At 31.6% G+C, this 72,089-nt stretch overlaps 4 protein-coding genes and 1 long non-coding RNA gene across 5 annotated transcripts in view; 3 read left to right on the forward strand and 2 right to left on the reverse strand.

Moving 5' to 3' along the window:
• Positions 1-8,370: 8,370 nt before the first annotated feature.
• LOC111706377 (cytochrome P450 2J5) lies at positions 8,371-11,264 on the reverse strand. The gene is made up of 2 exons (XM_023479238.1): positions 11,141-11,264; positions 8,371-9,938 (listed from the first exon to the last, which is right to left on the reverse strand). Exons 1-2 carry the CDS (start codon positions 11,188-11,190, stop codon positions 8,471-8,473), a joined length of 1,518 nt encoding a protein of 505 aa, XP_023335006.1. The 5' UTR covers positions 11,191-11,264; the 3' UTR covers positions 8,371-8,470.
• A 7,735-nt stretch (positions 11,265-18,999) lies between these two features.
• Positions 19,000-27,769, forward strand: LOC111706378 (uncharacterized). The gene is made up of 8 exons (XM_023479239.1): positions 19,000-19,082; positions 20,588-20,649; positions 21,207-21,302; positions 21,893-21,951; positions 22,815-22,867; positions 23,407-23,514; positions 25,803-25,901; positions 27,616-27,769. Coding segments are annotated over exons 1-8 (597 nt in total). The 5' UTR covers positions 19,000-19,080; the 3' UTR covers positions 27,734-27,769.
• Positions 27,770-29,747: 1,978 nt separating this feature from the next.
• Positions 29,748-47,204, forward strand: LOC111706370 (uncharacterized). The gene is made up of 11 exons (XM_023479232.1): positions 29,748-29,835; positions 31,985-32,099; positions 35,180-35,254; positions 35,928-36,032; positions 38,551-38,616; positions 39,145-39,239; positions 41,464-41,578; positions 42,486-42,557; positions 42,958-43,038; positions 45,372-45,462; positions 47,110-47,204. Exons 2-11 carry the CDS (start codon positions 32,052-32,054, stop codon positions 47,202-47,204), a joined length of 843 nt encoding a protein of 280 aa, XP_023335000.1. The 5' UTR covers positions 29,748-29,835; positions 31,985-32,051.
• A 1,678-nt stretch (positions 47,205-48,882) lies between these two features.
• LOC111706375 (uncharacterized) lies at positions 48,883-50,841 on the forward strand. Its single transcript, XR_002766225.1, has 3 exons — positions 48,883-48,974; positions 49,717-49,807; positions 50,788-50,841. It is a non-coding gene; the product is annotated as an uncharacterized LOC111706375 (long non-coding RNA).
• Positions 50,842-62,061: 11,220 nt separating this feature from the next.
• The window catches only part of LOC111706379 (dopamine receptor 2), a 23,782-nt gene continuing 13,754 nt past the window's right edge, over positions 62,062-72,089 (reverse strand). Inside the window, exons 11-22 of the mRNA XM_023479240.1 lie at positions 71,022-71,071; positions 70,319-70,440; positions 68,652-68,719; positions 68,330-68,399; positions 67,292-67,377; positions 66,757-66,854; positions 66,403-66,487; positions 65,913-66,144; positions 65,538-65,593; positions 65,026-65,102; positions 63,461-63,552; positions 62,062-62,357 (exon numbers count right to left, since the gene is read on the reverse strand). Of these exons, the coding sequence (XP_023335008.1) occupies positions 62,095-62,357; positions 63,461-63,552; positions 65,026-65,102; positions 65,538-65,593; positions 65,913-66,144; positions 66,403-66,487; positions 66,757-66,854; positions 67,292-67,377; positions 68,330-68,399; positions 68,652-68,719; positions 70,319-70,440; positions 71,022-71,071 (1,299 nt within the window). The 3' untranslated portion in view covers positions 62,062-62,094. The remainder of the gene's footprint in view (positions 62,358-63,460; positions 63,553-65,025; positions 65,103-65,537; positions 65,594-65,912; positions 66,145-66,402; positions 66,488-66,756; positions 66,855-67,291; positions 67,378-68,329; positions 68,400-68,651; positions 68,720-70,318; positions 70,441-71,021; positions 71,072-72,089) is intronic.

Below are 72,089 nucleotides of genomic sequence, written 5' to 3' on the forward strand. Positions count from 1 at the left end.
AGTTTTAATTAGCTGGAATCTGGACAAAGTTCTTAATATCTCCGTCAACTTTGAAGGTAAAAAATGGTAGACCTCATTTGGAAATCCCGAGACTATGCAGTTTTTTTTGTTGAATGTTTTAACAAAATTAGGTTAACGAAATATTCCGCTAGAAACAGTTAGGCAATATAGAAGTCGTCATTTAATTCCCATGTTTATTGGGACACCCTGTAGGGAAAATCTACATTATTCTATGTAAAAATGAAAGATCCAATTTAATCTGTATGGAAGGGTCAAGCGGATTTATGCAGCAGAGGCAAGGAAAATCTTTAATAGATCAAAATTTATCGTTGACAGTCCCTTAAATAAACCAATTTTAAACTTTACAGTCCCTTTAGAAACCAAACTTTAACGTTGACAGTCCCTTTAATAGACCAAACTTTAATGTTGACAGTCCCTTTAACAAACCAAACTTTATCGCGTACAGTTCCTTTAACCCTATTCCTGCGTCATTTTTGGACCGCGTAGAATCCTACTAGGACATATTACGTTAGAGGAGAGTGTGTCCTAAAACTTTTATTTTAAAGAATCCCAGATGGAAGCAGTACTGAAAATGCATTGACGATTTTTTTTGTCAAATCTTCTACCGCAAAAATTCAGGGTCGTTCTCATCTTTTCCGTGGATTTCTCTTTTTTTTGGGACAGATGGTAGGACAAGTCACGTGATCTAGAAGGCAGATGGTAAATGCGCCAATCGACACACGTACAGTGTACACTGATAAAACTATGCCGGGGGATTTAAACTTTAAATACCCGTCTCCAGAGACAGGAATAGAGAATATACGTTCATTATTTTACATTTTTAGAAGTTGGTAGAAGTAGCTTACGTTAGATATACATTTTAATCATGAAGATAAAAAGAAATAAATTCAATGTGACAAAATAATGAATAATAATTAATAGATGATAAATAATAAAAAATAATTATTGACAAAAAATAAGAGAATATTGAGAATATTCAATTTTCAACAAAAAATAAATTACCTTTCGATGAAGTAACTTGATACTTTCATCGGAGAAATTTTCTGAGGGTTCAAATTCGATCGATAATAAATAATAATAATTCTCTAATTATCTACCTTTTCTACGCATTTATTAATCAAAAAGACTTAAAAAATATATTTTAAATATGTTTGATTCAAACTTAAGTATAAATTGCACGTACAATCAAAAATTTTCGATCATAATTCATTATTCCTCTAATTGAAGAGCTATTGAGAAGAAAAAAATAGTTTGAAATTTTTAAATAATTGTGCAAATTTTCTCGAACTTGTGCAAACATCATAAGAAGAGGACCGGGAGCTACTCAGTCAAAAATGTATCATTTGATTTGATTTCGTAAAAGCAATGTTTTCACTAAAAAAACGTTTTTTTTTCTCAATTAGTAATAAATGAGAGATGATTTTTTCAAAGAAAATATTTAAAATGTTCTTTTTGTCCTTACTTTTGACCCTATTCTTTTGTCTATAAGTTTCCAGTGAAAAGCTTATATTTTTAAACTATATAGAGATGTTTTCACAAACCCCATTTTTAAAAAAAAATTATTTTAACTATAAACTTTTTTATTAGCTTTAAATGTTGATTTAAAGCCAAAGATTTGTTTAGTATATACAGTAATTTAATCAGATAGACTCAGAATTAATTGATAGTTAGTTAATCAGACGACTTTGCAGATATATTTTAAATGCTCAGGAAAGGCAGACCACAATTTGGAAATTGCAGGACTAGGGCTATTTTGTGATTATCGTTTCATCAATCATATTTGTATAATTAGATTGTAAAGTCGTCTGATTAATCGTAAATTAAATCCGGGTCTTTATAATTAGGACTGTACTATATAGTAATACTAAACATGTATGGGTTATTTCAGATTGGAATTATTGATTTAAAATATATTTTTTAAATTTCAACATTTTTTCATGAAAATTTCTTAAATTTTAACCGGCAATAGTTATAAACCTTTCCTGGAATTATGTGAGATACCACAAAAAAATCTTGACCCAACCCTCCGCCGTTTCGACGTTTATTAGATAACGAGACAAACATACAAGCCAATAAGCATGCCGAACATATGAATTGATGCTTAAAAGTACGCCTAGAGAGATATACTTTTTGATAAAAATTCGGAAAAATCTTATGAGAGATTTTCTTCAATTTCTCTACAATTGAAAACTTTATTAAAAATAAAGAAAAAGAAAATAAAGATAAAAAGAAGACAATATATCGGGCCGTACAATACTGCAGTATGTACATAAACTTTAAAAAATCTTGAAAAGTAGATATTGATATTATAATGCAAACAACTAATCCCCCCACCACCGTAAAAAGTCCTGCCTTAAACATTTCCCTTCCATTAACCCATTCCCTCTCCCCCTTCCATTATCCATTCTCCCCCCACCCCCCATGGTGAATATGCAGGATGGTTTATTGCTGAAATTGTTGTAATGAAAACTTCCCTTTATCAGCTACATGCACTGAGTTACATGTATCAGGTCTGCAGTAATTTAGAAAGAAATTAACTTCATTCGGTTAGGTTCAAGGTGATTCAGATTTACCCCCTAGGAAAGGAACACCCATAATACCGACGATGATCTCTNACCCAAAGCCTGCCCTTTAGGCCTAAAACCGGGCTTTAATACTAACTGCCTGAGTCCTCAGGCACACTGCCTGAATGACTGCTTTTTCCTGTAACAAACTAAATATTTGTTTTGACCCACTTCCATTTGTCAGATTTTGATAAAATTTAGCTTTTTGGAAAGCTTTTGACATAAGGAAACGAATTGCACAAGTTTTGCGATAAAAAATTGCTATTTTTTTGCAAACAACCTGTCAAAGGAAATTTGCACATTTTCAGTTTTTTTTTATTAAATATCAGGTTATTTAAAATTTTGCAAAAATTTTGCATATTTGAAATGGCATGGTCAAGGGCTTTTCAAAAATGTATAATTTTTCTTTTTTTAGACAAATTTTTTTTTGCAAACATTTTTACTATATAACTGGATTTTGCGATAAAAAATTCAATTTTGGCAAATTTGCAATTTTTTTGCAGATTCTATTTGGACGTCAAACATGGGATTTAGAGGGGGGGGGTCAAATTGACCCCCCTCCCAGCATATTCTGGTTTTTAAGTACCCCAGCAGCTAGAGATAGGGTTAATAAACCAAACTTTAACGCGTACAGTCCCTTTAATAACTTTAGGGTAAGAAGAGCCTGATGTTGAAATTTGTCTGCTAATTAATATCATTATTAACCGTAATAATCATATTCTTAGAAACTTTCTTAATTGACATTTATGCTTTATAGAAATAAAAATCCCAACAACATGTAATGAAAAATAAGATTAAAAGCAACTTATTTTTTACATATTTTACTTTAAAAAATAGGGGGTCTAAGTTCTTCGTTTAACTTTTAAGGCCCCCCCCCCCCCTAGAAAATAGCATGGAAAGATTTTATTTTTTGTTCGTTTAAAATTTATAAACATTATATAATCATAAATATAAATTATAATTAGGCTAGGGCTATATACAGAAAATTAAGGCAGATAAATAAGCTTGTGATTCAAATCAATTAATATTTTTAATTTTTTTTTTGTTAAAGTTTTGGTTTAGCTTCAGAGATTCCAATCAAATCATGGTAGGTATTTATAACGTTCCATCGCAATAATATCTACATAGGTCGGCGTTTATATAAATACAATAAATTTAACTTTTTTATTTCAGTTTTTTTTCGAAATACAAGTGGACAAAAAATCAAAGCAAAGCTTTTTAATTGACACCTTCTCTTCGTTTCCATGTTTATGTGTATACATGTTGTTTAAAAGCTCGATAAAAATCATAATTGTAATTTAAAGTCGTCTTCATTGTATTAAAAAATGCGACGATGACTGTATAAAAAACCTAAATTTTGAATTGTTTTATTGAAATTTTAGAATAAGTGTAAATAAAATGCAAATCATTCAAAACATATTTTTGTGTGGAAAACTCATGATTGGTAAAAAATCTCTTCAATAAAAGTTTAAAAAGAGAGTCAAGAAATCCCCACCCCCTTCTTCGTTATAAGAACCACTTTTTATGAGGGGGGGGGGGTACCTCCCTAATTATACACCCCTGTGTCTGCAATTGTATCTTCTAAGTTTTCTCGCCTTGTGTTTTAAACTGGAAAAGTTTATAAACTTGACAAAAAGCATAAATTAGAAATTAAACGAAATCTTGAATTATTCTGGAGGAATAGCACAGTGAGCTAATATATTCACATTCCGTAGGAAAAGTACAGAACGGAAGTGAATAGAAAACAGTCGAAATATTGACGTCGTGTCTTTTTCTTTAAAGTGACTGTAAAGAAAAATTGAAAGGGAGTATATGCTAAAACCTAAGCATTTTAGGAGTTGATCGAGACCCATAAGTAGTCTATCTGATGTTCCTGTCTCGAGAAATTGATATAAAACTGTGTCGACTTTATACGAAATTTATATGTATATATTTTGTATAAAAAATCGTAGGTTTAAACAGACCATATTCAGGTTATTTGGCGCTCAAAATGTCGCTGCACAGCAAGGTGCTACGGGGTGTCCCGATAAACATTGGATTTGAGATTTGAGAGACGACAGGAAAGTCTTCTTCGATTTCTGATACTTAAGGAATGGCAAAGAAAGTAAATGAACGAGGCTGTACAGTGTACGTGTTACGAACTTTAAAAAAATGGTCTACCTTTCTCGTGTCTAAAATCTTGACAAAGATATTAGATATTAAATAAATTTAAATTTGTACACATTATGCAATATCTCCGTCAATTTTGTAGATACAATAAAGAAAAATCACATTTTGGAAATCTTAACACCAGACGTTTTCAATATAAGATGTTTAAACTGCAATAAATGTGTTCATGAAAAAATGCCACATCAATCAAAGACGATATAAAAGTCGTCACTTAATTTCCATGTTTATTGGGACACCCTGTACAAGATTTTGTCTTTCCCAGAACTGAATAGATTGCTGTAATATCAACACTTTGTGTAGAAAGCACAAAGCATAATTTAACAGTAAATTCCGGCTTAGCGCTGACATTACGTTGGAAAACATTTCTTCGTTTGTTTCAAAGTACTTTCAAATTTTTTTCAGCAACCATTATAAATAATTCCTCTAATAAAGAAATAGATAAGATGTAAACCTATATATTTTAGGTGAAATTACAATCTAAAAATAAGTATACATCCTCTTGATTAACAAAACTAGCTCTTTGTTCTTATTAAAAGTTCCAGAGTGAAAACCTTTTTGGACTGTAAAACCCAAATTATTAAATACATCAAAAGATTTTATGAAATGTCGTCTTGGCAATTTTTAAATGGGTTTTATACTATTTTACGTAAATCTCAGTATTTGCGGAAATAAATAAATACCCATGAATATGCGGGAACGGTTTAAAGAGCTCCATATAATCATTTAATTTAAATATCTGCAACATTCAATTATCAGAAAGTGAAGAATACGACATTTGATAAATTCTTTCGATGTATTTATTATTTAGGATTTTACTGTACCATAAATCGCACTTTCATCGGAGAACGGAGGAAAACATTAAATTTTTGAAACATTTTAGCAAGGGGGCAAACTTATTTAATATCTGAGATTCAATGGAAAAAAGTAGTTTGTTTGGTTTTTCTAGTTTCCTTTCCATGAGATGAAAATTAAACAAAATTTAACAGTGCCCCCCCCCCTTCCGAGATGATCATGTTAAGTCCTCCAAAGTAATTTTTCCAAGCGGCAGCGGCAACTTCCAAGGGTATTTTATCCGGCGAGAACTTCCAAAATCTTTCCTAGCCGCAGCACTGGGCCCCCATTTGCATTTGGGAAGCTATAACAATTGGGAAATTGTCACTTGGGAAGTCCCCTTGGGAAGATATCCAACGTACCTAAGATGGGAGGGACACGTTACATACCCTCTCCCCCCTGTTAACGTCCCAAAATCCTTCAATTCTTTGCTAACACAAATTCCAAAATAAATGCATAACGAAGACGACAATTCTGGACTTCGGCTTCGCCCTTTCTCCCTAAACTTATAGTATCAAAGATATCAAATCTATTTTTCAAAACGATTAGTAAAATCGTTTTGGTGAACGTTCTGAAAACTGTTTTGGTACAGGGTGTCCCACGAAACATGACAGTTGGTGAATAGTTATGAATGTCGACTTCTTCCGTATCAAGTATTTAAAGACTTTTTGAAGTTTATTTGCTAAAAAATCTTTTACTCAATTATATATTGCTTTGAAATCAACTTTATCATAATAATACTACCAAGCGATGTTTTTTTATTATGCTCTTTGGTATTAAAGAACTTAACAAATTATGGAAGAAGACATTTAAAACTGTCATGTTTTCTGGGACGCCCTTTATCTTAATATCTTAGGTGAAGGGGAAATTTTGCATTTCGAAATAGAAGTAAACTTAATAAATAATCGGACTTGTGATGCAATAAACTTTTCACATTTTTTGAAGCCAAACAACCATAGAGAATAGAATATATATTATAAAGGGGAATTTACTAGAAAAAAGTGTAAAACGGCCATTTTGTTGTACTGTTTCCATACTGCAGGTGTACTTCACATATTTATGCTATATAATCTATATAACTCAGAAAATAAAAATATTCTGTCTGACATTTTTTAAGCCAAAAAAGTTTTTTGTTTGTTTTCAAGTAATGCTAATACATTAAAAAAAATAAAGAAGATAATACTGATTACACTGTTCTCCGGTAATCATAGTTTAAAACTAATCTTTTATGCAGTTAAACCCTAAATAAGCCATACATAGAAAGAATTCATGGCTATTCATTTATTTTTACAAATCTGAGATTTACGTAAAATAGGATAAACATTTTATAAATTCTTTCAATGTATGGCTCATTGAGGGGTTACCTGTATATAAAGTTGTAATCTCTGTTTGGGTGTTTGTTTGTTTGTTTTTACGATCATAACTCAAAAACCCCTTGATCGATTTGCCTCAAATTTTGATTAGGAAACTGGGGAGGACCACGGAAATGTTCTAAGCTTTTTTTTTAGATTCTAAGTTGAGTGGGTCGACTTTTATCGGGAAAAATAGTTAAAATCGTAATTTATGACAAAGTACGGGTAATCAGTGGGACTAACTATGACCCCCTGTGCGACGCTGGGTTCCCAAGCTAGTTTCATCAAATATTAGGATATACTAGATATTCCTATATATATATATATATTTAAATGCATATACAGTTTAACCCAGAACTTCGGAGAAAGCGAAAGAATTTATAAAATGTCGTTTTTAAAACCTACTGATAATGGAATACTGCAGATATTTTATTATTAGATATAGTTTAAATTGCACCCCGCGACTGACGGGTTTCCCAAGGCTCTAGCACCCTCGTACGTAAAGCGATCCGACTGGAACAGCAGAGAGCCTGCCTGTACGGGCATTTTCACAAGTTTAAATTGAATATTTATACAAAGCTTCTTAAAACTGTTCCCGCGAAGACGACATTTTATAAATTCTAAATGTCTCCGCAGTTCTGGGTTAAAGTGGTGAATTTGGTTTTTTTCATCTTTTGTCTGTTTATTTAAAGTTTATACCAATTTTTATTGTTTCATCTTTCTTGACCCATTGACCGTTGAAGGTTTATGGCCAGTCGAAATTAAAAAACTTTCCCGAGAAAAAAGTTGTTTAACATTTTTTTGGAAATCCATTCAAAATTCTTTTCAAGTATTTTAGTTTTACCGTGAACAAAAAACGCGACTTGAAGAAAACCTTTAAAGCTAAGATTGTTAGCATAAAAAGAGATATAAAGGGATCTGAAGGCTAGTATTACATGGCTCCTGGGTTAAAAATAGTATTTTCAAATAAGAAAAAAAGTTATAATTTTTATTTTCTTATGTTGCTTAAAATGCATATACATTACACAATAAATGCAAATTACTGTAAATATTGATTTTAAAACAACATAATAACAAAATTCAGAGATAAAACAAAGGGAAACTGAAATGACAGCATAAAATCAAAAACAATGTTTATTTTGTGATTTTTTGAAGAAATTTGGAAATGTATAGTTACAGGATTGTTTGAAATTATGGAAAAAAAACTCTTTAGTAAATTACAACTTACAAAATTAATACATATCTAAATACATATACAATACACATATTATGCATAATTTTCACAAAGTTTTATTTTCATATCTTCTTATCATTTTTGTCATTTCTGCTTTTTTACACACATAAAAGGATGAATAAGATTTGGCAAGGAAAAAAAATACATGATGTATGTTAGAACCAAATGTAAGAAAAAATTATTTGTTTTTTAGTGTTTTTTAGTGTTTTTTTTCACTTTAAAAACTTAAACATGTTGGTCCTTGAGGTTTTAAATTGTTAAAAAAATTATCAGATTTGCACAGTCTTGTTCTCAGAAACTTAATATCTGGGCTTTACAATAGTTTTGAACGGAATTGGAAGAATGGATGCACCAGGTACGTATGTTTCAGGAGGAACTGTTCCACTTATCTCAGGCATAAAACTAAACTGCTGGAGAAGAGCAGTGAAGAAAAGAAAGTATTCAGTCTTGGCTAAAGTTTCCCCAAGGCATCTGCGTTTACCTATTGAGAAGGGAATGAGACGTTCCTCTGATTTCAGTTTTCCAGATTCATCGAGAAATCTTTCAGGACGAAATACGAGACCATCACCCCAATAATCACCTTTCATTATTTCACTCATGCAAGGAGAGATCATAGTATTAGCAGGTATAGTTACTCCATTTATCTGGATAGATCTGCTTGCCATGTGCTGTACACCCATGGGTACAATATTGCCACATCGTTGAATTTCCATTAGAACTGCTTCCGTATAAGGAAGCTGTGATCGATCTGATAGACTTGGAAGTCTGGAGGTACCTACCACCTTATCTAGCTCTGCTTGAACCCTACTCTGAATTTCCGGTTCTCTGATCATATACAGCACTGCCCAAGTCAACGTCGTCGATGTTGTCTCTGATCCTGCAACAAATAGTTCAAGCATTGTGTTTACAAGGTTATTATATCCCTTATTCTGATAGAAGCTTGATGTTTCATCTTTGGTGTTCTGAATTTCAATCAGCATTGTATCAATCACATCTTTAGGTGAGTTAACATCTAGAGTTAACTTATGCTGTTCTATGCAATTATTCATCATGAGCATAATTTCCCTCATAAATTCTATATCTTTGTTACGATTCAGCAACGTTGGAAATATTTTAAAAAGCCAGGGATAGTTTAGAACCAAAACGGTGGATGGACTTCCAAATCTTCTGGCAAATTCTCCAAGATCATTCAAGAGCTTTTCAAGTTTAGGATCAGTGTACTCAAAACTCTCTCCCACCATTATCTTCCAAAGAGCATTTAAAATTGGCAAGTTAAATTTTCTTGCAATATCAACAGGTGTGTTGGTATAGTTCTTGAGGTAGAAGATAAAATGCCGGATCTCATCATGTATTGTTTCCTCCATGCTGGATTTTCCAAATCCAAAATCTCGAAGTGTCTTGAGGGTAAATCTTCTCTGTTCTACCCAGGTCCTTCCTTGGCTAAAAATAACTCCAGTAAGGGGACCCGGAGGGTCTCCACGGTCTTCATTAAACTTTTGAATAAAGTTACATTTTCTAAAATCAACATGACCTCGATTTGCCACGTCTGGGTTGTTGAAGAGCTCCTTGAGCACGTTAAAATCACCAACTATAACATTGTTCATACTGAACACATTGAGAAGCATGACACCTTGCTTTGAATACTGCTTGTAAAGGTTCCATATTCCCTTGATATTGTCTGAACCCTGCAGAAACAGTTTGTAGTGTCCCAGTAGTGGGATGCATAAACCTGGACCCGGCAGATCAACCCGTTCTTTCCGGGACAATCTGTCATTAAAGATATCATTGTAATTTAACCAACCATAAACTTAGTCAGACTAGGCTTTTAGGGCGCTTCGCGCCCATCTTCTATTTAAATTGTGAACTTGTTCGTTTTGTTTACATTTTAAACACAAAGAAGAAAAATTTTTTGCGGATTTTTAACAAAACAATCTGCAGATTTTAAAGAATTTAATTTTTTACAAAATTAAAAACCTTTAAAACACATTTTTTTAAAAATTTTATCATTCATAAACCTTCCCTGTGGTCACATGATGTCCCCCAAAAAAGTTGGGCCCGATCGGTTCAGCCGTTTTGACGTTTATTTGATACAAACAAACAGACAGACAGACAAGCCAAATTTATATATAGAAGTCAGAATTTTTTTTTGTGAATCCCAGGATCAAGTACAAAGATCTTATTTAAATCTATATATTGGATACCAAGATCAAGCATTAAAGAATAATGATACGCAACATTTTCCGTAAAACTAAGCAATAGATTTAATTCTTTAAAAGGATTATTCACCTTTTTTTTTGTAAATACACATATTACCCTAATTTTTAAGTTCAGGATAAAAATATTATATGCTCAAAATGTTCCTTATAGTCTGAATAATCAAAACTTAAAGAGCTTCATTCAGAACTAATGCTTAATTTAGTGGTTTAATAGCTTTTTTTTCAATTTTTTTTCTTCAATGAAAGCACGGAGAACGGGTAGGTTAAAATGTTTGTTTGTTCATAAGATAACAAAAATGATAAAAGTCGTAGAAAAACTTAACTTAGCTAAAATTGTTTGTTTTAAAATCTCAATAACGCTTGATGAGATCAGATGATTTAATAAATTTACAAAATGCTGTGATTTACGTCTTTAATAACATCACCCTTTAAACTTATATCTGAGTAACAATGAGAAAGATATTTGATATTTGTTGTTCTAAATGACTATGAATTCTGATAATTTCAATCATCGTCTCTCCAGCATAAATCTGCAATTGTCACTTTATCCCGCGAAACCACAATTGAAAATAATAACTTTTTAGATGAAATTTATGATTTATGATCAGAGAAAAGGTACTAGGTTACTGTTTTTAATCGTATATGCCACTTTTCAAAAAGAGAATCACTTGAAGTTACGTGAACCGTCCCTTTAAACAGAAATATTTTATTAAAAAGATCCTATTTTCCCATGTTTTTAATTGATATCTATTCCTGTAGTAAAGAAGAGAAAGTAGAGTGAGTAAACACAGAAAAATCCACATTTTCAGATTTTAAAACTTTAAGATAACACAAAATTTTTGAGATTACACATTCAGTAGACACGTTCAAACTTTGAGCAAAAATGCGCCTATTTCGGAACTTGTATACATTTTATACTTGACTAGCAGGGTTTCATTTAATATAAGTTCAGATGGTGGGAATAAGCAAAATAGTTATATTGAAGTTGTTCACCCGGGAATTTAGACTTACATAACTTAAATATTTCTCGTTGTTCAATCTCATCCCTAGATATTTTCTTACGCAAACTAGTACTCTATGGTCTTACTAGGCTAGCAAAATAGTTATATTGAAGTTGTTCACTCGGGAATATAGGCTTCGTACTTACATAACATAAATATTTCTCGTTGTTCAATCTCATCCCCAGATATTTTCTTACGCATACTAGTACACTATGGTCTTACTAGGCTTTTAGGGTGCTTCGCGTCCAACTACTATTTTAACTTTTAATTTCTCTTCTATTCTGTGAACTTCTTCTCTTTGTACAATATAAAACAAGAAAAAAAAAGTTCGCTGATTTAATAATATTTTTAGTTAAACTAAAAAAATTTACGAAAATCAAAAAGTTTCGAAGACATTTTTGTAATTCTAAGCATCCAAAAACCTTACCCGGGGTCATGTGAGGTCCCACAAAAAAATTCGGTCCATTCAGTTTAGCATATTTTGACGTTTATCGGTTACAAACAAACACACAGACAAACAAATTTAATAGATAAATTTAGACTCAAGGGCCTTGACAATTGACATGATATGTATTATCTTTTTTTACTGAATTTAGTCTACAATGATATTTCTAAAAATAATATTACGAAAAAAGTATTATAAAATTGAACAAACAAAAACACTTGAAAGTTATGTTTTTTAAATAATTTTACGTTAATCTATGGAAAAGTAACCTAAAGATAATTTAAATATTATGGAGGACAAATGTTATGAAGGACAAATGTAATGAAGGACAAATATTATGAAGGACAGATGTTATGGAGGACAAATGTTATAAAGGACAAATGTTTTGAAGGACAAATGTCATGGAGGACAAATGTTATGGAGGAGAAATGTTTTGAAGGACAAATATTATTGAGAACAAATGTTATTGGAGACAAATATTATGGAGGACAAATTTTATGGAGGACAAATGTTTTAGAGGACAAATGTTTTGAAGGACAACTGTTTTTAAGGACAGATATTATGGAGGACAAATGTTATGGAGGACAAATAATATTGAGGACAATTGTTATGGAGGACAATTATTATGGAGGATAAATGCTATGGAGGACAAATGTTATAGAGGACAAATGTTATAGAGGACAAATGTTATGGGGGACAAATATTATGGAGGACAAATGTTATGGAGGAAAAATGATGTATAGGACAAATTCTCAAGGTGGTAAAAGAATTTAATCCAAAGGAGTTGATACAATGTAAATCACAATTCCATTTAAACTTCAAAATGTTTCCCGCAATTAAACAAAGATATTTTGCTTTAGATTAAATTACATTTTTTATTTAAAATCCTACACAGTGATAAGAATGTCAAAGTCCAAAACTGCTAAAGTACATTTGTTTATTTAACAATGGGTAAAATAAAAATAATAATATAATAACAAATAAAGTTCACGAATATGATTATAATTTTTTTCCGCATTTTCAAAACTGAAATTTTTTTTTGTAATTTTTAAAATTTTCTTCATATTTACTGTTTTTCTTTTCCTTCATAGTAACTGTGTTTCTTTTTCTTCATGGTAACTGTTCTTCTTTTCTTCATAGTAACTGTTTTTTTCTTCATAGTAACTGTTTTTCTTTTTCTTCATAGTAACTGCTTTTCTTTTTATTCATAGTAACTGTTTTTCTTTTCCTTCATATTAACTGTTTTTCTTTTTCTTCATATTAACTGTTTTTCTTTTCCTTCATAGTAACTGTTTTTCTTTTTCTTCATAGTAACTGCTTTTCTTTTTATTCATAGTAACTCCTTTTCTTTTTATTCATAGTAACTGTTTTTTTTCTTCATAGTAACTGTTTTTCTTTTTCTTCATAGTAACTGCTTTTCTTTTTATTTATAGTAACTGTTTTTCTTTTCCTTCATATTAACTGTTTTTCTTTTTCTTCATATTAACTGTTTTTCGTTTCCTTCATAGTAACTGTTTTTCTTTTTCTTCATAGTAACTGCTTTTCCTTTTTTTCATAGTAACTGCTTTTCTTTTTTTTCATAGTAACTGTACTTTTCTTTGTCATCATTCTAACTGTTTTTCTTTTCTTCATAGTAACTGTTTTTCTTTTCTTCATAGTAACTGTTTTTCTTTTCTTCATAGTAACTGCTTTTCTTTTTATTCATAGTAACTCCTTTTCTTTTTCTTCATATTAACTGCTTTCATAGTAACTCCTTTTCTTTTTATTCATAGTAACTATTTTTCTTTTTCTTCATAGTAACTGTTTTTCTTTTCCTTCATAGTAACTGTTTTTCTTTTTCTTCATGGTAACTGTTCTTCTTTTCTTCATAGTAACTGTTTTTTTTTCTTCATAGTAACTGTTTTTTTTCTTCATAGTAACTGCTTTTTTTTTTATTCATAGTAACTGTTTTTCTTTTCCTTCATATTAACTGTTTTTCTTTTTCTTCATAGTAACTGCTTTTCTTTTTATTCATAGTAATTCCTTTTCTTTTTCTTCATATTAACTGCTTTTCTTTTTATTTATAGTAACTCCTTTTCTTTTTATTCATAGTAACTATTTTTCTTTTTCTTTATAGTAACTGTTTTTCTTTTTCTTCATAGTAACTTTTTTCTTTTCTTCATAGTAACTGTTTCTTTTCTTCATAGTAAATTTTTGTCTTTTCTTTATAGTAACTGTTTTTTTCTTCATAGTAACTGTTTTTCTTTTTCTTCATGACTATTTTCATTTCTTCATAGTAACTGTTTTTCTTTTTCTTCATAGTAACTGTTTTTCTTTTTCTTCATAGTAACTGCTCTTCTTTTTCTTCATAGTAACTGTTCTTCTTTTCTTCATAGTAATTGTATTTTTTCTTCATAGTAACTGCTTTTCTTTTTATTCATAGTAACTATTTTTCTTTTTCTTCATAGTAACTATTTTTCTTTTTCTTCATATTTACTATTTTTCTTTTTCTTCATAGTAACTGTTTTTCTTTTTCTTCGAAGTAACTATTTTTATTTTTCTGCATAGTAACTATTTTTATTTTTCTTCATAGTAACTATTTTTCTTTTTTTTGGTCTATATTATAAAACAAGACACTCGTATTTATGTTCCCTGTAGCCGGCCAAACGACTGAACCGAATGGGCTGACTTTTTTTGGACACTTATAGTCAGCCAATTAATGACATAGTTTAAAAAATTCGAAATTAAAAAAAAAAATTCCTGGGCAACGCCGGGCCCTCCTTCGCCCCCCACCCCCCCTCCTCTCAGCGTACCAAGTTGCGCTTCTGTCAGTGACCCCAGCTGCCTTTGTAAGATCCATGCAACAATACTTGTCATAGGCAGCATGCATATTGCCGTTTACAGAGTGTTCTGATAAACATTAACATCAGATATTTTATTTTAAAACACATTTGACAGATTACTGCGAAGCACTAAATGCCATACTTTAATATTCTTAATCGGCCTTAAAGGGTCTGTAAGGGTAATTTAAAGTGACCTTCAAAGCAAAATTGTCAATGTCTGATTCACAAATGTATCCTTCAAACCTTTTCTCGTCAAGTATTAATAGATATTTATGTGTATAATTTGGAAAACTTATCATTTTCAAGTGTGGTTTCTATGCAAAACTTGCGCATTTCTACTGCAGGAAAACATATAGAAACCAAAATAATTTAACACTTTAAACCTAGAAAACGACGAAATGTTCCAGATTATTGATCAGATTTAGGCATCAAGGGAAATTATGTAAATGTCATCTTTGTATTGAGGGTCACTTGAAATTACAGTTTTAAGTCAACCTTTAAACTTTTCACAGATTTCTCTCTCTTTTTATATGTTTTTTTTCAACTTTATTGTATATCTACCAATTTAGAAAACCTTAACACACATTTTGTAATTATTTGTAAAATAATTGGAAACCCTGTTTTCCCCCGCATTTTCTTGTTTAGTTTGTTACGGTTTAGTTAGCCCATTGGCTCTAGGGTTTAATTTACACCTTGGTAGTTGCTACTTGAGATATCCAGGGGGAGGAAGGTTGTGGTATACCAATCCAACCTTCCTTTCCCCGGATAGATTCATTAATAGACTCGTCCGAATTGAATAGGAAAGGCCAAGGGAAAGGCCTTGAGAGGTTGAAATCTTATTATAAAATGTATTTTGTTTAGCTTTTATATCTCTTATCTTTTCTCCAGATGCACAACTATATGTAGCTTTAGAGGGGGGGGGGGGNAAATTAAATGTTATATTTTCTAACACAGTTTACAAAAATTTATGATTTATATTTTTCAACAACTTTTTCTTAAATTCTTTTGATATTCTTCTAGCTTCTTTTTTTACACTGTATATTTTACTGCATTTGTTCCTTGTAAGTCCCCCCTCCAAAAAAAAGTCTAAAGTCCCCCCCCCCCCCCGTCTAGTAAATATGCCCTTGCATTTATTCTCTATTATAAAGGTCCAGTATGAGTGAAACAATATGACCTTCTCTATATATATATGTATAATGTAAATCGAAAGTCACAAAGTGTAAAACCTTGAAGTACTGTGCAACAAAAGGACCTTGGAATATGGGAGGAAGTATAATTACTGCACTGTACCACTGTGCCACTATACCACTGTATCATTGTGCACGTACTGTACTGCTTTACTACTGAAAAATTGCACTGCTGTACTTCTGTACTACTTGTACTACTGTACAAATGTACTACTGTACTACTGTACTACTGTACTACTGTACTACTGTACTACTGTACTACTGTACTACTGTACCACTGTACTACTGTACTACTGTCCACTGTAATACTGTACTACGGTACTACTGCACTACTGTACTACTGTACCACTGTACAATTATACTACTGTACCACTGTACCACTGTACCAATGTACCACTGTACCACTGTACTACTGTACTACTGTCCTGCCGTTCCACTGTACCACTCTACTACTGTACCACTGTACCACTGTACCACTGTACTATTGTACTACTGTACCACTGTACTACTGTACTACTGTACTACTGTACCACTGTACCACTGTACTACTGTACTACTGTACTACTGTACTACTGTATTACTGTACTTATGTACCACTGTACTACTGTACCACTGTATTACTGTACTACTGTACCACTGTACTACTGTACTACTGTAATACTGTACTACTGTACTACTGTACCACTGTACCACTGTACTACTGTACTACTGTACTACTGTACTACTGTACTACTGTACTGTCCTGCCGTTCCACTGTACCACTCTACTACTGTACCACTGTACCACTGTACCACTGTACTATTGTACTACTGTACCACTGTACTACTGTACTACTGTACTACTGTACTACTGTACTACTGTACTACTGTACTACTGTACTACTGTAATACTGTACTACTGTACTACTGTAATATTTGACCTTTAATTCAGATTTTTATGAATAGATTAAAATATTTTTTGGATGGGGTGCAGTTATTGCTCTCAAAATAAAGATTTTTTATAAAATCTATTCCGGTTGGGGGGGGGGGGGGGGAGGGGGTCCCTGGACCTCTCCTGACGTTTTTTGGATGATAACCCCAAAAGTATTAGTCTGAGGCTGTTCAAACTTTTGGACTTTTCTAACTAACACATGCCCCTCACTTTTAGACTTAAAACAGGTCCTCAGGCATACTTTTTTTAGCTCTTTGGAAAGCCTTAAACAAAAGGAAGCAGATCGCACAATTTTTGTGAAGAAATTTTGCATAGATTTTTGTGTATAAATGTATAATTTATCATATTTCCCGCACTTTTTGTTTTTGCATATTTTTTGCTTAATAGCTTGATATTGCAATAAATATTTTAAATTTAGTAAATTTGCATTTTTTTTAAAAGATTATTTAAGTGGAGCCCAATGGCTTTCCAAAGAAGTATCAAATGTTATAGATTTTACCACAACAAGGATATAGAGGGGGGAGTATCCCTGGGACCCCCCCCCCTCAACTATTTTTATTAAACCAGACGTCAGTCTGAAAAGGATTAAAATCCTGTTAACACATTTTTCCCTTCCGCTCCCAGCTGGTCATGGTTTCACATAAAAATCACCAAATTGGAACTGTACCACTTTACAACTTTAATCCATTAGGCACGAGTTTTAGTTTATTTTCAAACATAAATTGTAAAGTGTAATTATGTGTACAGTCCCTTTAGGGCTATCTATATCTAATATTCTATTGTCCAGCTAAAACAAACCAACGAGGGTGTTTATTAATTGATCCTAGCAACTATATAGTCCATACCTCCAGGACCTTTCCTTCCTACATACTCATATTGTTTAGTTTTACCAACCTAGTCTTTTATCATACTCAGACAGCTAGTATTCTAACTAGTAATAGTCTTTAACAAATATCAATTTTAGCTCCTCATTGGTGATACATTTACACATTTTTATTCTTGAGAGAAGGACAAAAATAATTTAGTGGATATTCCTGTTTTGATTAGTAAATTTCTATTATCAGAAAAAATACATCTTTTTATCTAAATGCTTCAGCCGTTTACAGAATTACTTGTACGACTTTGCAACCTTTTAACTTTCTATTTACACTCCCATATATAAAAAACCTTTACTTTTTTGGTTGCAAGGAAGAATTTAAGAATTTGTTTCAGTCGTTATAATAGCTCTTTAAAACAAGTTTTATTTAAAAGCATACAAAATCAAATGAACATTTGATGATTTAGTATTTATAAGAGGGGGTTTCTTCTGTTATAATAGATTACTTCTTAAAATATATTTGTATTTGTTAATAATATTCATAACTTCATAATATTTACTTTTTCGGCTTTGTCCCTTTATAAAAACTAAACAGGTTTAATTTCAAGTTATTTCAACCTGAGTTTAGATTTATTGAACTAAAGAGATGAAGTTCAAATATATCTTTCCAGTTCACATCTCAATTTTGAAATATATCTTTCCAGTTCACATCTCAATTGTGAAATATATCTTTCCAGTTCACATCTCAATTGTGAAATATATCTTTCCAGTTCACATCTCAATTGTGAAATATATCTTTCTAATTCACATCTCAATTGTGAAATATATCTTTCCAGTTCACATCTCAATTGTGAAATATATCTTTCCAGTTCACATCTCAATTGTGAAATATATCTTTCCAGTTCACATCTCAACTGTGAAATATATCTTTCCAGTTCACATCTCAATTGTCAAAAAGGAGCGCGCACATGGAGATACATGTTGGATACTTATAATACCGATCAATTGAACCCGATATTTATATTGGACACTTTAGATTTGTGGATCAATGCTTAATCTATTCATTTCAGTTCTCCCTTCAGGGTAAACAATAGTGCAGGATATCGAATTAAGAATAAATTAATCTGCAGATTAACCAAGGATCAAAATCAAGCGATGATATCGATATCCACAATATAAGAGTTCCAACCTCAGTTCAATTTATTCTCAAATAATTTTTGCACTTCATGAAATCCGATCAGTTGCTCGGATCTTATGATCTTTCTCTGTGATAACAACATAAAAAAGTACATATTTTCATTTTTAAATTACAAAATCAGTTTTGTCTGAAAATATTTTATCTATTTTTAATAATGTTTTCTCAGTACCTCCTTGTTGTGCAAATTATATCATTTGTTTTTTCTTCCTTGGAAATAAAAAATTTTATTATGTTTCAGAAATCTTGGGCTGAATAGTAGACATACATGTGAAGCGTTATCTTAATTGATTAAAATGTAAGTTTTTTATTTAAGAAATTTCTGCTTTTGTTCGTAATACATACATCGAATAGATTTTAAAAATATGAACATTAGGTATGAAATTAGGAAAATTTTGTTAGAAATTATGAACATTATGTTAGAAATTACGAACATTTTGTTACAAAGACGAACATTTTGTTAGAAAATACGAACATTCCGTTAAAATACGAACATTTTGTTAGAAAGTACGAACAATTTGTTAGAATTTATGGATATTTTGTTAGAAAATACAAAACGAACATTTTGTTGGAAATTACGAACATTTTGTTTGAAAATACGAACATTTTGTATAAAATTACAAACATTATTTAAATGTATGGATTTAAAATTTTTAAGATGTACTTATCGTTTCGTTCCTACAGGGTGTCCCAAAAAACATGGGAATTCAGTGACGAATTCGATATCGTCTTTTCAAATAATTCTTTGATTTAGTTTAGTGATACCTACTGAGAAAGCTGTAATCTGTAAGAGTTTGGTCTGCTAAGTTTACATTTTGTTTGTTTATGTTTTGACTGCATACAGTTGTACTTAGTAAAACAAGAAAATTGCAGTATGCAAACAGAGTAAACTTGTCTGTCTTCACTGTTCATCTTGCGGAGACATTACAGACACATCTTTACAGTCTTTTACCCTTTTCATAAAATAAGCTCTAGCAGACATAATAATATTATGGCTTTTGAAATTAGGTATTACAATGCTAATTCATAACAAAGACGATATCAAATTCGTCACTGAATTCCCATGTTTTTTGGGACACCCTGTAGATTCATATTTTGTACACTACAGAGGCTGGCATGCACTCATTATGTATATTATGTATATTATTAGCATTGTAATACCTAATTTCAAAAGCCATAATATTATTATGTCTGCTAGAGTTTATTTTATGAAAAGGGAAAAAGACTGTAAAGATGTGTCTATAATGACTCCGCAAGATGAACAGTGAAGACGGACAAGTTTACTCTGTTTGTATACTGCAATTTTCAAATTTTACTAAGTACAACCGTATGCAGTCAAAACATAAACAAACAAATTTTGAACATAGCAGACGAAACTCTTACAGATTACAGCTTTCTCAGTACTCAGTAGGTATAAATATACTAAATCAAAGAATTATTTGAAAAGACGATATCGAATTCGTCACTGAATTCCCATGTTTATTGGGACACCCTGTATGTGTACTGTACGAACTCCACTTCCTCTTGGAGTCGAGGTTTCGTGAGATAAGTTTATATCTGTGTCCATGTCACAGGGGCTAGTAAGCTCTGTATGTTTTTCATGTACTTCATGTAATTCGTCACTGAATTCCCATGTTTATTGGGACACCCTGTATGTGTACTGTACGAACTCCACTTCCTCTTGGAGTCGAGGTTTCGTGAGATAGTTTATATCTGTGTCCATGTCACAGGGGCTAGTAAGCTCTGTATGTTTTTCATGTACGGGCTGGTCAGCTCTATATGTATTTCATGTACACTGTACAGGGGCTGGTGTGCACTGACAGGTCCCTGCTGTTGTGGCCCTTGTGAGACAAGGGTTACAAAAGGTACATTTTATTCATTTTAAGAGTGGTAATTCTATTCAAGAAAACCTAGAAAATGGAGAAACTTTTATAATGAGAACAACAGTCTTGTATGAAAAACGCTTCCATTAAAAAAAAATCTAAAACATGCAAAAAACCGTTAAGAATTTGACTTATTATTTATTTATATTACATCTACAGCCTTTTTCAACGAAATCTAACAAAATATTTTATGTTTTGGTTATACTGTATAATTCAACATTTTGGGGAGAAAGGTTAAAATTAACCTTGTTTCAAAACGTGAAATAAATAAAAAGTTTATTTAATTATAGATTGACATGGATTTTAGTCGCTGTATAACATACATGGAAAAAGTGGAAATAAATGCTTAAAGGAGCTCTCTACGAAATATAGATCCTTTAATTAAAGAACAGAAAAGGAGTATGAATCGGATATGCAAATCTTTTATTAAGGGACACTTGAAATTTCGTTGACATTCCCTTTAAGTATTTATTTCATCTAACCCAGAATAAAATTCCCTCATTTTTGTTTGAAATAAAAAATTTTTTTCTATACTTTAGGGAGCGAGATTGTTTTTTTGTTGAACACAGGGATATCAGTTATAGGAGCTGTTTTTAGTTTAATTCTATATCACACCATGAATGCTTTTCTCGTAGGTAAATTCGAAGGATCAAATATAACTTCTCTAATCACTTTTTTCAGTCTAATGATGTAAACCTTCGATATTTCAAAATTAAATTATTTAATCTGCAGGAATTTATAGTTTGAAATATCTAAGGTCTACGACATTGTGTTGCGAAGATATAAGGATTAAAAAATTACAGTTTGCGAAAAAGACTCTTTTAGTTTTCTAATTCCTAGATAAATCTTTTTCATCTAAAGCATGTATTCTTTGTTTATAACTTGACATACCAAAATTCATATTTTGAAAATTTGAGTATTGGTGCCTTTAGTTTTTCTTCAGGAATTCAATGGATCATAATAATAGCCTCAAACCTAAATTTTCAAATATCTATATCTTTTTAACCTAGAACAGAATACAGCTGTGATATTTCTAAAATTTAAATTATATTATTCTTTGAAATTTTTGGGAGAAATTTCAGTTTAAATAAACTTCAAAATAGTATTTTCATCTAATATTATAAAGGACAAAGGAGCAAATAATCAAGATATCGTTAAAATTGTCCATTTTACATTGGATTTTTATTTAGAATATTTTTACAATGAAATATTTTAAAAATTTCAGGAATTCTCTTCACAATAATGTTGAGCACCAATCTCATTGGGGCAATTGGAATCAAAAAGGTACTTTTAGAAAATCCAACTTAATTTTTTACTAATTCTATTTAATTGAATTAATCAACTACCAAAGAGAAAAGGAATATAATTAGAATAAAAATTTACTAGAAAAAAGTGTAAAACGGCCATTTTGTTATACTGTTTCCATACTGCAGGTGTACTTCACATATTTGTGCTATATAACCTTTTGGGCCCTGGAATATCATTTTAAAGTTAATATAAAAGAAAACCAAATTATGAAATAGGCTGGTTTCATAATTGACCAATGATCATTTCACATAGACTCTATTGCCTTTCACTTTCCAAACGATGATTTTCCGTTATAACTTTAAATCAAATGATGCTTTTTATTCACCTAATTCATTTTATAAAGTTTATTTAATAGCTTTAAAAAATTAGAAATTGAAATGGATAGTGTAGGGAACATACTGTATTAATGTACTCTACTGCACATAATTTGTGAACATTTACATGATTTGTACACTTTGAACTCCCTTTCAGGCTGAAAGGGACTGACAAAATTCATACCAAAGGATTTTCTAAATTCCACTCTAATATATATTCTATTCTCTTTGTAAATTACCCTATTAGATACGTCTTACAGCCAGAAAGATGCATCTCCTCTTATCTCTTAAAAACAATTAGTTTAGATATTTTTCTGAGTAAATATTGAATTTTCATGCATTGATAATATAAAATTGTTTTTAAATTAGAAGAATCACACACTGTCTGCAACCGGACTAAAACGATCCAATAATTCTTAGAAAATACCTTTCGCATTTTTCCAAGAAAAAACAGGGTTCTAGCAAATTTCGTAGGTTTATTAATGAAATAATATGATAAATATTTTAAGATAATTTGTTTATTAGTCTAACTCGTTTCTCCCGGTTCCTGCAACTTGGAGAGCAAACGCCAAATTTAGGTCAGCATTTAAGATTTTAATAATTCCATTTAAAAAAACATATTGTGTTTATCATGTCTTCACATCTTCATATACATATATCTAATTGTGTCAATTAAATAATTTGAAGTCAAAATTTTTGTGTTGTGGATCTCGGAATCCCATGCAGATCTATTTAATTTCTCTTGAATATCCCGTGATAGTTATACCATACCTTGTAGTGAAAACTTTTATTGAGGGATTAAAAGTACCCACATCGGATATCGAGATCAAGCATTCAAGATTAACTAAAACCAATATACACATTCTGACATATGGACATACATCTAAATGTAAAAATGTGATTTTTTTGTCAAAATGATTTTTGCTTTTGGATTTTTATGAAAATCCGAGGAAGGAGGGGGGGGGGGGGGAGTGAAATCTTCTCCTCCTCCTCCCAGACCCAAATACTCATGAGGTTGTGGACTTGAATCCAAGTTTTTTTTGGCATATATGAAGATTTTATTTTTATTTTTTATTGATGATCTTAAAGTAAATTTTTATTTCTAATGTTATTCCAGGGATCGAAGCCAGCATTTACTGTTAGTTCCCTGGATCCTGGTGTATGGTATTCTCACAACATTTATCATTCTCATCTTCGTTCCTGTATCAGTACTCTGTATCACAAAGTAATTATCTATAATATTTGATTGGGTGTTTGTTTGGGTGTTGATTTGCTTGTTTGTAGTTTTGATTAGTTTGTTTCTATATTTGTTTGTTGGTTGGTTTGCTAAGTTTTTTCAACATATTTTTTCAAAACTTTATGTTTAAGTCTTTTTTATTAATGACACCAAACTGGTCCGAAGTTTATAGTATTGTAATAATTAATATTTTCACGTTTCTCTTCATGTGTTTTCCTTATCAATAATTCAGTTAATAAAGACAAGGTCGCCAGATTAATCATATCAATAATATTAATTATTAATTTTATATTTCTTAGAAATTAGACTTAAAAAATAATCCCATTTACTGCGTAGTGGCTCATGTGAACTTTTAGATCGTTAAAATCACTGAAAAATGTGGTTATAAGTAGAACTGGGTGTCGTTGACAGGAAACGGTCGTTTTATTTGACGACCTTATCGTTAACAAACGGCTGCTACTGTTCTAAATCATAAAGAGAAAGAATGAAACGGGAATGGAACGATTGAGAAAAGAACAAACGATGAAGGAACGATCCAGATTAAGGCCTTCTCTAAGGAACTAACGATTTGAAAAATTGGAACGTGCCCCGCCCTATTTATGAGTATAGATAATAAGGATAAATTAATATGTTTTAAGTAGTTATTTTTTTTTCCGTTTTTTAGGAAGTTTTGTAGCACCCTTACCACAAGTTAGAGTTCCAAAAATGGCAATAAAAAATGTTTATATATAAAAACTTTCCTTGATCTCAACTCTATGGTCAAAAAAGTGTGGGGGGAGTGTGGGTTGACAAATACCTGCCCAACCGCGGGATTTGGTCAAATTTATAACATTTTCAAGTATTAATGCAATAAAGTAATGCCTCATGAGATTTTTTTTCCAAATGACATATTCCAAAATTTTAATAACTTCTAAGAGAGAATATCGTTTAAGGACATTTGGGATAATTGGGAAATTTTCTTTGGGAAAAAGCTAGCTTAAGAAAATGCATCCTTCACCAAAATACCTTTAGGAAATTATTAAAGATCATACAATGAACATAAAATATATGGGACCATGCATGGACTTCCATCTTTAAAAGAATGCTCTTTCAAATAATTTAAACAGTTATAAAATCCTCTAATACCAGCAAGAAGATTTAAATTAATGGAACTTTCAACTGTTAGACCAGTAATGTTGTTTACTGTATTACCATGTGAGAAAGGACAATATAGGACTAGACAGACAAGAAGTTTTTTAGATGTGAAAGTGAGAGAACGTATTGATTAGATACAAAACCATGGCCTACAGAAGAACATGTCAACCTTCCTGAACATGAACTCTAAAATCTATAAGCGTTAGCGTATTAGAGAAGGTTTGGGACCTTGGGAGAAGTTTACTTGAAGTACGAGAATCTAAATACATTAAAGATTTTATGACTGAACTCAGAAGAATGAACAGACAATTTTTTATTTAATTGTAAACTGTAATTAAGTATTTAAAAAAATAGTATTGTTTTTGAATTTTGGCCAATTCTTCAAAAGGTTTAAATATCCCTCCTTAAGCAAGCCGCTACCCTGCCCCTCCCCCGTTTACGTAAAAGGTTCTTAATTAGATCGACCCCCACCACCACTTTATACACTTTTCATGGCAGAAACAATCTCAAGGAATAATAATTGTCTTAAAACATTCTTTAAAATGTGAATATTTGCAAATTATCTTTTCATTTCATGATCTGTGTTCGTTTCCCTTTTGTCCATTTGACGGCCCAATTTTCTAATTATTCTTTTTTGTTTGTTTATTTTCTTATGAGTGTTAACATTTTTTACTTTCGATTTTGGTGGTTATCGTTAGAACTGACGAGGGTCAACCCAAATCGAAATAAAGTTTCCATAAGAGGTGGACCTAACATCTACTTCACAGTTCAGGGATTCTAATATTATAGGACTGTTCAGGGATTTTAATATTATAGGTTTTAATAGTCTAGGACAGTGATATTAATATATTATGACTGTTCATTGATTTTAATATTTTAGGAATGTTCTCTGATTATAATATTTTAGGACTGTTCAGATTTTAATATTTAAGGACTGTTCGCTGATTTTAATATTTTAGGACTGTTCAGATTTTAATATTTAAGGACTGTTTGCTGATTTTAATATTTTAGGACTGTTCAGATTTTAATATTTTAGGAATGTTCAGATTTTAATATTTTAGGAATGTTCTCTGATTTTAATATTTAAGGACTGTTCAGATTTTAATATTTCAGGACTGTGTTCACTGAGTTAAATATTTTAGGACTGTTCACTGGGGGTTTGATTACTTTACGTTTGGGATACTTTGTCTTGAATGGATTCTTGCAATCCTTCTTCCTTACCAACTTTCAGTTGTTTACAGGTAAATAAAACCGGTTCATCTTGGAATAAAACCGGTTTATCTTGAAATAATACTGGTTTCTTATGAAATAAAACCGGCTTATCTTAGAATAAAACCGGTTTCTTTTAGAATATAACTGGTTCATTTTAGAACAAAACCAGGTTATCTTGGAATAAAACCGGTTTATCTTAGAATAAAAACCCGCTTATCTTAAAAAAAACTTTCAGAATAACCAGGTCATATTGGATTAAAGCAGGTCTATCTTGGAATAAAACCGGTTTATCTTGGAATAAAACCGGTTTATCTTGAAATAATACTGGTTTCTTATAAAATAAAATCGGCTTATCTTAGAAAAAAACCGGTTTCTTTTAGAAAAAAACTGGTTCATTTCAGAACAAAACCAGGTTATCTTGGAATAAAACCGGTTTATCTTAGAATAAAAACCCGCTTATCTTAAAAAAACTTTCAGAATAACCAGGTCATATTGGAATAAAGCAGGTCTTTCTTAGAATGAAACCCGTTTTATCTTAGAATAAAACTGATTCCTTTTTGAATAAAAGCCAGTTTATTTTGGAATAAAACCAGCTTAGAATAAAGCTGGTTAACTTAGAATACAACGGTTTTTATTCCCGAGATAATAAAGCCTGTTTATCTTCCATGAGAATAAAACCAGTTTTCATTTATTCCCTGAGAATTAATAAAACCGGTTTTATCTTCCATGGGAATAAAACCAGTTTTTATTTATTCCATGAGAATTAATAAAACCGGTTTTATCTTCCATGAGAATAAAACCAGTTTTTATTTATTCCCTGAGAATTAATAAAACCGGTTTTATCTTCCATGGGAATAAAACCAATTTTTATTTATTCCATGAGAATTAATAAAACCGGTTTTACCGGTTTTATCTTCCAAAATCATTAAACGGGATATAATTCTTCAAAGAGTAAAAGCGTTTTCATTTTGTGGTGTACTGTGTAAAACACCTGGTTTAGCTCTTGTTCAAAGAAGTTTTTAGTATTAGTATACACTTGAAAAGAACTCAGTAGTAAAAAGCCAAGATTGAGTGGAATAACGAAGCATGGTTGCACACAAACTTTATTTACATTATAACGATACAAACGATTAGTGTTGGACCGACTAAAGTTGATCTAAATACACAGGTCATTCGCCTGGGGGTGAATATATTTCCATTTGACTCTTCTGATCAGATACGTGTTAGAACTGATGTGGTTTGGGGGATTGGGGGATAAGATGGTTGATGATCCTGGTGACTGACTGACTGACTGACAGTACAGATATCTCCCAGATAAAAAAGGTGTTCAATACCCTTGCCAGCCTAGCCTGTTATATACTAAAACTTCAAACATACTCGGGGTTCAATATACTCTTGAGCCTGGACTAGATTGTTTGGCTGTATTCTTGTATTGCATTGTTAGGCTTTATTTCTCCGACCATGGGAGCAATGAACTGTAGGATACTATATACACGATTGAGAACCCTTGGTTGGGTTCACATTAGCATTACCTTATGAAAGAAGCATATTTAATGAAAATTTACGTATATTTACTTCACAGGGCCTGCACATTGCGCACATTTTTAAGCATTTAATCATATCTGGCTTACATATGCTTTTATTAAAAACCCTAAAAGATTTTGTCCAACAGACATGGCCTAAACTTTGTAATCTTAAAAGAAAACTTGGTTACACTTCTTTATTTTTATAAACTATATTTAGATGTTACCGAGTAGTGCGGAAGGGGGGACAGAACTATATAGCCCCAGAACCCCAGGAGATAGATACCAGATCAATTAACAGTTTGGACACACAGATTAGCAACGATTCTACTAAATAATTCACCGATAAGAAAATATATATAAACAGTGTCCAATTTTAATGAATTTAAGCCGCGACTCAATCTCAAATCCCCCAAAAACAATCAATTGAGCGCCGGCTTTAATCTTGAAACATTTAATACTATTTTAACCAACAATAATTGAGCTGCGGATTAGATTTAAGCCGCGGTCTATAAATTCAGCCTGAAACTGTGCAAAATAAAACAGTGATAACCAGAAAACAGTGGAATAGGAAGACAACTCAAGACCTAATGTATTTTACATAGACACTTATAAAATCACTAATTTAGTGAATTGGGTCTGTTTACATTGCACAATTGATGTCTATCATGCTCATGGAACTTTTTAAAGTTATAACTTTTTAAAAAGTCGTCTTCGTATTCAGAGTTTTCTTGTGATACACAATTTAGACGCGATTATTTTGGTCTCCTATTTCGTCTGGGTTATAAACTGATTTAAAAAATCGAATTTCGGATAAAAACCCTCCAGAATTATTCCACCTCGTGGTTTTTAAAAGTACGGGATTTTGTCTGATGTAGCAAATGCAACTTGATATTTGATTTTATAATACTGCAACTGCATTCTCATTCACCACACCTATCCATCCCCTTCTGTTAAGTTTTAAAAAAATCAGAGTTTTTAAAATCATAAATTTCTTAGAATTTAAATGGAAAGTTATTTTGAATTAATTTGATATTTCCAACTTCCATATTTCGTTCTTTTTAAACATTAAGTTTGATCAAAATAAAATTAATAACTTGTTAAAAAAAATCAGAACCATTGACTAAAGTTATTACTTTTTTTGTAAATTTTTGAATCATGTAACTTTACAGTTTTTTTGTGTTATAATTATATTATAATTATATTATAAATAAAATATATAATGTTAATTAAACTTTTTTGAGGGAACCCTGGGTGACATAGGATTGAAAGTTTTCTGACATTTTTGAAGTTTCAGGAAAGTAAACATGTTAAGAAAAAAATAATTTTGAAATTTGAACCGTTTTTTTACATTGCGTCAAAATCACACTGTGACCAGGAGATACATTTTTTGGGATGAACATCGCTTAAAAATGATTGAAAAAATCTTAGTTCTTCGTTTTAAGTTGATTTTTGAAAACTTACCATTCTTTTGAAGCAAAATCTATCGTTTTTTGGTCAAAGAGTTTTAGATTGAAACTAGAAAATTAATTGAAGCAAGGATGCATGTTGTCCTGAATATATGTTAGTTTTTGTGAATTTTTCTTAATTTTTAAAGACTAATTTTAATTTTTATTTCCAAAATTTTAGTCTATGAAACAATTGTTTTAAGGGTAACGTTATTCATTGTGGGGGGACCCCCCCCCTCGTACGCCCCTGGATTTTTTCATAGGAATATTCTTCAGAAATACAAATATTGATTTAATTCGTAACTAATATTAAATTAAAATTTGTAATAATGTAATGTAAATTATGTAATCGATCGCCTTTTTAAATGAAGGATCAATCAAAATAACCCATATTATACAGTTCCTTTTAAACTAAAATTATAATATCTGTATACAGTGAGAACCAGAAAACATTGGAATAGGAGGACAACATTAAAGCAGTAATTAAGTGTATTTTATGTTGTTACAAAGCGAATAGTAACAGTAGTAACTTATTAAATCAAATACTAAACAATTTCATGTTCCCTGGACTATTAAAAGTCAATTAAGTTGAGTCTAAAAGTCTTTCTGTTTCGCAGTTTTATGGTTCATACTGTAGATATTTAACATGTGAATACAGGGTGTCCCACGAAACATGAAATGGGTTTTTACCATATTTTGTCAAGTTGTTTGATACCAAAGAGAACAATAAAAATACTATATGGAAGTCATATTATAGTAAAGGTGATTTCAAAGTAAAATATATTTGAGCAAAAGATTTTTCTAACGAAATAAACTGCAGTATGTGGAAGAAGACACCAACTGTCATGTTTCGTGGGACACTCTGTACCTTGCGAGTGTGTGACAAACCAATACCATGGCAACGAACGCACACACACACCACACACTACATGGAAACCATGGAATATATACACAAAATATTCACACTACTCTACACGTAATCATTATCAGGGGTAAGCTATAAAAATATACCCTGGGATAAAAATTAAAATTTTTAAAATTTACATTTTCGATTTTTTTTTTCTCGTAAATTTTGTAAAGAAGTTAAATGCTTCGTTGGCAAGAGGCTTGTTTATAGTTAGTTGGGTTGAAGCATTACGTAAAATATTTTAATATTTCTTTTAATATGGCTTATTTTTGAGCATACTTTTTAACAAAGTCATAATAATGATTTTCATCTATATAATAAATCGAAAAAACACGAAAGCAAAGTTGACAAGATTGATATGAATATATTAATATTAAACAAACCATAAGGATTAAGTTTCCTGAAGAATAAATAAATTATTCACAAAATCAGTGTTCGCAATTACATGTTCTAATTAATTATTTAAGTCACAACATTATCAGTTTGCTCGGAGAGGGGGGGGGGGTATACAAAAATGACATATTGAAAAGGTCAAACAATATTTTCTATTAGTCGTTCGAAAATCAAATAGAAAATAAATCAATTCTTCCATTTTTTGGAATCATGTTTATCAAATTCGTAAAACTAAAGATTTTTTTCATAATTTTTACCTTTTTTCGAACATTTCCCCCCTTGCTGTTTGAGTGTGGGCCGGCTAACTAGGATTGGAATATTAGAAATCTGAATAAATTACAATGGGTTTGATTTATATGTTCTGTGCCTTGCTCTGAATTCAAATTTTAGATATCTTTCCTTTTTTATCATAATTCGATGTAACCTTCATTTTACAATTGGGGTGGGTTTTTTTATGCATATGGTAGGACGGTCAAAAATATCCCAAAACTTTTATCTCATTTAAAAAGCTACAGATCTAAAATCTATTTGGTTGAAAACCCCATTAAAAAATTGAATGTATACTATCATGTCACTCACGCCATGACATGTAAATATTTGTAAAAAGTAAAATTAAATATTTTTCAACATTTTTCCAACGTACTTTTTGAACTTAAAAAACTGCGCTAGCACCATTACAATTAAAGATAGAGGTATTTTTTTTAATAAGCTGGCCTTGAGCTGGACTAGGGACATGTAAGCTTCAGGGGGAAAATAATGGGAGGGGGGAAACAATCATTTGTTGATTACATGTAAAATCACGTTTGAGTGGCCGAACTTAATTCCAAATAACCCTCCAAAGTAAGGGTTGAATGACCCCTTAAAAGAAATTAGTAAGATATTTTTCTTGAAAATTTCTGATTTTAATCTTGGATATGGGGTCTCATTAAACTCTACGGACGATTGTGAGAATAACAAACTCTTACCAACCCAATCCAATGTCTTAGACCTTGACCAAAGTATGAATTCTGTTAGATCTTACATAAATAATCCAAATTTGAAATATCAAAGGTTTAACTTGTCAGGTTGCAAAGATGTAGAGATTTGAAAGTTTTAGTTTGTTTGGTTTTTATTTTAAATGTCTTCTTCCATGATTTGTTCTTTGATGTCAAAGAGAAATATCACATGGTCGTCATATTGTACAGTGAAACCCTTAATAACGAATACATCGGAAGAATTTATAAAATGTCGTCTTGGCCATTTTTAAATGAGTTTTATACTATATTTCGTAAATTTCAGTTTTTGAGAAAATAAATAAATAGCCATGAATATAAGGGAACAGTTTTGAAAAATTCCATATAATCATTTAATTAAAAAACTAAATATCTGCAACATTCTATTATCAGAAAGTGAAGAATACGACATTTGATGAATTCTTTCGATGTATTCGTTATTAAGGGTTTCACTGTAGTAAAATTGACCAATAAAATAAAATATATTTGAGTAAAAGTTTTGTTTAACAAAATAAACTGCAAAAAGTCTTTAATATCGTATACAGTATATGGAAGACGACATTTAAAACTATTTACCAACTTTCATTTTTCGTGGGACACCCTGTATGAATTAGATGTAAATTTTAATTATTTTTGAAATTTGTTTATTTTATTTGTGGTTTCTCTACAAAAGTGACATTATTATAAAACCTATTTGAATTATCACAAATAAACACTTTCAAATCTCGAGAAACGACAATATCTCACACATTATCAATCAGATAAAGGTTTCAAGGGTACCGTTGTAAATCAGACATTGCCATTTTTGCATGGAGGCTCACACGAAATAACGTGTATGATCCCTTTAAGAATGCAGCAGGATGTCAGATAAGATGAAAACTTAAATTAAAAGACACAAACGAAGAAAAAAGAGAAAATGTCGGGAATAACGGACTTGGAGGACCCTAATACGGTTCACTATGAGGTAAAAATTTTTCTTTTCTTTTTAAACCATTATAAAAATTATGAAAAATAGGAATAACATTTGTGATTTGAACTAGGGATAGACATTAAGAAGAGCTTTCCCTTTTATAAATAAAAAACTACCATACCGTCGTACAATACATCATGGCAGCATGATTTTCATGAAAGATACTTTTATTATCTTACTTAATCTTACTTAAATTCATTAAATTTAATGCTTTTCACTGAATATTCATATTTCTAATAAAAAATATATTAATAAAAAAAATAATTTAAAGATGAATCACGACATATGTAAGAAAAACATCATAAACTAAACGTTGAAAAGAATCAAAGCAAACAAACGTTTTACAAGAATTACATAAATATTTAAATATTTAAGCACGTGCGAGGTATATACAAAAAGTCAGTTGCATTCCTACAGCCTAGGATAGCAGAGCTCAGCTAGAAAGCTCTATGCACTATTTGCAGCGGACGCTGAGAAAGGTGTCTGCATTTATGGAGGGAGGGAAGGCCAAGCGGCCCTGAATCTCGTGCTCAATTAGCTAGCCTCCTTCTTAACCACAGTACCCACGGCCGGGGTTCTAAGTCAAGAAATAGGAATAACAAAGAGCTAATATGTCTAATACTTATCGGGTTTTATATCTTAGTGATCGGAGCCCTTTCTGCTCTCTGATCAGAGCTGATAAAAGGGGTTAACTCAGCATTCTGCATGCAGCGTTGTACACTAAATGCGATACTTCCTGCGGAATCCCGCTGGACTGGAAAACACTATAACATGTGGACAAATGAAATGACTTTAACGAAACATTCCTTATACGCCCCTCCTACAAACTCTTATCCTCATCTCCACTCTCCTCTACCTACCCTCTAACCTTCTCCCAAGCAGCAAAATGAGACTTGAGGACATTTCTCTGTTGGATCTTACAACAAAATTAACTCTGAGCCGGTCACTTGATTACCCTTTGTTGAAAAGCACCCTCCTTGTGCTGGAAAGCTAAAATGTGAGGTTCATAGCAAGGAAGCTATTTCTCCCTCGCTGCAAATAGAAACTAATTTAAAGTGCAGGAGCTGTGACCTAGCACATGCAAGTAGACAGAATGTTCAGTGCTGAGGCTTCAATTACAATTCAACAAATCAAAAAAAAACTGTCTTATAATGGCGCAAAAACAGCGGCTCATAAACATTCTTTCAAAAACAGCGCCATAAATAAACGGGAGGCAAGAAAAAGAGAAACTGCGGACGTGCAGATGGAGAAAGGAGAAAAGAGATGAACATTTGAAATTATTAACTATGCCTTGTACCATTTTATTTTACAAAAATTGTAAAACATTAATTATAAGAACATTATTAAAAATAATACAGGGTGTCCCAAAAAACAAGAGAATTCAATGACGAATTTGATATCGTCTTTGTTATGAATTAGCATTGTAATACCTAATTTCAAAAGCCATAATATTATTATGTCTGTTAGAGTTTATTTTAAAGGGACTGTAAAGGAAAAATTAAAGGGGGTATAGGCTAAAAGCTAATCACTTTAGCTCTCGATCTCGACCCATGAAAGTTATATCTGATGTTCCTATCTCGAGAAACTGATTTACAACTTTGTCAAATTTATACGAAAATTAATATATATACAATTTTGTATCAAAGTAGTGGGTTTAAGAAGATCAAATTCAGCAAATAAGCAACCAATCTGAAAACGATGATATCCCAGAGAAAGCTAATTGTAACTTAGGTTTACTCCAATTCTAATTTTATATTTGTGATTTCTATTTTTTATAGATTTAATTCATAATATTATTTATACGTCCGTATTGTTTGACCAGAAATTCCACCAATGGCAGTGCAGTAAAGTGGTCACGTGATACAGGCGGAGACACGTGACCAGTATACTGCTCTGCCATTGGTGATAGTTCTGGTCACGTGATTTAAGTTTAAGATTTCCTAAATTTTACATATATGAACTCGCATATATTTTAACACAGTTTTATATCAATTTCTCGAGACAGGAACATCAGATAAAACTTTCATGGGTCGCGATCAAGAGCTAAAGTGATTAGCTTTCAGCCTATACCCCCTTTCATTTTTCCTTTACAGTCCCTTTAAGAAAAGGCTAAAAGACTGTAAAGATGTGTCTATAATGTCTCCGCAAGATGAACAGTGAAGACGGACAAGTTTACTCTGTTTGTAATTTGTAATTTTCTTGTTTTTTAAGTACAACCGTGTGCAGTCAAAACATAAACAAACAAAATGTAAACATAGCAGACAAAACTCTTACAGATTACAGCTTTCTCAGTGGGTATCATTATACTGAATCAAAGAATTATTTAAAAAGACGAAATCGAATTCGTCACTGAATTCCCATGTTTATTGGGACACCCTGTACAAAAAGATTAAATATACTTCTTTTAGACAGTTCAATGATCATCTCTATTTGTAGAAAAACATCAAAAATATATGCCTGTATCAAACTCTTTATAAAAAAACTTAAATGCTGTAAGCACGTTAGAAATTTTCAATTATTCTTTATCATTTTCATATTTCTTTAAAAATTGAATTAATAATGAAATTTAAAGACTGAATCATGGGATTTATTTTAATAAAATAATTAAATATGAGTTTCATTGAACAGAGTTAGGAGAATCAATCGCAGAAAAAAAATGTCTAAATCAAACTCTTTTTACAAATATCATTTTAAATTCATTATTTTCATATTTCTTATAGAAACTACTCAAATTAGATGAATAAAAAAATAATAGGTTGAAAAAGTTCATTTAAAAATAAGTCTTCTAAGTTGATAATCTTTATTTAAGAAAAACTTAGACATATTTTTAACAACATTTTTTACTTTGAATTTTCATTACAATTCGCTTTATAAAATTATCCTAAACTTATACCTGTATTCCTGGGCATATTATTCCTTTTTTAACCCTGTATTCCTGGGCATATTATTCCTTTTTTATTCCTGTATTCCTGGGTATATTATTCCTTTTTTAACCCTGTAATCCTGGGTATATTATTTCTTTTTTAACCCTGTAATCCTGGGTATATTATTCCTTTTTTAACCCTTTAATCCAGGATGAGGGATATGAGGGGAACAAAGTACAAACCCGACCTTCAACAGGGAAGCTTTGGTCAACACAAGGAGACAAGGTGAGATAAGACGACCTTTCGACTTATGTAAAAAGTCTACAAGTATTTTATTGTGATAAAACTTTTTAAAAAAACAGTACAATTTTGTATCAGACGCCGCTAATCACACTTTTTTTGACTCACCCTGTATGTTTACTCTTTACTTATTATCTCTATTACTCAACAACATGCGAACATTTGCTGATTTTCTCTATTACTGAAATAATTATTTACTCTATACTTATTATCTCTATTACTCAACTACATGCTTACTTTATATTTATTATCTCTTTTACTCAATTACATGTTTACTCTATGCTTATTATCTCTTTTACTCAACTACATATTAACTCAATACTTATTATCTCTATTATTTAACTGCATTTATACTCATTATCTATAATACTATAATATTACTATGTGTTTACTTTTTACATATTATCTCTAATATTCAACTACATGTTTACTCTATACTTATTAACACTTTTACTCAACTACATGTTTACTCTATAAATATTATATCTCTATTACTGAACTAAATGATTACTTTATACTTATTATCTCTATTAATCAACTGCATGTTTACTCTATACTTATTATCTCTATTACTCACTCAATTACATGTTTACTCTATACTTATTATCACTGTTACTTAACTACATGTTTACTCTATACTTATTATCTCTATTGTAAGGATCTTGAAGATACTGAATCTCTATCTCCGAGTTTATCTCCCTCCCAGCAAATTGAAGCTGAGCAAGGACTCTCAGAGGAAGATACTAAAATACTTTTAGAAAAGGTATAAACACAATTTTGATTTTGATTGATGGATTGATGGGTTGATGGATTGATGGATTGATGGATTGATGGATTGATGGGTTACCTACAAAGAATGAGACTTGTGGAATTCGTTCAGTGTTTTTTTTTTACATCTTTGTGTTTTTTTTTACAAATTACAAATTTTTATTTTTGATTTTCAACAATTTCAAGATTAAGAAAAAGTAATTAAAATACATATGCATTCAAAGTAAATAATCATTTGTTCCATAACCTTATGTTCTGCCACCCTGTATTTACTTGATTTTTCTGATTTCCATGCTACCCTGTATTTACTTTATTTTGCTGATTTCCATGCCACCCTGTATTTACTTCGTTTTGCTGATTTCCATGCCACCCTGTATTTACTTTGTTTTGCTGATTTCCATGCCACCCTGTATTTACTTTGTTTTGCTGATTTCCATGCCACCCTGTATTTACTTGATTTTTCTGATTTCCATGCCACCCTGTATTTACTTTATTTTGCTAATTTCCATGCCACCCTGTATTTACCTGATTTTTCTGATTTCCATGCCACCCTGTATTTACTTTATTTTGCTGATTTCCATGCCACCCTGTATTTACTTTATTTTTCTGATTTCCATGCCACCTTGTATTTACTTTGTTTTGCTGCAAGAGTAACATGAACTCTTTCCCCCAAGGTTAATTCAAATTCCACCTGCCATCTAGTTTACAAAGCATACGTAAATTGGATTCATAGCTTTCATGTTCTTCAAGTTCCCACTATCTTTAGACGTTTACTTATTTATTAAATTTGCAAATACTCATTATTATCATTATCACAATTCTGATTATGATTGATGGGTTACCTACAAAAGATGAAACTTACTGAATTCTTTCAGTGTAATTACTGTGTAATCTGTGGGTCTTGTTTTATTTTTTTTTAAACAAATTGAAAATTATTCATGTTTTAAACAATCTCAATATTAAGAACTAGTAATTATTATGCATGCATTCAAAGCAAAAAATCAGTTGTTCCAACTTTTTCTTCCCTGGCCACCCTGCTTTTACTTTATTTTGTTGAGTGGCACTTAATGACACATGAGTAACATCAAGGTAAATGAAACACCACTTTCTAAAGCTTAAAAAGCAAAGCAAATATTTCTTGTTTTATTAATCATTTCATTAATCTTGTATTTAAAAATTTAACAAAAGATTGATTTGTAAAAGAACAAAGAATAGATAATTTTCCGATTTAAGAAAACTATATTTCATTTTAAAATCTTGAACATCATAACAGTCAAGGATGTTCCACGGCAGGAAGATTTCTACCGTGCATCTTCCTTGCTTAGAGCTATCTCTTTCCCTCTCAATCTTCCACTAAAACTGTAAAGTGTAGATAATGCAGATGTGTACAATTAATTATATGAATAAGATGGGAGAAGGTTCTATGGTATATTTTGAACAAAATACTTTTATAGCACTGCACACCCCGGACCAGAATTAAGAGGCATTCGGTTTCTTCTATTTGAAATCATACTCGTTTTGGTTTATATTTTAACAATCTTTAAAGTTACGGATTTGTTTGTTTAATACTTTTTATTTAAAACGTATATGCCGGCAAAAAAAGTATTTAAGGAAGAAGGCTGAAAAATTATGTTTAATAGGAGAAATTGTAATCAAAAGTCATAGCTTTCTGGAATATTGACAGAACCATTAAATCCACGTGTGCAATATGTTTCTGGAATATTGACAGAACCATTAAATCCACGTGTGCAATATGCTTCTGGAATATTGACAGAACCATTAAATCCACGTGTGCAATATGTTTCTGGAATATTGACAGAACCATTAAATCCACGTGTGCAATATGTTTCTGGAATATTGACAGAACCATTAAATCCACGTGTGCAATATGTTAAAAAGAGTTACACACAATGACTTCAGAGAAAACTGTAGGGAATTTATATTCCTGGTTTCCCTTAGCTTTAAACTTCTCATTTTCTTTAACATAGGTTTGAAGGATTTTAGTATTTTAGGAATTTAAAGATTCAGATTTAGAAAAATGCTTAATATGATGTAGTTTCAAGACACTTGCCATTTAAACAGATCCCTATAATCCTAGCAAAGATTTTATCGGCTTGCGCTCTGAAAATTGATTTTTTTTCAATTGTTGTTAATTTCGTTTGTTTTCTAACTGAACGATAATATAGTAAAAAAACTACATTTTTTTTTTAAAAAGCTTGTTAAAAAGATCGTTCGTTATGTAAAAAAAGTATCCTTCTTTAAAAACAAGACATTCGTATATGCGTTCCCCATAATAGCCAACCAAACGGCTGGACCGAATGGGCTGACAATTTTTGAGGGAACCCAGCTGGGTAATATAAGCTAAAAAAATTCAACATTTCTTTTATTTCACGGGCAACGCCGGGCACTTGAGCTAGTCCCTATTAAAAAACATCATTCTGATATGGAGTCACTTGATATTATGTCTACAATCTTTATAGATATCTTCTTAGGCCAGTCTTTATGTTGTTTAGGAGTTTGATGATTTCTACGAGGATAGGATTCACAAATCTGCCGGACCTGTTGTGTTCCTCAGTAAGGTAATTATTAACAAATCTAAGGTGGTTCCCCTACCTCTAAGGGTTACATCTCATTAAAACACGTTTATAATTAAAAATAACAATATAAATCCGCTATAACATCTCAACCAATTGGTCATATCTGATTAATCATATCTGATTGATCATTTCTGATCGATCATGTCTGATCGATCATGTCTGATTATTCAGGTGTATTTGATCAAGTCGGATTGATCATATCTAATTGATCATGTTTGATTGATTATGTCTGATTGATCATGCCTAGTTATTTATATCTAATTTATCATGTCTGATTGATCATATCTGATTGATCAAATCTGATTGATCATATCTGATTGATCATGTCTAATTGAACATGCGTGATTGATCATGTCTGATTGATCATATCTGATTGATCATGTCTGATTGAACATGTCTGATTGATTATGTCTGATTAAACATGTCTGATTGATCATGTCTGATTGATCATGCCTGATTGATCATATCTGATTGATCGTGTCTGATTGATCTTAATAATAATGATTCTAGTGTTTGGGAATGATCCCTCTGATCTGGACGGATGATGAAGAAGGATCAGAGTGCAAAACTTACTTTAACATCTACACCTTCGTCGTATTTCTTGGGTAAACCATTTTAATAGGACTGTTCACGCAATTTCATGTGACCCTCCAATCTCCATGCAAAGATAGCAATGCTTGATTCCCAACGGTACCCTTGAAACATTTAACTGATGAATGATGTGGAAGATATTCTTGTTTTCTAAGTTCATGCTGATATTTCCTATTTGTTCTGCTGATGTAAAAATGTGCAAGTTACTTCTGGGAAGAAACCTCAATAAAAAATTTATATTTTTTTTTAATTGGAAACTTTAATTTCATACTTGATTAGACAAAGCTTTTGAGGGTACCGTTGTGAATCGGGTATTGTCATCTTTGAATAGAGGTTCATTGGAAATTTCACTTACGGTCCCTTTAAACATTTTAGTTCAAGCTGATGAATTGTACAGATAAGAGTCGGGGAACTCTAACACTTTTTCGCCCTTGAAACCGAACATTATGGGGTAATGCTCGGTTTCTGACTTATAGAAACCGAGCATTAGGGCTCCAATGACAATCTTGAGGTCTCCAATGAAAATCTGGGGCCGTCTCCAATGAAAATCTGGGGTCTCTTATGAAAATCTGGGGGGTCTCCAATGAAAATCTTGGGGTCTCTCAAACAATTCTGGAGGTTTCCAATACAAATTTGAATGTAAAGCTGGGGGTGTCCAATTAAAATCTGGGGTCTCCATCTAAAATCTGGGGTCTCCAATGAAAATCTGTAAGTCTCCAACGAAACTCTGGGGTCTCCAATGAAAATTTTGGGGTCTCCAACAAAACTATGGGGTCTCCAATGAAAAGATTGGGGATTAAAATATGGAGGGCTCCAATTAAAATCTTGAGGTCTCCAATGAAAATCTGGGGCCGGTCTCATAGGAAAATCTGGGGTCTCTTATGAAAATCTGGGGGTTTACAATGTAAATCTGGGGGTTCCCAAAGAAAATCTGTCAGTCTCAAAGAAAATTTGTTGTCTCCAAAGAAACTCTGGGGGTCTGCAACAAAATCTGGGGTCTCAATAAAAAGTTGGGGCTCTCCAACTAAATGGTCATAATGGCCGACCATGCAGGGTTTCTATAAGGCAGAAACCGACCATTACCCCTCATGCTCGGTTTCTATAAGGCAGAACCCGAGCATTACTCCTGTTTCGCAACCTATTGCGATGGCCTAAGTATTCTATTGTGGTGTATTTCTCTTGGATGGATCGAAAGCTCCTCTATCATAAGATCTACTCATGTTGAATAAGAACAATCAGAGCTTAATGACTTTATTGTTCAATCTAAAAACACAATTTTATAGATTGATATATATAAACTACAGAAAAAGTTTTATTATAGGACAATACCTTATTATTTATAGACTCAAATGTATTTACAACGAAGAAAAACGACAAATTTCTCATTTAAGCATAAAATACTGAAAGTTTATATATTTGCATAGGCTATTAATTTCCATATATTATCAATTGGCACAATAATATTAGTTGAAAGCAAGTCTGATATTATAGCGCAAATCTTACCACAGTGAGTCCTCAGGAAATAAACACGAACCAATAATGTATGGCAAATCAACATCTTTGACATAGATGTGTCTAACACTGAAATTGGAATAATATTGAAGATAAGTATACGCTATCAATATCAAAGACCTTTCTTTATACATAAACTGTTTTTTGCGGAATTTTCCAGAGCTTACTCCCGCAAAACGCAGTACGTTTTCAGGGGCAGAATAGTGCCTATCGCAGGGGTGCATCATCTCCTATCCTTCTATTTAATCAACGCAAGATAGGTCGCGAAACAACCCCCTAATGCTAGGTTTCTATAAGGCAGAAACCGAGCATTAACCCCTAATCTCGGTTTCTATAAGACAGAAACCGAGCATTAACCCCTCATGCTCGGTTTCAAGAGCGAGAAAGTGTTTCAGAACCCCAACTGTAGAATATAGAATGTACAACACTATGTTGTACATTTAAAGATTTTGAATTTTTTTTTTAAATTTTGAAAAAAAATGTCAGCACAATCGGTCCAGACTCTAGCCATTTGGCTGGCTATAGACAACATATATATATACAAATGTCTTGTTTTATTATATAGATGCATATAATTATCATGACAATATCCAGTCATTCTGTTAAGAAGTTAAATAAAAACATCTATCTACAATCTACACAGTACAGACCCACTCCTACTTAATATTAGATAGATTAAACATTAATTTTATTGTTCAATTTAATTTTGTATTGTTTTTATTCTAGATGGATTGGATTAAGTGTACTGACTGGCATGAGGATCAACCTGTACACTACCTGGCCTGCCCAGGCTGTGTTTACTCCGGACAACTCAACTACAGCAAACCGGTTTCTAGGCAGGGTAAGCACCCCAGGGGGCCCGAGTAATAGCTGTCTACCTGCCAGCCTAAATAGCTGGACTGTACACTAACAATTATGTTTACTTAAAATATAATTATGGCCTAATTCGTACAATATAATAATCAAATATGCAGGATTATAACTCGGTTATATAGTTCCTAGCATGTAGATTCTAGTACAATAGATGGCAGCGTAAAATTTGTACAGAATTGTATTCTGACGTCACAAATGCCAATTCAGTTTTTGTGTCCGACAAAATTATTAATAATGGTTATAATCTTAGAATAAAGTACTTATCTTACAGTAAAAGAAGTGCATTCTCATGTGTTCCCTAGTTTCTGTTTTTACACTTTTTTATTTAATCTTGGAAAACATGTCAACTATAATTTGAAAACATCTCGTTTTTCTTGTTCTATTCGACACTTGTGACGTTGTGTATAATTGGTCCATTTCTCTGTTGCAACCTATTGTACTTTATAATCTATTTGGTTCCCAGTCTATATGATATGATAAGGTTGGATAAGCAATTAGCAACTATAGATATTGTTTAAACATACATATATGTACTTTGGAAATTAGGTGGAGATTTGCTTTTGCTTTGTTGGGTATTATCCCCACATAATTAATAAAAAACTAACTTTTACAATATGTTGGTTGGATATTACTACAAAGTTTAATGTAGAGAGACAAAGGTGCGTTATAAGAGTAAATTGATATTCAGTTTTGAAGTTTTGAACGCATAAGATTAATTGCATGTACAAAAGTCTACCAATATTTATATTCATTTTTGCAAGAATAGCAAAAAGATTTAAAGTTCACTGTATATGTAGTAGGAGTTTAAGCTAACGTTTCTTTTTCCACAAATGAGGAACCAGAACTTATCAACTTAACAAGTTATAATTTTCCAGATGACCGTTGATACATATGCAGCGGCAATATTTTCTAATTGCCTTGTAGCGGTAGTCTTCGGAGTGTTCAAGGTAAAGGACAATTTGAAATTAATTTGTATTGCTAATAACATGCAGTAGATCTTGCAGTCAGTTTTAAGAAACAAAAAGTTTAAGTTACCAAAAAGTAAATTCGTTTAGGAATTAATAAGTTACAAATACAGGATTTGTATAAATAATTTCTTAGTGAAAGCACAAAGATAAAGTAAAACCACCCCCAGGCCAATAATTCCAAAATGCAAATATATGTGAAAATATCAGGTGCGTAATTAAGATTAATTTAAATTGCAAAGAACTTGTGCAAAATTTCTTTGCAACAATTGTGCAATCTATTCCCAGAAATAGTCACTATCTTCTTTAGGGCTTTTTATTTATAAGACTTTCTTTAGAATATCAATGGTAAACAATATTGTAGTTTTTAATTAAATTTTAGAGTCGGATGTTTGCAGACGTTCTTTTCTACACTGCACAGATAGATAGTCAGCTTGAACTCAAGGAGAAAAGTTATGATAAGGTAAATCGTTGGGCCAGACCAATGGCTAGACCAATGGCCAGAGGCAGACCAAGAGCCAGACCAAGAGCCAGACCAAGAGCCAGACCTGGGCCAGACCAATGGCAAGACCAATGGCAAGACCAATGGCAAGACCAATGACCAGACCAATGACCAGAGCCAGACCAAGAGCCAGACCTAGGCAAGACCAATGGCAAGACCAATTGCCAGACCAATGACCGGAGCCAGACCAAGAGCCAGACCAAGAGCCAGACCTGTGCCAGACCAATGGCAAGATCAATGGCCAGACCAATGGTCAGATCCAGAGCCAGACCTTGGTTAGGTCAAGGGCCAGACCTAAGGACCAGACCAAGGTCCAGATCATGATCAAGACCAGGTACCAGACCAGGGGCAAGGTCAAGGACCAGACCAAGGTCCAGATCATGATCAAGACCAGGTACCAGACCAGGGGCAAGGTCAAGGACCAGACCAAGTGCAAGACCAAGGGGAGACCATGGGCATAGTCAAGGGTCAGACCATGAGCGAGGCCATGGGCAAGGTCAATGGTCAGACCATGAACAAGGCCATGTAACAGACTAGGTGCAAGGTCAAGGAACAGACCAAGGGCAAGACCAAGTGCAGACCATGGGCACGGTCAAGGGTCAGACCATGGTCAAGGTCAATGGTCAGACCATGAACATGGCCAAGTAACAGACCGTTGGCAAGTCAAGGACGTGACCAAGGGCCAGACCATGGACCGGGCAAGACCATGAGCAATACCTGGGCTAGGCCAAGGGATTGACCACAGGGAATGAATCAGAAGAACATTTATAGTTTTGAATCACAGTTACAACTGCATAATGAATCACAGATACGGATCAAGGGATGTGTTTTTAATATTTATATTTTCCTTCTAATAATCCCCCTGACCCGCCGTTTTTTCGTTTCATTACTTGGCTTTTAATTTAATATTCATATTTTCCCTTTAATAATCATTCTTTTATTAAGATTTACTACATAATATTTAATATGATTCTTGAAACTACCCCCCCCCCCCCCCATTTTCCTTTATGAAGCTTTATAAGTTTTGTATCTGTTTTGTATTCATATAAATCATTCTTTTACTCATCTATATCTGTACATATGTAATATAAATTTTACTATAGCTAGGGATCATCCAATTCCCGTACTGTCCCTATTATGCCTTATTTGTTTGTATTGTTTAGCTTGCTCTAGCTTAAACAGGAGTTTACAGTGATAAATTAAGTAGCAATATCTATTTATATACGCTTTTATGTCTTATCATAACTCAAGAACCCCTTGACTGATTTGCCTCAAATTTGTATTGGGAACTGATGAAAACAACAGGAATGTTGATTGCTCTGTACACATTTTAATTGTAGTGGGTTGACTTAAATTGGGAAAACTTACTTTACAGGAAAAGCTGAATTGTTTTGCTAGTTTGGACGCACTCAGGAATGTATCTGGCCGGGGGGCTAACATTTTTCTTACAAAGGGCGGGGGGGCTTTTTACAAATATAATGATTATTTTAGAAACTCCCTCCCCCATTTCCCTTTTTGACGTTTTTAATATTCAGCTTTCATTTTAATACTCATCGCTTCATTTAATGAATCTTTCTTTTATTTTTACATCCTGTTCAATATCAATTTGACGTGTATCTGCTGAATAATGAATTCAGGAAAAAGTGTACAATCTAAAAAATTACTTTAATTTCAAGTGACCCTCTAATAAAAGACTTGCGATGTCCGATTCACAGAGACTATTTTAGGGAAAACGGGCAAGTAAACCAAATTAAATGTATCCTTCTCTTCAGATTAATTAATTATAGCCTTCTATTGAGATTAATTAATTGAATCCTTCTGTTGAGATTAATTAGTTGTATCCTTCTATTGAGATTAATTAATTGTATCCTTCTATTGAGATTAATTAATTGTATCCTTCTATTAAGATTAATTAATTGGATCCTCTTATTTAGATTAATTAATTGTATCCCTCTATTGAGATTAACGTGATATAACTGTTAAGAATTTGGAGAACTGTTTATATAATGTCCTATTAATATCTTTCAAAAATAGTTTTTCAAAAAAAAGCTTTATTGGGGTTTAGTTTTTTTCACATGCTACTTTTATATCAACGATCAAAGACGATCTTCAAGTGTCAATTTTTTCTATAAATATTGTTATAAATATTAACAATCAAAGACGATCTTCAAGTGTCAAGTTTTTTTTATAAATATTGTTATAAATATTAACAATCAAAGACGATGTTTAAATGTTAGTATACCCTGAAAATCAAAGACGACCTCTTTGTCAATAATATTCTAATTTGTTTCTAGATCAAGGCTAAATCCCTGTTCTGGATTGTCCTGGAGATCCTTTTATTCGCCGGGCATGGGGTTGGACTCTTCTTTCTCTTTGAGGATATAGGTCAGCTCACTACAATGCTTTCATTATTCTTCAGAAGAGAGCGTGCACATTATTACCAATGCTGTGCAGATATAGCTCTATACCCTCTCAGATCCAAGTTAAGAGGATCTAGAGCTACCCTGCAAAGCAATGGTGAGAATGTGCACACTCTAATCTGACTGATGCATCAAATTAATATGCATATATTTTAAACAGTGTTTTACCAAAGATGTTATATCCAGGTTTTTTCCAGAAACATTTTTCTTTTGACTTTCTCACTGAGATTCAATGAACTTATCCTTACAGTCTCTGCCCAAATGCTTGTAATTTCTAATAACTTTGTTAAGTTTTTTTATATTTTCACATAAATTTCACTTGAAGGGTATCGTTCTTTGGCGTACAGTCCCGTTTTGCCTCATATAGTCTGCATTTGTACAGTACTGCTTGCCCTGGCTAGTTGAAATTCGACCCGGTACTTGAAATGAACTGAAATGTACAGAGGAAAAAATAAAATTTACGTTCCTGAAGTCCCAGAATATATACATTTTTGAAAACCGAGTTCGACTATTTGGGATTTGCGATTTGCGATTTGAAGTCAGCTTGGTTGCGTTCACACTGAACACTAGCGTACACTACAATACAGTTGTTGAATTTGGCAGCTGATTGTTGGTTACTAGAAATTTATTTCTGAATAATATAATATTTTTGAAATATCTCTGCAATATAAATCATTCCTATTCTTTTGCTGACCTCAGCCTTACAATTCGTTCAAAATTGATTTTGAAATTTCTCAATGTACAGGGTGTCCCACGAAACATGACAATAGCAAGACGACTTGAAAGTCGTCTTTGGTATTTGAATTTATTTGTGACATTAAGTCTTCTATCTACTTTAACATGTATGATTCTTGAAACAATTAACACATAATTCTCCTAGCCTCGGCATTTCCAAAAAGTGGTCTGCGTTTTTTGTGCTTTCAATATTACCGGAGATATAAAGAGTTTGGTTCAGATTTCAATTTTGTTAAATATGAAATTCTTCATATCTCGGGCAATATTGAAAGCACAAAAAAGGCAGACCACATTTTGGAAATGGCAGGACAAGGGAAATTTTGTGATTATTATCTCTAGAAATTTACCTCTAAAATTAGGTTGACAAATAAACGCAGCAAATTATATCAAAAATCAAGACGACATTCAAGTCGTCCTGCATACTGTCATGTTTCGTGGGACACCCTGTATGAAATACAAATTCCATCCGAAATAAATCTCAATAATTCTCTGGCTCTGCTTCCTATACGGCGTGAAATTACCAGATCAATCGGGGGGAAAATCCAAGTTTTTTGCCTAGAATGTTTTTGAATATTTAATTGCCACATACTGTAATCTACATGTATAAAGTTGTAATCTCTATTTGGGCGTCTGTCTGCTTCTTTGTTTGTTTTTCCACCATAAATCAGAAACCCCTGGACCGATTTGCCTCAAATTTGATTGTGAAACTTGGAAGAGCCAAGGAAATGTTCTTAGTTTGGTTTTGAGATTTTAAATTGAACTTTTTTAAAAAGTTTATATCTGCGTATATATTATGCAAAATACATGTTTACCCTCTATGATTTATCCTTAATGTTATATATTTAATCTCTAATTTTACCTGTTTTTTACTGTTTAGGCCGAGATCTGATTTTGTTTGGTTGCTTTTTACTCGCCAATCTTGCCATTGGAGTTCTTAACTTACAGGTTACATATGTAGTTGTATATAATTGAAAGGGATTTCTGTCAGAATAAAAATCTACTCTTTAATTTCTGATTGTATTCTAACTCAAAAACCAAAAAGGGCTCAGTAACATTATGCCTAGTGTGCGAATGCCTAGTTTGTGAACGCCTAGTTCATGAATGCCTAGTTCGTAATGCCTAGATAACATTATGCCTAGATAACACAATGCCTAGATTCATGACTGCCTAGATAACATACTAGTGCATTGAATGCCTAGACAATGTATTTCAACTAGATTAATGAGAGAAGAAAAATAACACACAATCTGGAAACAATTTTACACAAATTCACAAACAATTTACAAAATTCCGCAAACAATTTACAAACAATTTACAAACAATTTACAAAAATCCGCAAACAATTTACAAACAATTTACAAACAATTTACAAAAATCCGCAAACAACTTTCTGAAAATGTGCAACTTCAGTGAAAGTTTGACACGCAGCAGCAATGACTGCTCTGAGGGCGGACAATATGCTTGAGTCTCATGATAGAATATGGAAAATTCAAGTTATGACTTTAGGTAGTCTAATAAACATAAGATACAACAATTGTATAGTCTGAATAGACCCAGTTAGCTTAGTAAGTGATATAAACACTCACAAGTAAAGCTTTCACGTTGTTACAGCATCAAATGCAAACAGTTTTCTGGTTCTCACTGTGTTTACACAGAGGACACAAAAATTAGCATCCAAAAAAATTCAACCCACGCTCTTAGTAAAATTCTAAAATTTTGTTTGTAATATCTAACATTTTGTTTAAAATTATGAACAGAATATTAGACAAACAATTATATATAGAGCCTTTCTTTATAATGTAATTTGTATTTGAAGCTCAGAACAGTGACAGGATCCCCCCCCCTCTCCTCACCACATTTGCCCTCCTCTATAGATTTTCTTGTTCATGAGAAAATGCAATTAATACTTTTGCTAAAAATTCAACTTGAATTTCGAGTTTTTTTGTTATTGAATATTTCAGGAAAGGGAATTGATTACTTGCCTCAAACTCTTATTTTCTGATCGTAATAACATATAAACCTCATGTCTTAGACATTTTTTGAATCTCAAACTTTGACTCTTTGATCTAGCAGAATTCATAACTTGTCTTTCTTAATTTCTTCAGATTCACGAAAAGGAAGTGAGCTGTAATTTCAAGTGACTTTCCATTTTTAAATGCATTGCTTGTCTGATTCACAAGAGCACCCTGTAAAATTTGGACAGAACAAGGATGACAGACTTTCCTTGTTTATAAACAAAAACCTAAGCTATGTTTGCAAACTGTTATATATTCCAAAACGTTTTATATTTACTTTCAGAAGTCGTAGAAAATAAATAGTTTCAATATATTTTTGAAAATAGTATTTGACTTTGAATTATCGGGAATCTCGAGAAATATACAAAGTCAGCTGCGTTGAGTTCACACTGTATGCTAGCGTACAGTCTGAAATTTTGCGGTAATTTAACCACCATTTAAAAGATAAACACACGGAATACTCTGGCGATGATTAGACACACTTTTAATGGGTACCGTTGTTAATCGGGCATGGCCCTATTTAAATTAAGAGTAACTTGAAATTACGCCGACAGCCATTTTAATCAAGTGGAATTATCAGATAATTTTTCCATGAAAAGGAAGGTAAGTTTTTCGTTGAAAAAAATATTTTTTAGACTTTCCGAAGTGAGGAGCCAACTAATGAGATGCTGCAGAAGATCTTAGCCTATAGATGGGAAGCCGTTAAAAAGGAAGAAGCAAGGAACACGTAAGATACAGGGTGTCCCAATAATTATAGGAACACGGAAGATACAGGGTGTCCCAATGATTTAATGAACACGGAAAATATAGGATGTCCCAATGATTTAATGAACACGTAAGATACAGGGTGTCCCTAAATATATATTAACACGGAAGATACAGGGTGTCCAAATAACTATATGAACATGGAAGATATAATATAGGGTGTCCCAATAAATATAGGAACACGTAAGATACAGGGTGTCCCGATAACTATATGAATACGGAAGATAGAATACAGGGTGTCCCAATAAATATAAGAACACGGAAGATACAGGGTGTCCCAATAAATATAACAACACGGATGATACAGGGTGTCCCAATAAATTTAACAACACAGAATATATAGGGTGTCCAAATAACTTAGGAACACGGAAGATACAGGGTGTCTCAATAATTATATGAACCTAGAAGATACAGGATGTTCCAATAAATTTAGGAAAACGCAAAATACAGGATGTCCCAAGAAATATGGGAACACGGAAGATACAGGGTGTCCCAATGCATATAGGAACACGTAAAATACAATGTGTCCCAAAAAACACAGGAATAAAAGATTACAAAGTTAAAAATTAAAACTAGCATGAAATAATACAAATGAAAATGAAAATTGATTCTATAGCTGTCCTATAGCTGTTAAAGCCTACAAAAAGTTTTAAAATTGATTCTTCCAACATAAAAATAAAATTTGTGTCAACATTTTTGTTTAGATTTGATCAGATTTGGGAGCCTAGCGATAAGGATAACGCAAGCGTAGACATCACTTCAAGTAGCGTACCAGCTAAACCAAACTTTAATCAGGTACAAGCCAAACCAAGCTTTAATCAGGTGGCAACCAAACCAAACTTTATTAGGTGCCAGATAAACCAAACTTTGATCAGTTGCCAGCTAAACCAAACTTAATCATGTGCTAGTCAAACCAAAGTTTAATCAGGTGACAGCCAAACCAAACTTTAATCAGGTGCCAGCCAAAACAAATTTTAATCAGTGCCAGCCAAACTAAACTTAAATCAGGCATTAGACAAGACAAACTTTAATCAGGCAACTGTCAAACCAAACTTTAATCAGGTGGCAACCAAACCAAACTTTAATCAGGCAACTGTCAAACCAAACTTTAGTCAGATGGCAGCCAAACCAAACTTTAATCACGTGCCAGCCAAATCAAATTTCAGACAGGTGCCAGCCAAACTAAACTTTAATCAGGTACCAGCTAAAAAAATTAATTACAAGCAAAGCCAAACTTAATCATGTGCCAGCCAAACCAAATTTTAATCAGGTGACAGCCAGACCCAACTTTAATCAGGCTACAGCCAAACCAAGCTTTAATCAGGTACCAGCCAAATCAAATTTCAATTAGATGACAGCCATACCAAACTTTAATCAGGTACCAGCTAAATCAAGCTTTAATCAGGTACCAGCCAAACCAAAATTTATTCAGATACCAGCCAAATCAAACTTTATTCATTTGTCAGCCAAACCAAACTTTAATCAGGTGCCAATCAAATCAATCTTTAATCAGGTGCCAGCCAAACCAAACTTTTATCAGGTGCCAGCCAAACCAAACTTTTATCAGGTGCCAGCCAAACCAAACTTTTATCAGGTGCCAGCCAAACCAAACTTTTATCAGATGCCAATCAAATCAATCTTTAATCAGGAACCAGCTAAATCAAACTTTAATCAGGTGCCAGCCAAACCAAACTTTAAGTTTGAGCCAATGAAAAGGATTTATTTTGGTTATTTTTTTAGTTTCTAAAATTTTAGTTTAATCTTGTTTATTTAAGGATATTCCTCCAGCCCTGTGGATGAAAGGAGCAGAGAAGGAAATATCAAGGTAAACCCAAATATTTACTTTATCCTAACTTATCTCAAAGATGGCAAATACACGATTCATAACGGTACCCCTGATACTTTTGTCTGATGAATAATGTGGATGATGTTGCCGTTTTCTGGTTTAAAGTGTTAAATTCTAATAATTCCTAAATGTTTTCCTGGTGTCGCTAATCAATTTTGTAGAGAAACCCCATGATTGCAAATAATCAATATTAAGAATTATAAACATTGATATCTAATACTTGATCTGTCACAGCTATTAAGGGTACCGTTGTAAATCGGGCATTGCAATCTTGGTTTGAAGGGTCACTTGTAATTACAATTACAGTCCCTTTATTAATGCAGTGATAACCAGAAAACAATGGATCGAATAGGAAGATTACACTAAATCAATATTTAAGTGCGATTGTTGTTAATACAAAGCAAATAGTTGACCTAGTATTTTTTAAATAAAAAATTAGTGGAGCTGGTCTGTTACGACGCTCAATTGCCGTGTCTCAAGCTCATTGAACATTTTAAAGTTATAACTTCATTCTCAAAGCCGTCTTCCTATTCCAGAGTTTTCTGGTTATCACTGTAGATCAAGGGTTGAAATTAAGAAAGAATTTTTATTTATCTGTCCTAGAACTAGTTTCCACATTATGTTTCATGTTCATATCGCCTTAAGTCTTAACCATTTAAGAATTAAAAATTATATATCTTTTGTTCCAAATTTCTAATTTCTATAACATACTGACTATACTCTATATGTAACGTTTGGCCATATTATTGTACTTAAATAAATGCTGAAAACATGAATCTTTCATGAAACCAATATTAGATTTTGATTCCATTTACAAAGAACTTATAAGATAGAAATATAATAATCCGGAATCTACTTATATTGTTATAAAAATGGACAAAATCGTTAACTAAGGAACAATCGGTGTAATACAACTAAAAGTATTCAGATGATTATAAGTGCATATCTAAAAATTATGTTGTATGCGTACGTAAAATTTAGTTTCTTCGTTTTTTATAATTTATCTGGTTAAATCTAGGATTTGTACAGATCTGTAATAATTCAAACCGTTTAAGTTAAAATCTTTTTGTGTTAATTTTTGGATCAAAAAGTGCAGTTTTGTGTATCTTATGTCGTTAAAAGAATTAAATTAATTCCTCTTTGGAAACTAGCGGGATGAATATAAAATAAAGGATCAAGCATATTGTTTCTAGAAGATCTCACAGTGAATTTAGAGCTCAAGTATTGTAGATTAGTGACCCCACCCCCCACTTGTACAGAAAAAAGAGCAAAAGGGATTAAACTCATAGAGAATAGAATATATAGAGAGGAATTAAAAGAATCTCTCGGTATGAATTTTTTCAGTCCCTTTCAGCCTGAAAGGGAGTTCAAAGTGTACAAATCATAAGTTTTAATCATCATCATGGTTTTTGCTACAGCCTGTCCCTAAAAACATGGGAATAAAAAGACCATTTCGAAATCGCCTGTGTCAAGAAATAGCGTTGCCCTACCGATCTTCAATGATCAAAATCAAGTTATTTCTGCTAGAGTTGACTTTTTAAACGGTAAAATACTGTTTTGTTTCTCTGCGTTGTTGATGATCTTTAACATTTTGCAAGATAAACAGTGAAGAGGAATTGTGAATGTGAATACGGAAATTTCTCATTTTATCCTAAGACTCTCTATATAAAGATGTGGCATATGAAAAGCGATACAAATTCTAAGCACTTTATTTGGTCTAATAAAAATTTTAAACAAATGTCGTCTTCTTATGAATAAAGGCATTTCTTGCTTGCTTGGAAGTTTCATCACATTTAATGATTCATAATTTTTAACAGTAAACAAACACATTCTTAACTCCAACAGACGAAACATATTCGGATTACATTTACGGCTTTCCTATAAAGCATCACCATTCTGAATCAAAAATCATTTAAAAGACGACAGCCAAATTGTCACTGAAATCACATGTTTATTGGGACACCCTGTGTAGTTTACATAATGATATTATAACGATCCCTGAACATGAACTGTTTGCGATTAATTACATTAATTTGTTTATGCAAAGCGTAAACATTGCATGTATTTATTCATTCCTTAATTTCTAATTTTTATAATAATGGAATTAAAAACAGTACAGTGGGGATTATTAAAGTATTATTAGGAAAACGACATTTGAGCATCTTTGTGTGTGCATACATTTGATTTTGTTATGCAGCAAACAATTTTACTAGTAGCTTGAAAATTAAGCGATGGGAAATAGCTAGATTTGTTTGCTGAAATATTTAATATTTTTAGACTTTTAAAGGTCCAACGATTAAAAATTGTATTCTGTAGAAGTTTATCAAACATGCAAATTTGTTAATCTAGGTAAAAATATAAGGCAAAAACAAATCAAAAACTATCGTCTTAAAAACCCAAAAACTATCGTTGAACTTTTTTTCTTCTAGGGGGAAAAATGTCTGATAAAAGCAAACTTCTACAGTATAAAGTTTTAAAATGTTGAAACCTTCTCATTTTGTCGCAAAATCTTTTAAATGTTTTGTAAAAAGAATATGACTTTTGCCTATCTGTAGTAATTAAATAATTTTTTTCCTTAAAAAGGATAGGCAATTACACGTACCAGATAAGTTTAGTCGTTTTGACGTTTATTGGATACATACACCCTGACATACAATTTTATATATAAAAATATAATTATCCCCTTTGTAAAATACAATAGCTTGTTCATCTGATGATCCACTGTGCAATACATGAACTATTATCCCTATCATGACTCACTGTGCAGTAGAAAGAGTATTGCCCTCTATTAAAACACTGTGTTCAGTGTGCAGGATACTAAATATTGTCTATAGAACAATATCATTTATAATTGTGCAGAATACAGAGTTTTGTCTACTTAATAATCCCCTGTATTTACTATATAGGATAAAAACTATTGTCCCCGGACCACCAACTGTGCAGGATACTGATTAATGACCCTATTATGAACCACTGTTCAGGATATCAATTGTTTGCTCGGGTTCCAAATGCTAGTAAACCTTGTGAGTAATGTCGTCATCATTCTTCTTTTTGGATTCTACTTTGCCTCCACTACTTACGATGGTAACTTTTAATCAAATTTTCTTCAAATTTTTTAGATAGAATTTTGTCCACTGCCGATGAGGGGGGAGGGGCTAAACCTATTTACACATTCCAGAGAGGTGCAGACCCCCGTTTGGAGATGAGTTAATCCTGAAAAATTTCGGTTTTATATCTCTGAGGGGTGTACGTTTAGCCCCCACCGTTTTAATTATGTCACAATGAAACGTAAAAACGCTTTATCCCCCTTTTCTTAGTTTTTTTTTCTCTCTTAAATGACAGATAAATGGTATACATACAGAGGGCCCCAAATCATAATGGAGCTTTAATACCAAAATATGCACGTAAAACTAAAAAACATAGTGTTTTCTGCATGCACATCTATATATTAGCAATACACAATTTATAAATGTTTTGTTCTTTTTAAATTTTCTGACTAACAAATGTCAATTAAAGCTATAATGCGATCCAATATGATGTGGGACACCCTGTACATTGATTAATACAGGGTTACCCACAAAGGATGAGACAGAAGACGACCTGCAACTAGAATATGATGATTTAAGTACTGCCTTAAATATTGTTGTTTAATGGTTTATTTATTGATTTAGCAAAGAACAAACCATGTTTACAGTTGCAGGGAAACATAAAAATAAAAGAAAAAATNATCTTGTGACCACTTCAAGTTATTATATTATTCAAGTCAAGCATATTTGAGGTTTCTTTGTAAGTACATTGGCTTGTTTTAAGGCCAGATTTTTTGTCTCTTTTTTAACAAATATTTTTGAAAATATTGGCGTTCAATAATTTATCTAAAATTTCTTGGTTACATTTTTTTGAATAAAGTTTAGAAGGCTGTTTTGGTGTTGGAAAATTTCATAGATAGGATATTTCATACATAGGATATTTCATAGATAGGACATTTCATAGATTTGACATTTCATAGATAGGACATTTCATAGATTTGACATTTCATGGATAGGAAATTTCATAGATATAGGACATTTTATATTATAGGACTCGACATTACATGGATAGGATATTTCATAGAAGAAATTTTATAGAAAGGATCAATTTCGTTACATTTCACACACTGTGTTTTAAAGATCTCAATGTCTCAAGCAAAAATCGATAAGAATTTTGCCAATTACTTCTTAAAAAAAAACAAAGTTAAAAGCAAGTTCTTTTTAGTGCTTAAATGTACATGTAAAAGGGCTAGAGAAAAGCATAAGTGAGTTAAAACGGTAAAATCTAAGTCTACCCTAGTCTAAGTCTTAGTCTACAAAATTAAAGAGACTTTTATTAAGCAGGCAGACTCTATAGGTCATTTTAGAGATAGGACATTTCATAGATTTAACATTTCATAGATTTCATGGATTGGACATTTCATAGAGAGAACATTTCAGAGAAGACTGCATTACATAGAAGACATTACACAAATTCATAGACAGGCCCTTTCAAAAATGAATGCACCATACCATTTAGGGTTAAATATTTATCTAAAAGTTTAAAGCTAACGTAGGAATCTATGTCTGCAAAATATTTGAAATACAATTTGAATAAGACGATTAAAAAGATATTAGGTTTTCTAAAATAGATGTCAATGTTTTTCAGCAATTACTTTCTAAAGGAATTGAGTCTTTGCCACCCACTCTGATTTTCTAATCACTATATCTTTGGAACCAAATGTTGCAAATCTTAGAAATTTCTAACTCTGAATTCTGTTAGATCAAATAATCTGAGTTTGAAATATCAAAGGTTTACAACATCGAGTTCTAAAGATATTGAGGTTTAAATATTTGATTTTGTTCCAAAGACTCAATTCCTTTGCCAATAACTGAGAGAGAAAAAAAATTGGATTGTGAAATAATCTAAAATGTTTTTGTTTATTTTGTTTCTATTTTAGTCGCTTAAACCGTTCTGGAGTATGAGTCAAATGTCCACTCTAGATGGATCCCCTAAACTTGAAAGACAGGTGTTTTCAAAATTCCTAAGTCATTAAAATAATCAAAACAATAAAGAAATGGAAATTGCAAGGTCTTATGTTCTATTTCTACATAGTACATCAACATGCCTCAACATTTTTACTAAATAGAATTGTAGCTGTAACTAGGGCTGGGCGTGTTTTATCTTTTTTAAATCATTCGTTCCGTTCTGTTCGTTTCAAAATTGCGATCGTTCCTTAGAAACGACGCCCAGCCCTAGCTGTAACTTTTAGACCTTTAAAGTTTTATCTTTACTGGACTTAAAACCGCTAAAATAACGTAATTCTTAATTTAAAAATCTTAAATCTTAAAAAACTCGTCATTTTTATTTTTGATAAATCAAGAAACAAAACAGAAGATATTCCGCTTCTTTGGGGTTGTGACGTTAGTTTTTACTACGCTGTTATTTTTATTATTAAGATGAATTTCTTTTGTTAAAACACAATTATTTTAAATTATTCTAAACTTAAAACAAAACAAGCATTTTTCAGGCAAAACTGTATTATAGCTGTTTGCTGTTTTGGATTTAAAAAACAGATTTTTAGAAAAAAAGTTATATTTTTAGGGGAAAAATTGTATTTTTTAGCGGGAAAAATATATTTTTAGGTTCAAAAACTTGCTCTTCAAGCTTCTCAGAAGACCGCCAGGATTTCAGCAGGAGGATATTTTCATATTACAAGGAATACTGTTGCAAAGGTTAGAATAAAGGAACAACTCACCTTTTGAAAATATGTATTAATAATATCCTAAGTTTTAAAATTTAGGATACCGTTGCAACTAGGCCTTTATTACTGCCAAATTGTGTTACACTTAGTACTATACCACAAGCAAAGGAAAGGAACTATCTTTGCAACCCGATGCCGTAGACATTTGATATAGAGTAACTTTAAATTTTAAAAGCCTTAAACCACCAGTGGCCAAATTCAAAGAATTTGAACGGCGGATCAAATTTAAACCGCGGCTTAAATTTGGTTGGTTCCACTTAAAATTGAATCAAATGTTTTATAAAACATTTGATTCAAGATTTAAGCCGGCGCTCAATTTAAACCGGGTTTTGGCAGATTTAAACCGCGGTTCAAATTCTTTAAATTCCATCTCAAGTTGCATTAATATAGGGATTGGAAAATTTGAGTTTGTGGCATAAATTAAGTTACGATAATTATTTTAATTATTTATAATTATAATAAGTATCAAAAGTCGAAATTCACTTTTTTTTTAAATAAGCACTTTCGTTAAAGAACACACTAACCTAAATTCAAAAAAAAATTCTTTTATTATCAGAATTTTGAACACACAAACATTGATTTAACAATACAATGTGGGGACATGTTGCTTGATGCAATATTTTTTATTTATTCTCCATTGTTTTAAACACTTGTTAAAAAATCTTTTTTTGTTTTTAATCTGAAACTACGATTTATCTTAGATAATATATTCAAAAGTTTCATGGTAATACAAAATTTGTTTATGTATAGAGAGAGATGCAAAAAAGAAGAGATTACATTTAATATATTTGCCCTTGTTAACTATTAAGTTCAAGCAAAGAGATGCTTTATTTGAGGAGTGCATATATATATATATATATATAATACATATATCTTAAATATATATTTATGATAATTCTTAAAATCTTCTTTTGTCTGAAACCTTTTTTTTAGGTGATTGGTTTGATTTTGTTGGTTGTATTCCTAATGGTACGGTTTGACCGACTTGAAAGAGCAAATACTGCAACAGCTGCAGTCGCCATGCCTACAACGGTCGCTCCTACAACTACCACCACACTTGCTGCCGGCTAAACGATTGGGAAATTAGCTGAATTGTGATCAGCTGTTTATCATTAAAAACAACTGATTTTACAAATTCGCGGATTTCCATTCACCAGCTCTGACAATTCCAAGACTGGGGGATTTTACACAAAACATTCAGTTTAACAATTGGAAGCTGACCCGTCCCCTTCAACCCGTGTAATCTTAGAATTAAATGTTTAGATTTAAGTCCAAGAAGGTCAACATGATAAACCTGTTATTTAGATTGTAAGTTTTAGAAATAATAAACCGCGTTGTCATTTAATTTGATTCTTTTATTACTTTTTTATCTTTAATTTTTCGTTTTTTATTTGATCTTATCTGACTTACTTGGGGCACATAAGTGATAGGTGATTATATCAATAGAATAAAGACGATTTTCAGTAAAGTTTGGTTGATAACACGCTTTTCCGAATTACGCTTTTAAACAGCTTGATATAGATCAAAATTTAATTCGAAAGTCGTCTTCATTGTACTAATATATATGACGACGACTGTATGAAAATTGAATTCTCGTTTCAAAAATGATTAAATTTTTTTTAATTGAAAAACTAAAATGACCTTAAGAATTTACGTCACACATATAAAAAACGTGTTAAAGGGAAAATAGACCCAAATTCTCTCCATTAAAAGAGTCGCATTACCAATTTACAGCGATACTGTTTATTTGAGTAGCAACGTCAATATTATATATTGTTTCCATTACACTCATCTGCAAGGCATAGAGCACCAGCAATTGAAAATCATTCGTTAATTTTGCTCAGAAATGGTTTAATGATAACCTTGAATAGTTCTTGATAAATTCTTGATACTCTTAAAGGGACTGTACAGGGAAAATTAAAGGTGGTATAAGCTACTGAAACCGAGCATTTTAGGAGTTGATCGAGAGCTATAAAAGTTCTATCTGATGTTCCTGTATCGAGAAATTAATATAAAAGATTTGATATAAGATTCTATAGTTTTAAATAGATCATAATCAGCAAATATGCAACCAATCTGGTAACGACTATATCCAAGAGAAGCCGGAAAAGTGTACATTAACGTATACTTCTATTTTTATTTTATTCACGCTTTAGAGAAATTTTTATTTTTACACTCTTTAGAGACATTTTTATTATTACACTCTTCAGAGACATTTTGATCTTTACACTCTTTAAAGACATTTTTATTTCTACACTCTTTAGAGACATTTTTATTTTTAAACTCTTAAGATACATTTTTATTATAACACTCTTCAGAGACATTTGTATTTCTCTTACATTATTCATTAGCATTCACCATGAAATATACGCAGGGGGATTCAGTATCACATTGTAATAATAAATAAATTAAATGATATACTTTATCTTTTGGCAAAGAAAGAAAAATCGACGAGAATTTTGCCAATTACTTCTTTAAAACTAAAGCTAAATAGTGCTTTATAGTTCTAAAATGTACATGTCTAGCGATTCACAAGTTAGATAGTTAGGTTAAGTAAGTTTTTTATTTTTGAGTGCTTGGCGTCACTACTCTCTGGGCAGTCTGGGGCATGTGCTCTTAATTAGAACAAAACCTAGATCAGTTTTAATATTTTTTTTTACTTGGAAAAAACGCAAAAGACCGATTGAACGTTTAGATGTCTTGATAAAATTATTATCGTAATTCTTGATAACATTATTATCGTAATTCTTGATAAAATTATTATCGTAATTCTTGATAAAATTATTATCGTAATTCTTGATAACATTATTATCGTAATGCTGGAGTTTTCCTCGTTTTCTCTCTAGCAATTGATAATGTTCATTCGCGGCTCTTTGTAAAAGTTACTTGCGTATTTATGACTTATGAGTCCCTTTAAGTTTTTTACTTTTTGAATAACTCTGCATGCATTAGTACATAGTATATAATTTATTTGCTTGGAAACTATAAAGAAATATACATGAACCAACCACTCTAGCTGTCTAATGCACTATTCAATAAAATTATCTTGTAGTATGGGTATCTATATAATATAAAAATAAAGATAAAAGTGATACACAAATCAATTTAATGGTTTCAAAAATACATCCAGTTAACCCTAAAAAGAGATACACTTTAAGTTTCCAAATTTAACATAAGTCGAAAAATATGATTCTGTAGTACAAAATCCAATTTTTTCAGAGTTTTTCATAATCTAATTCTAAATGGTCTCCAAGAGACATACAGGGGTCCCCAAAATAAAATGGATTTCTGGAGACTACTGTATCACATCGCTCTTTCTTTACCATAGTTTCATTACATATATATTTCATTTTTATACATTTTTATACTTTCCTTATAGCAGGTTTTTATATGTTTAGAATACAATATTTGATAGAGTATCACATGTTCAATATATTTTATGAATATAACTTGCAATATATTCCAATCTTTTTAGAAAATTGAAAAATTGCAAGACTCAATTTCAGAAAGTTCTCTGAAATTAACACATTTTTGTGATGAAAATTTATTTTCTTTAAAAATTCTATGATAATGTAAAATTAGAATTTTTGTGAACTGAAAGACAAATTTTAAAAAGACGGATTTCCGAAATTTTTTTCTCCAAGAAGAAAAAACAGAAATTTTGTTTTTAATTGGCTTTGATATATAAAAATATAATAATAAATTTATGAAGGTAAATTCCTTTTTTAATCACAATTAGTAGTCAAATAGGGACAAAATATGAAGCGAAATATTTTTTAAAAGTTTTAAAACATAAAGGAATTTCTAATACATATATCTCTACAACCAGATAAGGTAGACCTTTGATATTTCAAACTTAGATTATTTGATCCATCAGAATTCATGGTTTGAAATAACTAGGGTCTACGACACTGGGTTGAAAAGATATAGGGATTGATAAATCAGAGTTTGTGACATAGACTCAATTCTTTTGTCCAATTTGGATCTATTGGACAATGAGTGAAGTAAGCTTAGTTTTATTATTACTAAGCACATCAAATGTGTTATTATGGAAACGTACACTTTACAATACATTGTACATTGGTTATACAGGTTTTAGGTATAAAGAAAACAATTAAATTTACTGGTAGATATATATAACATACAATATACATGGGTTTGGATAAGATAAAAAAACCTAAGACATTAAATATAACGAAGACAAATGAATTGAGTTTTCGAAGTCAAACCTTATAGAAATCCAACGTATAGAAACAGCTACGTATAGCAACAAGGCGTATTTTCCGGGAGAACATTTTTTATATTTTTGAGAAATTAAACCTTTTTGTAAAACATTGTAGCTTATCATTATCATTATCATAATTTCTATTTTTTAACATAACCCTAGACATTAAAGGAGCAAAATAGTTTAATATGTACATTTGTACTGCCCTCTATTGTGTTTAAGGTCCCCCAGATTTTATTATGTACTAACAACATAAATGAATGATTTTATGGTTATACATAAAAATTGTATGTTACTATTTAAAAAAATATTTTATAAAAATGCTATCTACAGTTTTATTTTTAGAAAAAAAAATTCTTAAAAGTATAAAAAAGTTCTCCAGTAATGCTAACATGATTTCATAAAACTCCGTTTTACCATTTAAATATAAGGATTTTATGAAAATTATATCTACTTTACACTGATTATTTAATTTCTCAAAACTATATAAATGCTCTCCCGAAAAATACGCCTTGTTGCTATACGTAGCGGTTTCTATACGTTGGATTTCTATAAGGTTTGACTTCGAGTTTTTGCCACAAACTTAAATTTTCTAATCTCTATATCTTTGCAACCTGATAGCATATAACTTTGATATTTTAAACTTAGATAATTTAATCTGACAGAATTCATAGTTTGAAATATATCAGGTCTGCGATATTGGATTGAAAAGATAAAAAGGGACTAGAAAATCGGTGTTTGTTGCAAAGACTCAATTCCTTTCAAAAGAAAACATTTTTGAAATGACAATCATTAAAAAGAATTTGTTCGGTTAGACAATTTAGACAATTTCCTTTTAAAACAATATTTTCGAATTCAATGAATTTTATGAATTTAATATTTTTATGTAGATGACTCATCATACATTTCTTATTTTCTTTTAAATATTACTCAAGTGTTTGGTTAAATATGAAACGATGAATAACAATATTTATATGTTTATTTGAAGAGATTTAGATTTTTCTTTTGAATTACGAAAAAAATCGCGGGTTTTTCTCTTTTGAACTAAATATTTCAGCTTTGAGTCAAATAACAACTTGAACTGAAAACTTTAGAATGGGATATCCTTAATCCCGATCGGTTAATTAATCTGGAGATTAATTACAAGAGGAGAACAAGCATTATTTAATCTGGAGATTAAGAAAAAGATGAGATCAAGCATTGATTTCGATATTCACCATTCTAAAGTTGTCTTTGAACTTTTAGAAAAACATCTCTTTTGAAGAATGATATATTTGACAAAAATGCTCGGAGTCAACTTTCCTCTCTATATTATTACAAGCTTTGCAAAGATTACTATTCTTCAAAAAATCACTTTCATTTTCGTTTATCACACATTTATTCGGGTTGACAATATCACTTGCCTCTGTCTTTGAACTGTTCATTTCTATGAGTTCTGAGCCATTTCCTTCTTCTGGTTCAATTTGATCAGATGAATGATGGTCCTCCCTTTGTCCTTTTTCAGCTGTAACAAAACAAAATAGATACAAAATCAGAGCTCTAAATTTGATCCACATATTTTTTATTGAAAGGAGTTGAGATTTTGCCACAACTCTGATTTTCTAATCTCTATATCTTAGTAACCCAATGTCGTAGACCTTAGATATTTCAAACTATTAATACTTATAGATAAAATAATCTAAGTTTGTAATATCAAAGGTTTGCACCATAAGATTGCAAAGATATTGGAATCAGAAGATTTTAATTTGTGGCAAAAACTCAATTCCTTTTCATTAATTTTCCCTTTAGATTCTGCCCTGGAGCTTAGGATGTTTAAAGATGCTAAATAATTTTTAAAAAAAAATAATTATATAAAAGGTTGAGCTGAGAAATTTTTTAGTATAAAAAAGTCACTGTAAGTGATTACCCTAGTCCAGTTATTCCTTATTCCGATTCGGATCATGCATGATTGGTCAGAATGGACCAACCTCTAGGCAGCCAGAACAAGATGAAAAGTATAAATAAAGACAATAGACCGTAAACTTGACTGTACACTAAATGTAAAATCTCCTTCTAGTGAGAATAAGTCTATATGCTGGGTTTCCAATAGCAAGGAATTCCCGGGCTCGCAATTACGTACAAATAATCCACTTTCAACTGTGTATTCTGTAGACAGGATATCATGTAGAATCTACTACCTTGAGTAACAGACTGTGTATTCTGTTGACAGGATATCATGTAAAATCTACTACCTTGAGTAACAGACTGTGTATTCTGTAGACAGGATATCATGTAGAATTTACTACCTTGAGTAAAAGACTGTGTATTCTGTAGACAGGATATCATATAGAATCTACTACCTTAAGTAACAAACTGTGTATTCTGTAGACAGGATATCATGTAGAATCTACTACCTTGAGTAATAGACTGTGTATTCTGTAGACAGGATATCATGTAGAATCTACTACCTTGAGTAACAGACTGTGTATTCTGTAGACAGGATATCATGTAGAATCTACTACCTTGAGTAACAAACTGTATTCTGTAGACAGGATATCATGTAGAATCTACTACCTTGAGTAAAAGACTGTGTATTCTGTAGACAGGATATCATGTAGAATCTACTACCTTGAGTAAAAGACTGTGTATTCTGTAGACAGGATATCACAGGCTGGAGGGACTCTACTCTATATACAAATACTCCTGTGGGATGCAGGCGCCTAGAATAGTACAGATGATATATTACATTAACATCTGCAGTTTCGTAATCTTTCATCTTTATGTTTCAGTTTTTCTTTTTCCTTAAAGGGACTTTAAAGGAAAAATTAAAGGGGGTATAGGCTGAAAGCTAATCACTTTAGCTCTCAATCGCGACCCATGAAAGTTATATCTGATGTTCCTATCTCGAGAAATTGATTTACAACTTTGTCAAATTTATACGAAAATTAATATATATACAATTTTGTATAAAAGTAGTGGGTTTAAATAGATCAAATTCAGCAAATAAGCAACCAATCTGAAAACGATGATATCTCAGAGAAAGCTAATTATTACTTAGGTTTACTCCAATTCTAATTTTATATTTGTAATTTCTATTTTTGATAGATTTAATTCATAATATTATTTATACGTCAGTATTACTTGACCAGAAATTCCACCAATGGTCGTGCAGTAAGGTGGTCACGTGATACAGCCACAGGCGGAGACACATGACCAGTATACTGCTCTGCTATTGGTAATAGTTCTGGTCACATGATTTAAGTTTTAGATTTTCTAAATTTTACATATATGAACTTTCGTATAATTTTAACACAGTTTTATATCAATTTCTGGAGACAGGAACATCAGATAAAACATGGGTCGCGATCAAGAGCTAAAGTGATTAGCTTTTAGCCTATACCCCCTTTCATTTTTCCTTTACAGTCCCTTTAAGTCCTATTAAACCAGATGAAATAAGTTCAATATCAAATGTTCCGTTAATAGTTTAATCTTGATGTTAGTCATCAGAAATCATAATTAATAGAAAGTAAGAATTAGTTGAATAAGGCAAAGATACTTTAACTTAACTGGTAGTGCATGCTCTGTTGAAGTAAATAATGAGATCAAATATCCATTATTTCAACTACTTTTTTCTATCAGTAAATTCAGACCCTGGCTTATGTTTACTGGAGGGGGGGGGGATACTTAGGGGTAAAGTTTATTTAGGTTTACAGTGGTAGGCACAATGAGGACAACTTTTATATTTAAGTTTTGATATCAAACAAGATTTTCTCCAAAATACAAGTTCACAAGTAAGTAAAGAGAAGCTGTTAATTAATTCTATGTTTATGATTATCCATTCGGTTTGAAAGCTTGGTAAAAATAAAAATTTTATCGGAAGTTGACTTGAATGTATTGATATACATGACATACACTGTAGTTGCATTCCTGCTCAATTAAATTGAACCATATGGATTTTTATTCTCATGGTGTGAGCTAAATTATCATTTTAAAATTGAATACACAAATTGTACAACCAATTTTCCTAATTTTGTGCCTGTTTATTATTCTAATTTTATCTAAGTACTTTAAAATGAAAAAAATGAAAATGTGTCTTAGTTATGAAGGGGAAATGTAAATCACATTAATATATCCTGATGGCGCCATTATGAGATCCTATTTACATATTCATAATTTCTTGTTGGCATCCTTACCGAATATTTAGAACTTGGTACTCCTCTGTTATTCCAGGTTCCTCTCCACACTCCTCATACGGAGGGGCATCTTTTAGCTGTATAAGTTAGTATTTGTTTAAATTGTAAAAGAGCTCAAAAATTTATTGATTGCATTGTTTGATCCATTAAATATTATCATTTTATGCAAATGTAAATGGCCCAGGAATTGAGTCTTTATGACATACTCTGATTTTCTAATCCATAAATCTTTGCAACCCAATGTTTACCTTAGATGTTTCAAATTCTGAATTCTGGTAACCAAGATATTCTAAGTTTAAAATATCTCCGGTTGCAAAGATGAAGGGATTGGAAGATTTTAGTTTGTGAAAAAGACTTAATTCTTTATCAATTTTTTTTTTTATATTTTCAATGGTTTCATTGATTTTATTATTTAATTACTTTCAAACAAATTGAAGAGTATAATAGTATTTTTATGAAAAAGCATTTAAATCAAGTCAAAAAAGTATGATTAAAATTGAGCCATTACCCACCTTGAGTTGTTTGGTTTTTCCGCAAGATGGCAGTGATGAGGTAGCCAGATTGTAATCTAATTTTCCAAGTAATCCATTACTTTTTAAACTTTCAATGTATTCTGTAGATTTGAATAGATCAAAATAGACCAAAATCGATTTATTTCTTCTAACAAATTTTAATATATATTTTTTTCAGGATAAAATTAAAAATAGATAATGATTATCTTTAAAATCAATTTAAATTTTTATTGGTATTCCTGCTTTTGATTAATGTATACTTTGGATATTGTAAATTATTTCTAAGTATCCTTTTTTCATCTAAAATTTAAGCTATCAATATTAATAATAACTTTAAATATATTCAGTTTATCAAATATGATTTAGGATACGTTCCTTGTTGAAAATCAGAAAAGGTCTGAGATTTCTGTTGACTCCCATTCAAATCTTCAGTAAGAATATCTTTTATTAGGCAGGCTTCTGAGGAACTACTAATTGACTGGGAAACTGGAACAGGTGGAACAACTACAACTTCTGGAACAACTGAACCAAGGTAAATCATCGGACTTCTTAGTTGGGGATCAAATTTCAGATTTCCTGGTTCTGTATTATAGCTTTGGGTTGAGCTCTGAAAATGGAGTTATTGAATTATCGGTGGATTTAAAAAAAACAAAGTTTAAGATCTAAATTCTTGTCTGTACTTCTGTAAATTTTCTTTCTTGTCTCTGCTTCATAAATCTGTAAACCCCTTCTACAAAATAAATCCCCAAATGAAAATTAAAAGTTTCAATTTTTTATTTTGACAAAAGTTTAAAGGGTATTGCTTGGTTGAATTGAAAATTTGGTGTCAGTCCCTTTAAATTCTAAATAGTTTTGTTGTAGTCACCTTGTATGAACTGATTGCAAGGGATCTCCAGAATCCAGGTAGAGTCCAGCAGGGATGGCAGCATCCCAAAGTTTTAAAGAAAGCTCTGAAATATGCATTCTTAACTAAACTAAGTGTTTTGGTTTTAAATATTTTAACAGCTGTTTTATCAGAGATTTGACCATCCAGGGAAGACAATGGCTTTCTTCATTTGCCAGTAAACAGCTGACTTGTTCGTTATTTGACATTTATTACAGTTTGGGCTCAGAGAAAATACTTTTGATTTAACAAACCATCCTTACGCTTTTGGATATGTATAAGCTTTGCAATAATAATATGTTTTACTTTTACTTGAACTCAATAGTCTGAACCCACCTTCTAAGCTCTCTACTACAGCAGGTGTAGATGACAGGGTTCATAGCGCTGTTAGTCCACCCCAGCCAGGTAGCTATACCCAGAACCAGTTGCACATCCTCAACAAACATGGGATTTTTAAAATGTGCACACAATGTAGAGACAAGTGGAGTATATAGTTTAACCAAGAAAAATTTATAAGATTTAAGGAAAAACTAAGCTATAACAGGAGAAAGTTGGCAAAACTTTTAAATTACAAGATGTCTAAGATTATAGATGGCTATCATGATTAAATCATTTTTATCACACTTTAAATATTGGTTAATTTCAAATACTGGACTGAAATTTTGATTTCAGACTATGTAAGGTAAATTGGGATAGTATGCCAATCAAATGATATTTGTGTGAGCATGAATAATTACATTGCTACAATAATTAAAGATGAGTACCATGATTAAAGATGGCGTACCATGATTAAAGATGGCATACTATGATAAAAGTTTTAAAGCCAATGCTGTAGCTGAGCTGCAATAATAAAGCTAGGATTTCTTCTTACCTTGATGCATGAAGGACAGAATCCTGCCACAATGTTGATCACAAAAAATGGAAGCCAGGAAATTATGAAGACACCCATCACAGTTCCTGAATTTTTATTTAACTATAGGGTTTCCAGTCATTATTACCTTACGCATAATTACGTGTAATGACATGCAACACTTTCTTTCACTTACGCATTACACAAAATGATGTGTTAATTACATATACGAAAGAAAGTCAAGTTTTGCATAATTAAAGCGTAATCATATGAAATTAAGTAATACAAAACCATTCTGTAATTACAAAAACACATATTAATTCTCAGAATTGATTACAGCAGGAAAAAATGTGTAAGGATATGTGCGCTACAACCATGTCCAATCTGATTGGATAATTTAAATACTTTCAGATTGAAGTTTTGCTAATTAGGCATAGTTAATTCAAAATTTTGCAAAATTACTTTGTAGACATCGTGCAAAATTACAGCGTAATTTTGTGAAATAGATTTTTTGCTGATTACCCGTAATTGTTACAAAATTTTGCTAAATTACCTTATAAAAATCACTCAAAATTACGCTTTAATTTTTGCAAAATCAAAGTTTTGCTATTTATGCGTAATTATTATAAAAAATTTCGAGCAATTACTTTGTAAAAATTACGTAAAATTGAAGTTTCGCAAATTACATGTACTCCTGCAAAATTACAAGAAATGAAAATTATTTTCCGTAACTGCACGTTATTTCGAATAAGTGAATAATCTGTTATGTTGGAAACCCTAATTAAAGATGAAAATGTCCAACATTATCCCAAACCTTTGAAAAACTTTATGGTGTGAAATTGTAATGCAAGATTTATATTTTTACAACTGATGCCTGATCGAAACCCAGTCTTTGCAAAACTTGTTAGTGTAAAATTTGTTGGAACATTTTTATTTTGGAAAAAAGAAATCAGAATAAATGAGCTAGCATCTTTCAGTCACATATTAATTAAATTTTTATTTCAATATTTTAAAACATTTTTACTGCCTGATTCTTAATATTTTTGGAATTAAACTTACCAAGAGTTTTAGCAGCTTTTGCTTCTTTGTTGAATTTGGCTATTTTCTTAGAAACCATATTTTTCTTTTTCTAATTGTTTTTCTTCAAAATTTGTTAATCAGAGAATTAAAAAAGAGATCAAAAGGATTCAAATCTTAGCATTAGAAGGATAAATTTTTCTTATTTTCTATGAACAAACTATTTACAAACTTTAAGTTGAAGATTTGAGTTTCTTCTGCAACAGCAACAAAATAAACTAAAATAAGTTGAATAAAATTTTTAATACCAATGTTTAAAAAATATAAATCTTAAAGTTGAATTTTATCATTTTTGAATATTTTCCTGATCTTTAAAATCTAATGGTAGCCTGGCAATACTTCCCCTTTTCGTGTCCAGATTATGATAAGGGCCTAAAAAGATTTGAGTTCATGATTTATAAAAACAATTAAAAAATAGTTGTAGTAATACCAAATGTAATTTTAAAAAAAAATTCAGTTGCCTCGGAGCTTCAGCACAGTCAGGTGCTTATACAGTACTCCTGGTTTCACATGGCTGAGCGGAATCCTGTGTGGAATAAGACATAGCAGAACACCCTACTTGGATAAAAAGAAAATATTAGTGCAGAGAGAGAGGTGTTTTTCTATGCTTCTCATTCCCCACCTTCTCGCCAGAAACAAGGAAAATTGTAACATTGAAAGTAGAATCTTGATAGTTTGTCCACCATGCACTATGATACTGCAATACTCTGCCGGCTGCGAGGAAAAGATTGCTGTAGAGGAGGCCGTAATTTGAAGTAAAATAGTGGCAACTCCTCATTTTTATATACATGCAGTGTAAATCCAATGGGTAAACTTTAATATGCTGCAGAACTTTGAAAGAGTATAAATCCAGGAGAAAAAAAAGGGTTCCTTGATACCCTGCCTTCCTAACTACTCCAAATTTCCAACTCCTCTTTTTTTCAAAAACAGCATTTGAAATTGATTTCTTAGTGGGAAAATGTTGTGGGCTCCACTTTTAAGATCACTAGGCCTAACTTGGATTTGGACATGAAACTTAAAGTAAAGCTTTCATAAACCTACAAACAAAAACAAGAAGAAAAACAGGAAAAATGGTAGGGAACTCTTCTATGATAAACTCTCTCCTAGTTTCTTGTGGCTGAGCAGAACCCTGTGTGGAATAAAACATGGCAGTACAGCCTTCTTAGAAAAAAAGAAAATAATAGTGCAGAGAAGAAGGGGTTTCTCTATGCTTCTCTTCCCCCTACCTCTTGCCAGAAACTTAAGGAAAATGGAAACACTATGATACTGGTATATACTCTGTTGGCTGCATGGAAAAAAATTAATGGTGACATAATTTGAGATAGGGCTGAAAGACGTCCCCCAACCCCCTCCATTTAACCTCCAACAGAAAATAAATCAGAAATATGTGTTTGAAGTTAAATCAGCTCTAACCTTCAATCAGTTTGTCACGTCAGGCATTCTTAGATAGGCTAAACAACTAAAAAACTGCAAACACATCTGCTCTACTACACTTCAGACCTACGTATCATCTGCTGTACTACATGTTTGACCTACGCATCATCCACTATACTACACTTCTGACTTACTTTACTACACTACAATTGAAGCAGAGTGTTCCAATAAATACTGGTTTCGACAAAATTTTTATTTTCTTTCAAAATAAATTTTTCTGTTAAAGATTATAAATTCAAAAATAAAAAAAGTTAAAAATGGTTATTTAGAAAATTTTATACAAACTAAGAAAATTTAAATGTTATTTTCAAATGTGTAAATGAATTTTTGGAAAATTTCAATTTTTCAGAAAAATTTCATATCATCTCTGAAAAATCCAAATTAATGACTAATTTTTTCACCATTGTCGTTAACAATCCTTATAACAAAGGGTTGTTGTTAATGGTCTTAATAAAGGGTTGTTTTTGTTTTTTCTTTGTTGTTTTTAAAACCATGCTATCTTTTTTCAAAACAGTGAAAGTTTGATCCATTCCCTACCTAAAGACCAACTACTTGAAGAGTATGTTACTTCTAGTTGATCACTACTTGTTGAAGGAGGGTCTAGGGCTCTTCCACGATGTACTCTAAGGGTTACATCATTAAGCCCCCCAGTACTGGAGCTAAGTAGTAATATATTACTGTTGCTTCAAGCTTTTCACACAATTTTTGTTCAAAGAAAACTAAATTTTATTCTTGACAATATTTTAATATGTTTTGACATATTTATTCATTATGATTAGAAAAAAAAATTATTTGGGGGGTTGTAGACTTAAATGAGATTCTTGAGGTTCTTTTTTAAGTAAAATTGCAGGAGTAACTTAAATATAAAATACATTAAATATTTTTGCTTCACAACAGAAATTGAAAAACTCAAATTTAATTGAGGGAAAATAGCATAAGAGATACTATTGTTTCGTATTTGCTTAAAAAAGGTTGAAACTATCAGTTTGTTAGTTTTGCCCCTTCATTTTTTTTATTGGCAATGATTTGTTAGTTTAGAAAAATAAAAAATGAGACATAACCTACCCTCCTGCAGTAATTTTCAAAATGCAGCATAATTAAACGTTTTGACTTAAAGAAAACATTTTTCTTTAAAAACATTAAATGCTAAGGATACAAACCAATTTTTATTTCTAACAGTGGTTGCAAGTAATGTAAGTAAAAAGGCGTAAAAGGAAATAAACAGTAATAAATTATTTTCCTTTGTTGTCGTGTTCCAGTTCTTAGGCTCATACTATAGGCCCGGGCAGCCTAGTAAAGTACAAAGTCTACATCAAAATGGTTTTCTAAAAGTAACTGTAGATTTTGAATTAACATTTAAGAGATAGCAAATGAGGCATAAAGATTTTAAACCTGAAAGGGACTGCATAGATATAATTTGAAGTACCCTTAGTCTAAAGAGTGGTATTCCTGATTAACAAGAGAACCCTTGAAACATTAATCTGATGAAAAATGTGAAAGATAGCGTAGGTTTTCCTTTAAAGTGATAACTCTGTTAAGTTCTTCATCTTCTGAAGCAAGAAACATGTCAATTTTGTAGAGAAATCACAAATAAAAATAATCAGTTTGAAAAAACAAGAACATGGAATTCAAATACATACTTTGTCAGACAAAGTTTATTCGCTTTGAAAACAAGACATACCACTCTTTCAGTGAAATTTGAGTGTTATTTTAAATTTAACAATCCTTTGTTCTCAAATTCTTTTTATTGACGATGAATTTAAGATCTTAGTTGTTGTAAGGAAACAATTTTAGTTATTTTAAAAATCTATAAAATTTTCAATTGATATTAAACTTGCAGTAACTTGGAAAGGAGAAGGGTAAAGAAATGCAATAAAGGGAAAAGATAAAGGAGTAAAGGGGAAAGGGAAAATACAAAAGGTGTAAAGACAAGGGGGAAAAAGAGGAGACCTGGAATGGGAAAGGTTTTTCTTTAATTTTGTGTGATTTTTAAAATTTTCTTAAGTCCATAGCCCAACTTCAGCAACATAATTAAATAAAATTACAAGGTTTACAAAACCGTCAATTTCAGTGACCAAGTGCTTCTAACATTTTTCACAAAATAAATTGTTTCAATTTTCAGCCTCATAGCTTAAAGGGACTATAATAATCCTAATTTCAAACAACCTTCCATTTTAAGAGGAGCATTCCCACCCTAGTATGATTAGTAGTAATTCAGTCCATTTGATATCGCCGCTAAATTTCTTTATTTTTCTCCTATTGGTGGATTTTTTTAAAGATAGATAGATAGCACACTATCGCTATTGGT

The sequence above is a fragment of the Eurytemora carolleeae genome, unplaced genomic scaffold (assembly GCF_000591075.1).
Source record: "Eurytemora carolleeae unplaced genomic scaffold, Eaff_2.0 scaffold640, whole genome shotgun sequence".
Lineage (NCBI taxonomy): Eukaryota > Metazoa > Arthropoda > Copepoda > Calanoida > Temoridae > Eurytemora > Eurytemora carolleeae.

Bases quoted from the DNA above. Each gene is read 5' to 3' on its own strand.
- LOC111706377 (XM_023479238.1), bottom strand. From the start codon at position 11,190: ATGTGGATTTTTCTGTGTTTACTCACTCTACTTTCTCTTCTTTACTAC. The intron at 9,939-11,140 runs GAATAGATATCA...CTTTAATGACAG, and splicing joins CTTTCTCTTCTTTACTACAG to ATTGTCCCGGAAAGAACGGG.
- LOC111706378 (XM_023479239.1), top strand. The intron at 23,515-25,802 runs GTAATTATCTAT...TAAATATTTTAG, and splicing joins TCAGTACTCTGTATCACAAA to GACTGTTCACTGGGGGTTTG. The intron at 25,902-27,615 runs GTAAATAAAACC...AACTATATTTAG, and splicing joins CAACTTTCAGTTGTTTACAG to ATGTTACCGAGTAGTGCGGA.
- LOC111706370 (XM_023479232.1), top strand. From the start codon at position 32,052: ATGTCGGGAATAACGGACTTGGAGGACCCTAATACGGTTCACTATGAG. The intron at 36,033-38,550 runs GTATAAACACAA...TATGTTGTTTAG, and splicing joins CTAAAATACTTTTAGAAAAG to GAGTTTGATGATTTCTACGA. The intron at 39,240-41,463 runs GTAAACCATTTT...TTTTTATTCTAG, and splicing joins ACCTTCGTCGTATTTCTTGG to ATGGATTGGATTAAGTGTAC.